The sequence below is a fragment of the Myzus persicae genome, unplaced genomic scaffold (assembly GCF_001856785.1).
Source record: "Myzus persicae strain clone G006 unplaced genomic scaffold, MPER_G0061.0, whole genome shotgun sequence".
Taxonomy (NCBI): domain Eukaryota; kingdom Metazoa; phylum Arthropoda; class Insecta; order Hemiptera; family Aphididae; genus Myzus; species Myzus persicae.
Window position 1 is genome coordinate 1 of NW_019103996.1, and position 70,115 is coordinate 70,115.

At 29.9% G+C, this 70,115-nt stretch overlaps 2 protein-coding genes across 6 annotated transcripts; one reads left to right on the forward strand and one right to left on the reverse strand.

The window, feature by feature from the left end:
- Positions 1-11,290: 11,290 nt before the first annotated feature.
- Positions 11,291-46,553, reverse strand: LOC111037407 (chromodomain-helicase-DNA-binding protein 7-like). 5 transcript variants are annotated; one of them, XM_022319959.1, is made up of 41 exons: positions 46,221-46,553; positions 38,241-39,824; positions 37,720-38,132; positions 37,445-37,576; positions 36,285-37,381; positions 36,063-36,212; positions 35,540-35,881; positions 35,102-35,192; positions 34,510-34,713; positions 33,826-34,335; positions 33,532-33,759; positions 32,596-32,723; positions 32,330-32,518; positions 31,945-32,176; positions 31,636-31,878; positions 31,426-31,582; positions 31,141-31,348; positions 30,890-31,085; positions 30,587-30,800; positions 30,284-30,525; positions 30,065-30,212; positions 29,633-29,771; positions 29,479-29,566; positions 28,665-28,773; positions 24,533-24,695; positions 24,374-24,463; positions 23,407-23,577; positions 23,023-23,299; positions 20,663-20,782; positions 17,629-17,771; positions 17,409-17,551; positions 17,125-17,332; positions 15,949-17,032; positions 15,574-15,868; positions 15,395-15,503; positions 15,155-15,334; positions 14,808-15,018; positions 14,421-14,747; positions 14,212-14,358; positions 13,970-14,143; positions 12,160-13,857 (listed from the first exon to the last, which is right to left on the reverse strand). In XM_022319959.1, exons 2-41 carry the CDS (start codon positions 39,718-39,720, stop codon positions 12,160-12,162), a joined length of 12,480 nt encoding a protein of 4,159 aa, XP_022175651.1. In that variant the 5' UTR covers positions 39,721-39,824; positions 46,221-46,553. The 5 variants fall into 5 exon arrangements, with proteins under 5 accessions (XP_022175649.1, XP_022175652.1, XP_022175650.1 ...); XM_022319957.1 differs by having other exon boundaries at positions 11,291-13,857; positions 37,720-39,824; XM_022319956.1 differs by lacking the exon at positions 46,221-46,553 and adding an exon at positions 45,133-45,505 and having other exon boundaries at positions 37,720-39,824.
- Positions 46,554-60,655: 14,102 nt separating this feature from the next.
- On the forward strand, positions 60,656-66,070 carry LOC111037408. Its single transcript, XM_022319961.1, has 6 exons — positions 60,656-60,788; positions 61,748-61,911; positions 61,976-62,334; positions 62,403-62,456; positions 63,516-63,838; positions 65,448-66,070. The coding sequence occupies exons 1-6, from the start codon at positions 60,656-60,658 to the stop codon at positions 66,068-66,070; spliced, it is 1,656 nt and encodes a 551-aa protein (XP_022175653.1).
- The last annotated feature ends 4,045 nt before the right edge of the window (positions 66,071-70,115 follow it).

Sequence of the window (70,115 nt, forward strand, 5' to 3'; positions counted from 1 at the left end):
GCAACATCCGGGTCGTGGAATGGACGATGTATCGGCCATATGGTGAAAATAGCCGATTTTCAAATACATTATATATTGAATATAATATTATATTTAATATTGTACATATGAGGTACTCTCCTATGCTGTATGTATGTAGTAAAAAGCAGATGCCTACTCCCCACACATCATATAAATCTACTTTCGTTAATGTAATTAATCGTCCTTGTACCATTATTTATATAATATATACAACTGAACAGATAACTAATATCGCTCGTGTAGTATAGTAAAGAATACAATACACATTTGAAATAGATGTTTAGATAATAAAGAAGACCTTTTAAAAAAAATTGACAATACTGAGCAGAGGCTTAAACTGTAATGATTAGTGTATTATGTGTATATTTCAAACATAATAAACTTTTTAACTCTCACTTATATTTGAAGATAATTAAAACTTAAATTTGTAACTAAAATAATATATTTTAATAATTCTAAAATAAATCTAACCTTGGCGTTTAAGAGGTGGTTGGTTGGGTATACCCCCTAACATTGGTGGAAAATCGAAATCGAAATAACCGAAGAAACATTTAATTTTAACAGAATGTTTATATAATATGACCGTTTTCTTTACAAATAGCGGTACTTTCGAATTACGTCCCAAAATTATATTTTGTCATAGTTGTGTCAGTGGTTTTGTTACGACACATTCGAGTTGCGTCCTACATTTTCTCCCGACATGTACGAATTGCGTCCACATCGTTTTCAGTGACTGAGAATAATGTTTGATGATAAACTCGTAGATAATCCCGATTATCGATATCTAATCTGTATAACCACCTCACAATTTATTTGTGGCTGGAAATTAAAATGCTCAGTGGAAAAACTATAAAACTATTAACTATTAACTTATATTAATGGATGCAAATTCGTTTTCCAAAAATTTTTAAATGATAATGTTCAAATGTGATCGTGTTTAAAACGTATATGCAAATATTATTTTATGATGAATGATGAGTCTATAATTTTTTTGAAAAAAATTATATTTCCCCGGAAAGTAAATTTCAACCGTCAATATGGGCAGAGTTCTCAAACTCCTTAATGCGCACAACCAACGCATGTGAATTGTTTCACTCAAAATTAAATGGGATATTTTATTCGTCGTATTATTACATTTATATTAAAATACGAAATTCAAATTTAGGAAACAAACAGAGAGAGGATGTATAAAAAGAAGAATTTATTAAAAAAACTATGACTGAGTTTGGAAACAAAAATATAACACGTCTGGACTTCGTTCAAAAATTGGTAAACAAAAATTTACCAATACATAAATATATATATATATACAATTACAATTTTTAACCTCACCATTTCAAAACATGAACATTGCATTTTAAGACAATAAACAATTTATACTATACAATTACAATTTTTAACCCCCTCTTAATTTATATAAATGACAGTCATTAAATTATAGAACAATAAATAATTTATAATATATAATGGCAATTTTTAACCACGACATTTGTCAGTGGCGGCTCGTGATATAAAAATGGGCGGTGCACAAAATAATAAGAATAACTAACAAGCATTTACTATGATGTAACATGTTTTTACTGGTTTAAAATAATGTATCTTATTAATAATATGTATGTCGACATGTCGTATGTGTAAGAGCCGGGAAAACTAAGTAATATCACTACAATACCAGCTAGCTGTAGACCGGTGCCGCAATTAAAGTTAAAGATAAGACGTCACTCAGACGTCGTATGGCACTTTTAGTATAACTCGCTAGTAGCGTCATTGCTATCGTACAGCCTACACCGCTCGGCGCATTACATTGCGGCTATTTATTAAAATCAATAAACTAAATTGCAATAATTTACACCGAAGTACGAATTCATAATAAAATATTTCCTTCGGCCCCAACAGTATGTAATTTATCATTACTTAATTATAATTTAAATTTAAAAGTCTTGTACTGTGACGGATAAAATATATATACATCTATTATGAAATTATATCGAACATTTGATACAGAAATCAGATTTCAAATGGAAAACTTCAAAATTAATCGTAGTTGACGTTTTTTTTTTAATCGGTGCGCAGTTACTACGGTGCGAGTTGCATTATATTTAGCGATCCCCGCACTCATCAACGGGAGTTACCCGTTTCCGCCAAAAGTGTACCTTTACCTTTTCCCCCAATTCACTTTTCAGCCAAATAATAAATTGTTCGATTCCCTTTTCCGCCAAAACCCTGCCTTTCCCTTTTCCCCCAATTCTCTTTTCCGCCAAATCAAAAAAGTTAGTCTAGTATAATTTAAATATTTTTAATATATTATAAATTATTATTTTATTTTTATTTTATATACATTAAAAAATTTGTACTATAATGATATATATTCCTATAAGGTACTGTAATTTCAACCAAATGATAAATTTATCACTGATTATCGGGATTATTTCCCAAACGCTATCGATTTTTATTGCTTATCTTGCTTGTTGTACCAGTTATATTGTTACAGTTGACAGTTGTATGATACGTACGAAACCAACCGTTATTGTACCTATAATAGTACGCAGCCTAGTCGCTTTCTAACCGTTCTCGATAAACTATAACTTACTATTGAATTTATTACTTCTTTTGAACCGAAATATTGTTGACTGACATATTGTATATTTTATATATAATATTCAAACATTATTCAAATTCTAGACTTACTTTTTTGATTTGGCGGAAAAGAGAATTATTAGGGGAAAAGGGAAAGGCAGGGTTTTGGCGGAAACCGGCCATGCCCTCATCAACCATACCGTATTTTATACGGGCGTGCGGGGCTGTCACCGTGTTGCTCTGCACCGATTGGTGTGTGCACTTTGCATAACTTTTTTTTTAGTTTTGGAGCAATAATATGTTCACGACATAATAGTACTTTACAGAAAAATATTGTTGAATATTTTTTTTTAATAGCACACCGATATTTTTAAAAAACAATCTCCAACGGGTTAAGTTTTAAAAAAATAAAAATATTATTTTGATAAAATGGCATGTGGTGCGCTTGCATCTACACACCTGACACCTGTCACCTACTCACGAGCCGCCACTGCCATTTATACAAATTACGGCCCTCAGTCTGTAAAACAAGGGAAGGAAAATATGTTTATTAATAACAATATCAAACGATTAATCAATTATTAACCGAGACCAAATTACGCAACTCGTTCTTTCCCGAGAAAATCGCGGAAGCAACTCGGATGTGTTGTGCAAAAACCAAGGACCCAACTCGGATATAGCGAATTATATTTTCGTATTTTAGAACGCAATTCGTATGCAGCTACAAATAAATATAATTTTCAAAATACCTATATTGACTCTTTTTGAGCTATTTAAAAACATGACATTTTTTTTTTAAAATTTTTATCGAACAATTATTTACTTACTATTTCAAGTTGTTCACAAATCCATAGTACACTTTTTAAGCTACTAAAATAAAATATTTTAACGAAATTCATGAAAATTTCGAAGGTTTTGAAAATTGAATACAAGATTCATCACACTTTTGTCCACCTAAGAAAAATCAAGTGAAAAGTTAACAAGAAACTCATATTCATTTTCTACTAGAGTTTGAAATTCAAATTTTTACAATGGATATTCAACCGTAGAATAACAATTTTGTTTCTAAGTAGTATTTTCAATATAGTCAATTTTACAAATGCTTTTGTGCAATTCGTGTAAATGTGCGAGTATATTCAGCAATACAATATACGTTCCTTTGTATCTACGCAAATGACACAATATATTAATAATAGTATATTACAGACTACAGCAGCGTTTCCCAAATAGTGGGTAGCGACCAAATAGTGGGTAGCGACCCACTACCGGGCCATGTAAATTTAATACAGGGTCGTAGAATTTAATGAAATTCTCATATTAAATTTGTTATTTATCATTTTCGTTTCATAATAATTTAAACTATTAAGTATGAAGATGAAGTCAAAGAGGAGGGAGAGATGATTCAAATGTAAAAATTTTGCCTTGTATTACACAATGATAAATATAAAATATTTTGGTGGGTCACGAAGGTGAAAAATATGAATTACCGGGAAAGCCCAAACAAGAGTTTGGGAAACGCTGGACTACAGTTTACGCTCTATATCGTGACCGCGAATTCCAACCGTTTCCAACACTTATCTAGTTAAATTCAGCAACTTATAACTCAACACTAACCGTTGTCATTCGTACAAGTTATCCTAAATATAGGAAATTAAAGTGTATGTAATACTATGTACTCAATAATATAGTCCACAGTTATAAATGTTATATTAACAACAATACAACATTGCTAATAGATTTCTGATTTTGTTAAAAACTTTTGTCTCACAAAATGAAATTTAATCGCATATTATACGTTTCATATCTCGATATTATGTTTTTTTATATTTTCTGCCAAAAAGCAGCTTGGCGTTTATTATTAAATAAATAAAAAATAAATACCATCGCATTCCACATGCAGGTGGAAGTGTTACCTATAGCAGGCTTTATCCATTAAAATAGTATTATTTACAAATGTTAAATACATAGTAGACAGAAATGCATGTCTAGACAGCTAATTAATAGTGATAAGCAATAGGTAACGTTTGAAGGTTTTTGAAAAATATTTTTTTTAATCATATATTTAACCGGTGGCCGGTGGGCATTATCATGATACTATATTATTCTATTATAGTGATACACATGGATTCGGTTTTCAGATTTCGGCCGATCACCTAACTCAATGTCAGCTCGACTTGTCGTTTTTCTTAACTTAAACTATAATGAACACAACTACAAAACTACAGTAGGCAGTTAACTGCTCATTTAATTTAATTATATTTGAAACCACATTCTAATCAGCCTACTTCAGAAAATCTCATTGCAAAAGTGAACATTTTATAATTCTTGATAATTTTATTACACTGATTTAGTTTTAAAAATATATCATAAATGATTATTTTATTCAACTCGCTGACATAATAATTCACGTATACAGTGATTGTATAAACACTCTAATAGTTAGAAACTAATCTAATAGTAATAATAATAATTTCTTTTCTTTACTAGAAATAAATATTTTTAATTATAATTATATATATATATATATTATACCTACTACTCATATACTCTGCCTTCCCTCAATAGGTCTCAAGTAGTCTAATGAATCTTTCAAAGAAAAAACAAGCTCGCAAATTATAAAGGCCTATATATATACCTAACCTATATTATATACGTCTACGTGGTTATAACTTATAATCTTGACTCAATCTTCTCCAGACTGCGCACTTCATGTAAATCTAAATTGAAGCGGCTCCACAGAAATTATTTGCATAACTTGCAGGAGCGTCTACGTATTAATCCTAAATCATTTTTCATCAATTTTATCCATATCTACGGAAGAGCCGAAGAATCAATAAAATATTTAACTCAATATCAAATACTACTATATGGCATTTCTGCTATTCTATTGAACAGCTGCCGTACAATCAAATTTTAATAACTTGCTCAACGGATTTCTATACTTTTGTACAGTTTTGGTAAAAATGCATGTTTTATATTCTTAATACAAAATTAAGTTAAATCGCATTCCAACATTCCACAGATTAAATACCGTCGCATTCCACTAATGGTTGTGTCACTTATCGGGCGTCCATTACGATAATCGCATAGATGAATATTAAATACCTTTTAAGCACCTACGTCCTACATAAATGTCTAGACAACTAAATTTTAGTGATGACATTTGAGGGGTTTTGGAAATTCATAAACAATTTTCTTTATGATCTAAGATTTGACATTGTAATAGTTACAAGATTCTTCATAAGCTTTTCAACCATTAACAAAAAAAAAGTTTATCGAAAGTCACCTTAATTTTGTATAATCGTTTAAAGTTAAATTTTTACGACGTTGGATACTTTGCCAATGAATCAACGATTTCGGATTTAAGGACCTTCTTATGATGTTTTAATCCAAAGGCAAATACTGAAATACCTAATCGTAGATACTTGAAATTTTCACCAAATGCTCATTGAATCATATTCTATACATGATATAATTTTTTGAGCTATTGATAGGCATGGGAAATTTGTTTTTTAAAATTACTGCCGAATGCCGATTAATAGGTACGTAATTTGTTGCTCGGTCAAGAAATTTTAAAATTTAATCCAAGGTTTTTTATAAGTATTTCATTCTGCAACCAATAATCTAAATAATATAATAGGTATTAACACAGTTTTTTTTATAGATACTATATAAGTTCAAATTTGGACAGAATTAGATATATTTTATGTATGAAGAATACCGATTTTAATTATTTTGTTTTAATTAAAAAATAAGCGTGCAAACATGCAAAATCAAAAACAAGTCAAAATATGAATGAAAAAACGCAAAATATGCAAAATAGAATTACATTTTTTGTTACATTTTCATTACAAAAAGTAAGATGAATAATATAGCAAATAAACAATACAAAAATGTAATTTGTTAAATTGTAATTTAATTTTTAATCTATATATGGATTAATTAAAAAATATTTTATGAAAATTAAATAGTAGATGCATTGATAATATAAATAGGAAAAAAATACGAAAAATGCAATGTTGTAAGTTGATTGAAAAAAAAAAAATTATCAAAGTATGTTCCGTGTTTATTTTTGTGAAATTATGACGGTGATCTGTAAAAATGTACATGTAGGAGTAGAAACTGCGTTCAACATCATCACTGGTTATTGGAGCATTTTTTAAATTGCCCAGTTTATCCGCCGAATAATTTAAAACAGATAAATCGTTGAAATTAGCATTGTCACCTTGAAGTATTTTCGACATTTCTTTTAAAACCATTAATTCCTTATTTTTATTTTTATTCAAAAGGTCTTTGCTTTTTGTTTTAATTCTTATACTATTTTCACTAGTAGGAAGTCAAAACTTTTTATCATAATTGTTACCTTCAGGTCACAATAGTTTAAGAGAATTATTTACAAATTGTGCTGTAGTAGAATTATTGGTTTTTCGAGAATTTTCGATGTTCTGAAGATACGATTTAGAAGGCGAATCTGCATTATCTACTATACAACTTGTACAACCAACCTATTTTTTTTGCTAAATGCTTTTTTGGATCGTTAGCTAGGTGTATATTTGTACGGGTTTTATTAGTTGTTGATATAAAAAAAAAGGTTAAAAGTGTTAAAATGCAAATATTTTTAAGCAAAACTAGTTTTCAACAAAATCAATATTGTTTTTATGGTGTAAATCAAAAAACAAATAACTGTAGATACTTGAAATTTTCACAAATATTTTTCATGCTCTTTGAGCAAGGTATTTAGACATTTGACTTATTTAATTTACTTCAGTTTTTTCTTCTTCAAACGTAGATAAAAATGTTTAAAACTTTAATACAGGATTGCTCATAAGTTGTTCTACCTATAACAACTACAATATGGTGGATACAGGCACAGAATAAATAAATACCAGTCTGGCAGTCTGGTGTACAGAGGGGTCGCTGTAAGCCTGTAACGGATGTACCAAATTTGGGTGCAACACGATTGCGAAAGTTTTACCTTTTTTATAACACGATTGCGAACGAATGACGCTTATCAGAGAATTTGTTTTTTTAGCCGAAAAACGAACGATTGCGAACGTTTATTATATACTACGTTGCCAAGTTTATATTTCTGAATATGTTTTGTTCAGGAGTTCAATTAAAACATTTTTTTTTTTTAAATATAAGCTATTGGTAATAATAATACAATTAAGACAACAACTCTTCGTTACAAACTTAAATAAAATTATACAAAATAATAAGTAATGTTTAAAATGTTGATTAATTAAAACTGTTTTCGTTGTATAAATATTAATAATACTGATAGTATCTGAGTTCTGAATGAAAAAATAATATTATACATAATAATACACTCAAAATAATAGTTTTTAAAAAAAATTTCTACATTTTTACTTTTTTAAAAAATTTTTCCCTGGTAGGAATTTCCAGTTTTTCTTAAATATAAAATTAGATCTTTGTGTACTTTATAATCATTATAATTTTGTAAGATATAATATTATAGACATTCTACATCGTACCTATCCATCTGATCGCCCGGCGTAATAGCAGAAAATCCTTATATTACTATATGATTATTTTTAAAATTATTATTTAAAAATTTGTTATTGGCACCAAATCTGACAACACCGCATGATTAAAAGCCGGTAAAAACGTTTGCAATCGTGTTACCGGAAAAGGTCCGTTCGTAATCGTTCCATTCGCAATCGTATATTACCCCCAAATTTAAATTCAATGATATAAAATTATTTTATAAGGAAAACGATCCTGACTGAAATCAGTCTGTCAACCTAGAATAGTACTAAGTATGTTTTATGATATTATTGTTATTTATGTAGGTAATTTGTTTTACTATTACTTATTAGACATAAATTATAATGTAGAATTAGCTAAAATAATTTCATTTGCAAATGGTATTAAGTGTAATGTGTATGGATATACAATATAATAATTTACATTAAAAATTCCAAGTACCTACCCACAAATAACACTTTTAAATTACATCAAATCAACTAAAATCGTTTTTTTTGTTTAATTATTTAATTCAGTTCAAAAATACCTAGCTAATACATAACCTACCTAGTTCCCACTCAATAACAAGGTATGTTTATTATATAGTTAGAATTTTAAAAATTTAAAAATGAGAAATATTTTTAACTTTGGTTAAATCACTTAATTATAACTCATGTTTTCAACTGATTTTCAAGTTTGACTGGCAGCTCGTCCAAGAATAATAATATTCGAGCGACCCGTGTCTTGAAAGGAAAATATAAACTTATTAAATATAAAACCATGATGTTCAAAACATAATTAAACAGCTCTAAATCGCTAATACATAGGCAATTGAGGTTGTGGGCTAGAATGATCAGTTTTCCACACACATGTAGTGTTTAACTGCTAACACATTGAAGCAATTAGTAAAATGATTGACAATTCCTTTTATTATAATAATCTGGACTCAAATAAAATCAGAAATACAGACTTAGATTTTTTTATTCATCTGCACTCAACATCCAAGAGACAACAATAATAATTTAGTCCAGTTTAAATGATGACAAATACTTACAAAAAAAACCATTTTTAATTTGCAAGACAAAATGTATTTTAAATGTTATAGAATTCAACTAAACATCCTAGGTCATTAATTACTTTTTTAAATTGAATAAAACTACTAATTTTAGTATGAGTGCATAAATCTTGCTTATGAATCATAATATATATTATACTCACCATTACTAATAACTAATAATTAATAAGACACTTGAACTACTGAAATCAAGTATCTTTTTTTATACCTTTCTACATAAAACTCTCATTAGCCTAGCTCAAGCTACACATGTTACTCAAGTCTACACCAATATAATACATTTTAATACTTATGTATTAAATTGTTGTCATACCTCTTCTTAGGGTTACCAGCACGACCAAATATAAGATATTAAAATATAGAATTTGAAACAAATGCCAAGTTATATAGAACATTTTAAATAACAAAATAAAGAAGGATTATTTTGATTTAAAACTATGCAATATGTGTACCATGATTTCAGAAGGGATACAACTCTCAATGTTTTAAATTTTAAGAAGCTGGCTTCCTGGTATTGACATCAGTGTCTAAAGGTCCCCACACACTGCAGCGGTGGCGGTAAATTGTGTCCGGACTCATTTTACCGCAACCGCCACCGCGGCAGTGTGTGGGGACCTTAATGCACATTTATTTAGTACATCAATATTGTACAAGTATATCATCCGATATGTTCACCTCAAAAAATATACATCCAATTTTTTAACAATTGACTTGCTTTTCATACACAAATAACTTGTTAATTTTTGAGATTGCACCATGGTAAATAAAATCAAAATTAATTATTATGTCTCTTAACAGATTTAAATAAATATAAATAAAATAGAAAAACAATTTTTATTTTGTACAAGTAAAAAAAATGTTACAGAAACATCGACTGTAAACAGTGCACAATATATAGGTACTTATATCAGCCTTCATATGGGCAAATTATTAATATCCAGTACAATTTAAACAGTAAAAGGTTACCATCAACATGTGTTTCTAAATGACATCGACAATTTTAGGTTCCTAGTAGGAACAATTATTTTAATTTTATTGAAGGTTGGCGTTTTTTAAGTCTATATAAATATATAAATAAATAAATAAATAAATAAATAAATAAAAAATGACGTGGAAATATGAATACAGTTATACAATTGTCCTAATAATTTCCATCAGTAGTTAAACTAACTTTAAAAAAAAGAAGATCGATTTACTTATTATTATTAAACCATTACATTTTGGTTCTGTAACTCACATTTAATGTTGTTATAATTGAGAGCAGATATGTGTATTTATAATTAAAAAAATTAATTGAAATTAATAGTAATTTGTATTAGTTACATGGGCGTTAAAATCTTTGGATAGATAACTAGACATGTATAGTAATAATTGTTTGTTTCGATGAAAACTAACAATTTATAATAAAGCACAAGTCATCTACCCACAATGATTGTAACACTTTTCAAAAAAGTTAACATAAACAACGTCTAGCATATAAAAACCTACTCAACCCAAACCATTTGATTAAAAATGATAAAGAGCGTTAGGTTCGAGTAAGTTAAAATATGGTACATAAATATATATTTTTAAGGCCACCACATGATGAAAACACTGTCAAACGAAATAAAAGAACCCCATTATTTAAATATAATAAAATATTATAAATATAAGTACCTCTGCGGTCGATTTAAAAATGTTGTAAACATTTGTGATGTTTTTTTATTTTCCACGTTACCTTTTATTACATAATCATACAACATACATAATTCAAAGTATATTATGTACATAAACATAAGTGTAAATATGCATCTAAATAAATACACATATATTTATACACACATAACATTATATTATAATGTAGATAAGAACCTTAAGAACCTGTAATTAAACCTACAAAGTAATATTACTGAAGTACATATTCGTTCACCTAATTTGTATTTTATATAAACTGATTTTGTTCAGGTCATGTATGTAATACTCATCACACTCATCCTAAAAGGGATCTTCCAATCCAGAATATGGTTAATAATGTACATTAAAAAAATCGTTATTTTAATAATAATAAAAAAAAAACAATAGTACTAAAAACTAGATAAGTTTTTTTTTTACCTATAATATTATTTGTTTATGTATACACATATTTATATAGAATTATATAACATATATACAAAAATAGGTTACACATAAAATACATCGGACATGTTTGGGGGTTACACATAAACAATGGTGACTGAGGAAATGTGGTCACATGACTAAAAAAATGTTATTAACAAATAAATACCAGTATAATTAACATTTATAAATTGGGTGTGCGTAAGCGACACATTAGCTGCTTGAGAAAAGGGTAAAAATTACCTAGCAACAGAATACTGGTTAAATAATAAAATTAATAACTCTTGGAAAAATAAAAATACGTGTTTATATGAATGATTATTAGCCAGGAAGAAAACATATAATTTATACAAGTAGTAAAAGTATAAGTTTTCTTTACAAATGCACAAATACATCTACTAAGTGTAATTTCTCCAAAATGAAAATACACTATCACAGTTGTATAAAAAAATCACTAAACAAAATTTAAAATAAAAATCAATAAAAAATCAGGGAATCGACATTTTTAAAAATAGATTTGTTTACTTATTCTTTTTATATTTTAGAGAGCAATAAAATATTATATTTACATCACGGACACCTCAAAATGATCTATTATAGTAAAACGGCACTTATCATATTTTTGATAATAAAGTCAATTGAACAAAAATAATAAAAATCAAATATCAAATTTGAGCTTAAGGTTTGAAGTAATCAAGAATTAAACAAATATATTTTTAAAAAACTTAAACGTCAAACCAAATAAGAAAAAATCATCTTAAAAATACTATTTAAAAAAAAAATAATACTTTTAAGAAAAAAAAAATATTGTAGTAAAACAATCAGAAATGCTTATCTGAGCATCAAAATACTAGGAATGGTTTTATACCTCATAAAGTCGTAGCAGGGAAAATACAATAAGCTCATTATTCTGGAGATGGCGATGGTGAATGTGACTTTGTTCTTGCAGCTGCAGCTGCGGCAGCTCTACCAGCATTACTTCGTAAGTTCTTACGCTCGACATTCTCATCAACAGAAGTTTTCTTTGTTCGGCATCTTTTACGGTTTTTTCCACCATTTTTCTCATCATTTTCATCAACCATGTCAGATTTTTGTTTTGTCATATCAATGCTTTCCGAGTCACATTTATCAAGTAATTGTGAATCACATTCCACGTCTACATTAGTGGTTTGAGGAACATCCATTTTTTTTAGTTTTTCTCTTTGTTTTTCAGGAGATTTAGCTTTAATTGTACCGGATAAATCAATACCAGATTCTGATAGATTTTCTCTATTAGTAGATGGTAATTTAGCCATAGTAGGAGGTATAGGTATTGTAATTGGTGATATCATGTCTTTAGCTCGCTTGTTGGGTCTTTCGTTTGATGTATTTTGCTCCGCTGGTCTCTTTAAAGTTTTCTCAATCATTTCCATAGATGGGAAACTAAATTTTTTGTCATCAGGCAATGATCGAGCAAATAGTTCAGGTGAAGCTTTACTTAAGTTCTCAAGGGCTTCTCTCATCTCTTGCTCTCTAGTTTTCTTTGAGTCATTACCACTAGCTAGGGCTCCTGCCGCCAACACATTAAATGACGGAATACTTGACATAAGGGAGCGTAAATTGTCAACATCTCTGGAATTACGGTTTTTTGATAAATCTGGAGGAGGTAAATTACGCCCAGCTCGTGTTAAATTTTCAAGAAGATCTGTAGAACTTTGAGTTGGTGATGGAAGATGATGTGTACTGGTCCTTGGTTGTCTTTGGCTTGATGATGTAACAGTGCTAACATTAGAATTTTGACCTCGGCTACTTGAAGTTTTATGACGTGAAAGTGAGTTTTGAGATGTGTTAGGCGATGACACATTTAAACTACCATTCAACAAGGAAAGGCTGTCATATGCAGATGATATAGCTCCTGGTTGTAAAGAAAATGGATTTAATCCACCCAAACCCAATGGTGTATATAACAAGCTAGGATTTGGGAAGAAAAATGGCAATGAACCAGGCATACTTGAAGGTACATTAGCTGATGAGGATGGAATATTTTTGGTATTAGATTCAGATTTCCTGGATTTGGAAGACTTAGAGTTTGATTGTGGACTTTGTGTTGAATGAGAACTGTCATTCATACTCGATGGATCCATACCAGCCAAGCCAGGAAGGCCTAGACCAGCGAGGTTAGCAAATATGGAATTAGTTAAATTCATATTACTCAATCCTCCCATACCTCCTAAAGCACCAATATTTGGCAATCCACTAAATGGCATAAGCAAAGGATTATTTTTAGGGTCAAAATTTCCCATTGACAAACTTGATAACAAAGTAGACGGATTTAATCCACCAAGGCCGGCTGATGCCAATGAAGGGAAAGAAAGATTTGGTGCCATTGACGTCGAAGGTTGATTAGCCGATAAAGATTGACTAGATGGACTTTCTCCAGATTGCATTGGTGGTCGACCAGGGCCTTTTTTGCGTTCTGTTTGAGGTAAGCGTTTTTGTAAATCATGAGTGAGGTTCCCACGTTCTTTAACTAAGTCTGCCCACTTAGGATCTACATCATAAGCTGGATTTTCAAGTAGCCATTGTCCAATTCTTTTCAACTGTGGAGCTTTTGTACCAGTTAACTGTACAAAAATAATATCAAATATTATTAGTTTAGGTTAGTGTTTAAAAACATGATCTAGGTCTAATGGAAAAACATCCAAAAATATATTTTCATTTAATCAAACTCTATACCTTTTTTCCTGTTGTTCTATTTATGACAGATACATTTTCTTCACCAGTTAATTTTTTCCAATCCAATAATGTTGGATCTACCCTTGGCCGTCTTCTTCTTGGAGCTGATAAGAAGTCTGCAGACATTTGTTGGTCAGTCATCAGTGCGTTTTGTTCAGCTAACCATTTATTAACCTAAAACATTAATTAATTTAAGATAAAATAATTTTTAATAAATATATTCTTAATAAAATAATCAATACTTTAGATTCTTGAGAAAATGATGAAGCATTTAGTTTTCCCGAGTATTCGGCAGTACTCTTTGCCATACTATCCATCATTGCTTCATACATTTTACGTTGTGTTTGAGATACAGATGACACACTTGAAGATTGAGACATTTTTAATACCTGGAAGTGAAAAATAAAAATTAAGCCTTCAGATTAAGAAAAAATTTATAAAATTGTTTTACCTGTTGCTGTTGAGCAAGTTGTTGTTGTAAAGTTGTATGTTGTTTAAGTAAATTGGATTGCTGTTCATGAACTTGAGAAGATAAATAAGCTGCAAGTGGATCTAATTTACTAGATTGTCTATGGGCTGCTCCTATTTGTTGAGTCATATTTTGTTGTGATTTATTTGAAGGCGTTGGGTAATTATGAGCAGTTGAAGTTGATGCCAAGTGTTTTTTCTGCTCTGATGAAGGTAAAGATTGCTGTTCTTTGGCAGCAGAGAGACCAAAAACAATTTCATCTAGTTTACGGCGTTTCATTTCCTTCCCAACCACAGGTTCATCAGCAGGCTAAAAAGAAAAATTAAATAATATTATTTATAATTTTAAGTTAATATTTATTTAACTTACGCGTGGTGTGCGTACACAATTCTTTTTTTGCATTAATTTGTTCAACATGTCATCTAATTTGGATTTTGGAGGTGTAGATGAAGGGGTTTGAGTTATATTTTGGACTGGTTTATTTTTGAATGGCATTGAAAAATCTTGAGCCTCATTAATAGACACAGATGATGTTCTTGGTCCTGAACTCAAATCCATGCATCCTGCTTGCGTACCACCACTAGTTTTAAAAGAAATTGTTAAAAATGAACTTGGTATTTTTTGTCATAATGAAATAATTTGAATTATGTTTATAAAATAAAGATATTTTTTAACAGCATAGCAAACAAAAGTGGCATTTGATATTAAGTACTTACCCCGAAGATAAATCCATAGGTCCAGTAGATTGTGTTGTAGCAGCAACAGTAGTTGGAGGTTTTGGATTGTTTAGCACTTTAAGATCATACCCCATGTTCATTAAACGTGAAGGTGTGTTATGAGATTGTTGGTGAGCTGGTGGTGGCTGAATGAGTTGTGGTGTGACTGGAGTTGAACGCCTAAATATAAATGTTTAATATATTATATTTGCAAATATTCTTTAAGAACTAAAATCTAACCTTGAATCTTCGGACAGTGATTCATCTGTTTGTTCCCACATAGGAGCTGGAGAATGTTTGATTGGATGTGCTGGGATAGAATTAGTATTTAATAATGCATGCAGTTTAGCTGTAACAATTTAAATATGTATAAATATAAGCTATAAAGGTATAGTTATGAGTCAAATCAACAAAAGTACCTCTTTCCGTCTCAACATCAATAGCAATGTGACGTTTACGTTTCAAATTAGGGTTTGAATGAGCCATTATGTTGTTGGCTTTCAGACTTGAATGTTCATTATGGATATCAGATAAATTTATATGGTCATGAGATACTCCAACATCTCTTTTAGAAACAGTTATGTCAGTTTCTTCTATTCCCATTCCACACATACTTGGATTTTGGGCATAAGCAGAAAATTTCTTGCTAACAGGCCATTCTCCTGTTTCAACACACTCTACTATGTGTTGTAAACGGACCACTAGTGCATGTTCCTATTAGTTAATAAAAATAAGCAAATTAAGAGTCAACAAATATAAATCAAATAAATATTTTAAATCATTAGTATACATACTTTAGGCCATTTAATTGGGTTTTGATAGCTTGTTGCCAAGAGATGAGCAATGGTTTGGTCAATCTGTTGCAAAGGCTTATGCATTGGTAATTTATCAATGGTTGGATTAGATACATCTTTGTGCACAACTTCCAGTTCTGGAAACATAGCTTTTAATCTATCTACACTCTCTACAGATGAACATTCCTTAGGTTTAACAACAGTGGGTTCAGTGACTTTAGTATCCAGGTTACTAATTGTATCTGAAGGAGCCTCATTGTCGACATTTTTAATAGGTTCGATTTTAGATTCTACATCATCACTTTTTACAGTATTTTCTACATCACTATTTGATTCATCTTTCTCTTTTACATCAGTCTGTGTGTTCTCTACACTTGTAGTGTTTTCTGATTTTTCACCTTCATTTTGTTGGTCAGCTAGGTCAGCTATTTCATCAGAAGATTTATCATTTAATGGCTCTGTTGGAACATCAGATACTTCTTCTTCTACTTTACAACTACCATCAGAAATATCTGGTTTTTTAATTTCTTCGCTGTCCACATCCATCGGTTCCTTGGGTTCTTCATTTGATGGTATTTCTACTTTTTCATTAGATATATTGTCAACATCTCCATTTAAATCAGCGGCAGCAATAGCTTCAGTTGTCGTTGACTCAATTTTATCAGGAGCTGAATTATCACTGATTTCAATTTTTTCTGCTTCAGTTTCTTGGAGTTCAACTGATTCAGTTTTTATTTCTGAATCCATTTTTTCAGTCTCAGTAGTTTCGGATTTCGGTACTTCAGGGTTAATAGTTTCAGATTTGGTTGATTCTTCTTTGATGACTTCTGTTTTATTAACAATATCTTGTTTGTTTAAATCTGTTTTAGCAGTTTCCTCTTTGGCAGAATCCATTTTCACTGCTTCAATTTTGGGTGCGTCTAATTTAGCTATTTCTGTTTTGGTTGTTTCTAATTTAGCGGCTTCAAGCATTTCTGTTGTGAACGATCCTGATACAGCTGATAACAGATTTTTTTGAACAATTTCTCGGAATGATAACTCAGGGTCATTAAGAATATAAAAATCTGTTCTTCCTAAGCCATGCCTAAAATAATAAAAATATAGTATAAAAAAAGCACTTTCATATAGATCATTATAAAAAAAGTCAGGCAATAATTAAATAAAGTAAAAAATTACTTTGAAACTCCAATGAGTAAATCTTTATCGTGTTTCCCCGGTTGCCACCAATCAGGCACATCGGCAGATACTTGACAACCTTTTAAACGCTCGTCTAGACGTGGATGATTTAAAGTTTCTTCTCGTATTTTAACAATTAAATTAATACGATCAAGTGCTCGCCGAGCTCGTTCTTCATTTATCATTTCCATAGGGAAATCACACAGTTCTAAAAACGATTTATTATAATAATAAACAATTTAATACAAAGAGAAAACATATTTTAACACAAATATTTTGACTACCTTCTTCTTCTGTTAGAGTTTGACCACATAAACGTTTACACATTGCATAAAATGAGCGGAAATATTCTGTTAATGTATCATCATACTTCTTTTCTAATCTAGCAACACTCTTAAATTTAGTCCAATTATAAGTCTTCGAAACCCTGAAATACATAAATTGTTAACAAGTTAAATAAAAAAAAATTGTCCTGCTTAATTTATGAATCAGTTTTATATATACCTGTCATAATCTACACCATAAGCAGTTACAGCTCTATAGAATTCTTGCTCTTCTTTACGCGTCCATTTTTTCTGACTTATTTCGAGTCTTTGACGTTCACGTTCCCTTACAAACTGTTCATATTTTTCTCGTCTCTCCACCTTCTATTTAAAACAAAATAATAAAAAAAAATCATAAGATTAGTTAATATTCAAGTTAATATTTTACAATAGAAATACCAAAAAATGTAAGTTGAATATTATATTTTGTGAATAAATTCAAGTATATTTAATATTCATTAAATAATGATTATTAATTTATTTATATTAAAAATTATAATACTAAACAATGTTCATGCACCGTTTATTAAGCGCTCAAATTTATTTATATAGCCAAGAAAAGCAAACTAAGATAATACAAACAAACAGGCATCAAGCGTTAAAGTCAGGCCAAAATTTGCCATATAAATACAAAATAATATAAAAAATTGTGTGAAAATACACTAAGATTTATTAAAATTATTCATTAATATGCATGACTTTTTTAGTCTATAAACTTAAGTGTAGAGTTGATTCATGAGCCATTAATAAATTAATAAACATTTAAGTTAAACTAAACTTAAAATGTTTGAATATATAATATAATTACACAAGTTGTTTTTCCACATGCATAGTTATCCCAAACATTACACTCAGTACTCACTTCATTTGTTTTTATATATTATTATAATCCAATTAGTAAATTAATGCAATAAATAGAATATCACAAATGTGACTAAAGCACTATAGGTTTAAAAAAATATTTTGAGTCATATTTATTTTAATTAAATTGTATTGGGAAAACTAAAAAAAAAAAAGTACAAATATAAAAAATATTTTGAGATTAATATTATTCAGTATTATTAGAATATATATTTTGTACAAATAACAATTATAAATCATGAACTCGTATGATTATTAAACTAACTTAAAGTAAAAATTAAATAATAATAAAAAACTAAATTCTAAATTTCATTATCATTTAAGATTGTGAATATCAAATAATTAAAGTTGAATTGTACATATACACGACAAACTAATACATTGTATCACTGAAGTCATAGTTACAGCTCTATTTATACTCTGCTTACAAAAGTTTAGAATTTTAACATACCATGTTTAAAATATTTAGCAATTATACTTAAAATGAAAACAAAATATCACTGATCAAATTTATTGCATATTGTATATCTCATAGACAATAAATAGATTCAAAAAACATAGAAAATTGAAACTGTTTTACTGGAAATAATAATGCTAAAAAAAAATTATCATTTAATAAGACAAATTAACAATCTTTTTAACCATAAAATATAATTAATTTTATTGATGTATTATAAAATTCTTATCATATGTGATGATATAATTATACCACAATTTAAGATACACAGGTGTGTAGGTTGTATAGTGCTCCCTGTGAAAAAAGTTAATTACAGTTAGTGTGATTACAGTGTACACTATACTATACTCTATTCAGGTTAAGATTTAACCGATCGGCCCACCACAACTCATCTAGTCAGCACATCTCCCACCATAAAACGGGAGCTATTACAAGCGTGCAGAAGACACCGACAATCAATGACGGCCGCCGATGACGGAACGCATGGTGATCGCTCGGGGAGTCAGACAGTAAGTGACGGCTAAGTGTATGTTCGCAAAAGCGGTTCAATTTTATCCTGAATAAAATATACCCGTGGTGTATGCAGAAGGAACTGGCGTCTTTTTCCACACCTGATTCTGTGAGTCAATTTCATAGTCAAACTTAAATCATTTTGGTATATGTCCATTTACAACCAGTATATTTTAAACTGTAATAAATATCTATCCCAATCATTATTCTTGCCATTAGAAGTGCATTATTAACTAACTATACACTGACACAAGGAATATTAAAAATATTAAATTTTTTTATGTACTTCTATTGTTAAGCCCTAATATTAGATGATTATAAAAAATGGGTTTTAACTTTACATAGGATTTTCAAATTAATGGGCTACATTATATTAATTTCAAGTACAATAGAATATTTTTTTTTACTATTCCTATTCATTTTTAACACGATCATACATGGAGAAGCCTAATACAAAATTATTTTTCACTTGTTCATTCTTTTCACACTAAGTATGGAATTAAGGGCTCTTGTTTTATTTCATCTTAATAATTTTGTTGTGAATTACTATTATTATGAAATAAAAATGTCAATTGTTTGCTCATAACTTTATTGTTCCTTAATTATAGGAGGATACATTTGTTGTCTCCATCTTACAAGTGCATAACATAACAAACTTATATTAAGCTGCCCAAGTTGTTTAAGTAATTATCATCCATCAAACTTTAAGGTAACAACATTATCTGAATTGTGCTATAAATATTTTTTTAAACTAAAATTTTAATTAAAATATATCAGAAAAAGATTTTCAACAGACCAGGCAATATTAATTTTAAATTTTAGGATTAGCCAATTCATTCTAATATTTAAATTAGCCATTTAAATATGTACTGCTTTAACACAAGTTTGATATTTAAAGTGTTTGTAAAATGGAAACAACAAATTCAGACATGAAGACTTCTATTTTATCTGATCAGTTTAAAATAACTACGTAATATATAAACCATGTAATAATTATAGATATAACTATAATAAACTAATATAATATACACCATTTTATACGGAAATTTAACTAGATACTAAAGAAAATGTGAATATAATATTAAGGACATAACTTTGATAGAAAAATAAATAATTTGTATTGACATATTTGTTTTGAGTAAATTATTACAATTTATTCACCAACAAAATTGTAAGAAAAATTAAATTTTAAAATTAGTTTTCCTTTTTATCATGTAAATAATGTTAATAGGTAAATTATTTTTAAAAGTAAATCCCAAGATCAAATTTACCACTTTTTAATATTAATTATTAAAAAGCAAGTCCATTCCATAACTATTAGTATTAGTGCAAATCCGTTTTTTTTTTTGTTGACCAGCAAGTAATTTTGATGAATTCAGATACGAACCCAAAGATACATGGCCAGTTGTTGCCAGTCCCATCCGGGCTGTCCCGTACCAAGGAGGCTGGCAACGTCTCCTGATAATTGGGCTGTACCTGACGTCGCTGCGCATGTTGATTCTCCTAGCTACGAACACACAAACATCCATGCAACTAGACATAATCTACGTCAACAGGTCTACTATGCTATAATATTATATTTAATGAAATTTCACATAAAAACCATAACATTATATTTTAGCTTAAGAAATCAAATCATCTACTGAAATCTACCAAACAACTAGATATATCTAGTAAATAATCGTTCAATAAATTTTAAATAATAATATAATTATAAAAAGGTGTTAGCCGCCCAACTACATGTGTAAAAGCTTTCTAAATACATTAATTAAAAATGTCTATGTAAATAAAATAATTAAAATATAAATCAAGATCCATCAAGTAGGAAGGTAGTAATTAATCTCATTAAAAATTTAGAAAATATCTTTGAGCTGTGTAGATTATATTTCTTGGATTTTTAAAAGTATATTTAAGACAAGCTACATGTAGTGTATCAGTGAATACAAAATGTTGAATCATTCAAGTTATTTATATTTGGCAATTAATAAATGTTATGATGCAAATATATAAAATGCTGTGTACATTTTTTAGTTCTCAAAAAAAAAAAAATGTAGAAACAAATTGTTTTTTACCATAAAAATAAAAAGAATAAATTTCATCAGCCAAGTCAACTACCCATAACACACACAACTTTTGTGGTTGATAAATATGGTATAATTTTAATTAAACAAAAATAGAAAAACAATTCAATGGATATTTATAAGATATAGAAAAAATAAAAGTTTATCTAACACAGTAATAACTATTATCTAATTTTAAAACAGTGTGGAGGAACAAGTTTGATTCATGAGATATTCCAAGGAGTAAAATAAAACATCTATATTTCTCAAAAAGTGATTTTTCTTTTTTAATACTAAAATACAATAATAGTTAAGGTTTTTCAAAAATTAAAAATGTTTAGTTTATTTTAATATTAAAATATTTTTTATAAAATTCTCAAAATACAGTATAGGAATTTTTCATAGTTTTATAATTATAAACACGAAATTCCAAGTTAACATTTTTGTATATAAAATATTAAAAATAAACTGTGTGTGTGTGTGTGTGTATGCACGCGTGTATAAATATACAAAAATAAAATTTTAATTCAACGACACACAAGGCCATATCAATAATACTACCACATCATTCACACACACGAAATCAACGCAAAGAAAACATAATATTTATACAGACATTTATGCCTTTATATAACCCAAATCATACATATTTTCTGATTTAAAATTACGAGTTATTTTAAGTAAATTAATTCAAAGTTAATTTTGGTTCCTTGGAATAAGGGGATAATCAAAATTTTTTTATATGAATAAATAAAAAAATATCAAATATAGCGTGACCACATACTAGTATAATAAAACATATTTTAAGGTGTGTCCTGAACAATTATTTTTCAATTTTTGTATTAAATTTTGAACAATATATACCACAAAAGTGCATGACAGTTGACCAACAAATTATACTGATGAAGATATAGTATGATAAATTCAAAGATTAATTTTCCATCTTCTTACTTCATGAAAAAATAACCTGCACCAAAACCACCAATTACCGTAAGGATTCTATTAAATAAATAGTAACATTAAATACACCCAAGGACCAAACTATGATTTAATGTTTTAATATTATTTTAAAATATTGTCCTCTCTATTAAAATGTACTTACAAAAATAATAGTTTTATAAATTAAACTTATTAATTGGTGACTGATCAATAAATCATAATGAAACACAAAACAAATATTTCAAAATATTTTAATCTATGTGTCATGCTGAATGAAAGGTTCAAATGAAAATCAAATAAAAACGAAAACAAAAAAAAATAATAATATAGAATATTCACAAGACACACACAAAAAGATTTACCGGCAATGCCTGTGATGAACTGATGGAATCCATCAAAGATCTCGGCGATCCGAGATCATATTTATACATGGTCACATCCTGCATAGAAACAAATACCAATTTTGGAGTTCCAGAATTCACAGTAGTAATAAAAATAGTATACCTATTCTAACCTATCAATTTTGAATATTTACTTAACATAAATATAGAAGAATTGAAAACTTTTCTTAGCCAGCATATCTAGGGTTATTAGCTAAATATTTAAGGCATAAATGCTTGATTAACACTTAAGATAATTTTGTAAATTTAAAATAGGATAGAATAGTTCCCTACATAAAATATTTTTTAATTGGTAAATCTTGACTATGTTGTCTAAATACTATTCTGTACTTAAAAATATTACTAACCTTAGCTTTTTGCACCAGCTTTTGTTCTTCTTTTTTGAAATTTCTTTGACAGGTACTTATTAATCGTCTCACCCTGTTGTTAAGATCACCAATTGATGGCCATATGTATTCATCTGAAGTTGATGTTGGTGTTGGTGGTGATATAGCAATACTTAAAGCATTATCTTCAGTTGCTAAAGGAGTTGGTGGCTCTGATGATACTTCCTCAGAGTTTAAAGGTAATTCAGCACCTTCTTCAACATCATTGAATTTTGTTATTGATGTTTCTTTTTCTTCACTAATAAATAAATTAAAAGTATTTTAACAAAAGTTAAATAAATTAATATTCTATTTGTTACTTATTCACATATATTATGATACACAAAAGAAAAAATTAATACATACAGTGTGGGTGGACCACATTTGGCAAGGAAACTCAAAGCCGGATCACTTCTCATTTGGTTATAAGACTCGAAACCATGCTTATATGTGCCTACCAAAAGTGAACGATCTGCGTCACGATCCCACCAAGGCGCAGGAGTTAAATCACAAATTGGTGTATTAATCGGTAAAGCACTAAAAAAAGGTAATCAAAATAATATGTTTACTAGGAAGTCATAAGCTGTTAAAATATTTAAAAAATAAATAATAATTTTGTTCAATTAATTTTACGTTTTCTCAGTTCTTGTTTAAATAAAATAATTTGTTCGTTATCCAAAGTATCATTAGAATGTTATTATACCAATAAAATACATGTATATATGGCTAAACCTTACAATTCAAAATTAAAGTTATGTTGACAAATTAAACTAGTTTTACATTGTTAAACATTAATAGGACACATTACTTATAATATATTATTTTTAGTAACAAATTAAGTAAAATATTTGGATGTGCCACAGAATAATAAAATAAACATTAATAATCATATAAAAAAAATTGTAACAAAACATACATTTTAACGCATTTGTCCAAACATAATATATCTCCTATATCTACACTTTAGTGTTTAGTAATTATCAATTAATTTTTCTTTTCGTTTTTTTTTTTATGTAATTTATCATTTTAATTACGTATAAAATTCATGTAGTATAATTAATTGTTATTAAATGAAATGTTATCTATTGACATTATAAATTTGTAATGAAAGATTATGAAGTTCATAAAAATATACAGTAAAAACATAATTGCCAAATTTAATTGAGACTTGAGACACTGTGATCAATGCTATTTGCAACTAAACAATTATAATTTGACGTATTTGCTATCCAAGACATTTTACTATCTCAATCAGGGTATTTTTAATTAAAAATATAAGATTTCATTAATTTTTACAATAATTTCTAATTAATTCTTATCATAAATAACTAACCTGACATGAACACCTTCAGCGACTTGTAATGCAAATTCGCCAACTATATCACTTTTAATGTAATATAACATACGTATTCGCAATAAAACTCTGCAATATACAATACATATAATATATGAGAATTAAAAATATATTAAATAAATATAATCAATAACTAACTTGTTTGCATGTCGACTTAAATGTTTACGATAATTGCTTTCTAAAAACAAATCCCCATCATATTTGTTATTTCTACTCCAGTGTTCTTCATCAATTAATTGAGTAGAGTTAAAATCTTTTTGTTTGGGCTTACGATATTTTTTAGATCCGCGTGAACTTTGGCCTTTAAAAATAAAGTTATAACATCATTCACTATAATCCTAATTCTACATTTTTTTATTTTAATACTTCCAGCTTAAAGTTTTGAAAAGTATCAATTTATTTTATTTATTATGGGTTCTTTTTTTTTTTTAATAAGTAAATAATGTGTTAAACAAATAATAATAGGCATAGAACTATACAAAACACCATGATATATGCTCATTTTGCTGAATACTGATTCTTCAGCAAACATTTTTTAAAAATGGTATCGATTTAAATAACAAGTTAAAATAGTATAGATTACAAAGATGAACATTACAGAGGAAGGCGATGGTTGCAAATCTCATATTCAGGTAAGATAACTGCCAACAAAATAATTTTTAATGGCGAAGGGGGGCTTAGATAATTACTTATTTATTTTTATTTATTTATAAATCAACAGGTAAACACCCTTTTAGTAAATATAACAAATATAGCACACAGTATTCAATATAAATATAAATTAAAATTACAGGTAATATGATATAAGTAAACAGGAATTGAGTAATATTAACCATAAACAAAAAATAGTTAGTAATTAACTAGTTAGAAATTAGGTATATTAACTATGTCTTATTTATGTAGCCTAAAGCATAGAACCCTGATAATTATAATTTATAAATCTTGTGGTATATTTAATATCACATTTTGTTAGTTGTATAATATAATGTTGTTTTTGTTAATGGTGTCAAAAATCTTGTCAGCTTCAACTCATTTTAGGATTTTACTGAATTTGAATTAAATTCAAATTTAAATATTTAATTCTTGTGATGTATTACTTAAATAATTTTATCTATAATCTAGGAACCTGCCATTACTCTCTACGCATACAATCCCCTTTGCCTCTGAACCCAAGGGATCTTTTCTCATCACCTCTTTCCCTGCATCATAACATTTAAAATCTGTGGAAGATACAATACACAAAACTTTTTTGTATATAACAGATATTAAACAGATATTTATCACTTAAAAATTATACATTGATAACCTTTAAACATTCAAGAGCATAGCACCTAGTACACAATATATTCTTTTAGTTGTTCTCATTGCCATTCTTAATATATAAAACTTAATTATTCCAGATTAATATTTTAACATATATGCTTAGTGATTTATTTTACTTAGGATTTTTCACAATGAATTGTAAAATGTTTAATTCCTAGTCTTTAAACACAATGCACAGCTATTTAATTATAATTTATGACTACAATAGTTAAAATTAAAAATATATTTGTGATCATATGATCTGTATAAATTATCATAAGTGAATAAGTTGTAAGTATTAAAATATTATAATTATTCTCATAAATCACAAAAAAAAAACTTTTCTTTTTTAATTTTAATTTTATGAAATATAGTAACCATGACCTATGTAACACTATGGCTGTATTTAAACCAGAGGTTGAGAAATTTTAATTATTAAAATTCAGTTATTTTTGTAACTGCCTATATGTTTTATGTTCTGAATGTTCCATAAATATATAATACTATTCAATAAAACAATTTGTATAACATATTAATTTACTAATATTTGATTAAAATTCTATTTAGAAATATAACACTAATGAAGCAATTGAAAAAAATATTAATCTGATTTTAAATGGTTTCAATATTATTGAAATAAGTAGATTATTCAAATGTAGTCTTTTTATTTGTCCAGAATGTTATGAATATTTGCAATTTCATTTATTCATAATAAATACATTTTGTTATCGACATTAATTAAAACTGCAGAATTTGAAGTCTTAAAATAACACAATGAATTGTTCCATCCAACTTACAGCGGATTGGACAAAATGTGTCGCCAGGGAAAAAATGATCAATTAACACAAAATATGGTATTGGTGTATCTCAGTTTTGGTATAATGCAGTTCAGATTGTTCAACACCAGATGTTATATATCAGAAAACAACATACATCCGCTTTTAAGTAAATAAAGAGGTAAAGATTTTTTTATGATTTTTTGCTTCATAGGATTTCGCTTATTATTTTTATTTTTAAATAACCTCTGTATCAAAGCGAACAAAACAAAAAAAATTATTCAAATTGGTCAAGCCGTTTTTGAGTTTTAGCGAGGCTAACTCACAGAAATTCATTTTTGTATAGATATCACAAGAGAACTTGTGCTCATCAATTTTAAAAGTCAGAAGAATTTATTCATTTAAAATTTAATCAAGTTCTCATAATTTTGTTCAAAGTTCCCTCTGTATAAAATAAATATATGTAATAAATAATAATACAAACAGAATAGCAAACTATAATAATTATTATTTAGGTACCAATAATAAACTAAATAGAACTATCAAAAAATGTCAAAACTTAAAAACTCTGAATTTAAATAAAAACTCAAGATCAATAATTTCAGGAAGTTCCAACTTTTAAATCATAAAGATACTCATATTATATTAATATGAGGAATTGAGTTTTATATTTTATTATTGGTATAATAATGAATTCTAGGAAATCCATCTATTTTCGTCCTTAAACAAAATATTTCACAATCATTATTTGTAAATTTTACTATTATGATTATAATAATTTAAAAAAAAAAAACAATATCGCTACTACTATTCAGGTACTTTTCTCTAATGTTCATGATTACAACTATTGTTAACTAATAATGTAAATATCACATAAGTGGTTATTTTAGTTTGTTTAAATCATTTTGTTCATATTTCATTTTTTTTTAAGTGAAAAAACGTGGCAAAATTATATTTTAAGACATTGTGTTTAATTAGTAGTAAACAACTAATTTATGTTGTTCTAATACAAAATCAAACTGAATATTATAAATGTATTAAAAATTGTTAGTTGTGGTATTCAAAAAATATAACACATGTTAATTACTTTTGATGAATAGCTAACAGACATAGTTTTGCATTGTATTATAATCATTATAAAAATAATATAAATTTCCAGTGGTGCTGGCCAACAATATCAGAATGAAAGAAGTACAAACTTTTAATTCAGATATAAAATGCTTTACTTTTTGAAATGGCCTAGGAAAAAATTTTGTAATGGTCAGGTGTAACATTTGGTTGTTCCTACATAAGTATAGTTTTGCCAGACATACAATAATAATAGTGTTAAGTTTTTCTACAAACTGAAATTTCCCTTTTTTTCTTAATAAAACTGTATTTAAAGTTTCGCTTCCCTTTTGGGAAGTTGGGACATACACACATAATTTATTCATCATATTAACTTTTAACTATATTTGTTTAATGACTTAATATTCTTTGTTATTACTTATTTACATATGAGCGTCATGGAGTTAATTATTGTTCAATATTATTGAACATGCAAAACTTAAGCAAAAAAGTATGAACAATTATTTGTTCTTGTATCTATAATGGAGATATATTAATAAATTTAAAAAAACATGCATGTAGAAAAATCGAGATCAGCAAAGAGGGAAAATCTGATAAAAATATTATTAAGAGGATGTCATCCCCCCTGTGTTGTCTCCATCTTACACACAAAATCTTACATACCAAATTTTTGTTCACCAGTTTCAATAGAGCTTGCAATTAGTTATGATATTAAGAGTGAATTGACTTATTATACAACTTACAGGTAAAATTGCTATCAAGTCCCCAGGTAGCCTTTTATTGATATTATTGTTTTCAAGTAAATTATGAAATTTTTAAAATTGTACATTGAAAATGATCAAAACTAAATACAATTTCAAGCCTTAGCTTCCTTAAAAATGATACCAATAAAAGATTGGGGACCTAGATAAAAATTAACCTTTTAATTGCATAATAGGTCAATTTATTTCAATATAAAAACTAACAGCCCAAAATTCAAATTGGTGAAAAAAACTTTACTACATCATACGTGTCAGACGAAGAGAACACATAAGGCACAACTTGCAATCGAAATATGTGCCTAGCCAAAACCATTATTTAAAATTTGCATAACTAGGTATATTAAATATTGATATAACACTTACCACCATGAGAAGGAGAATCGTCAGTTGAAATATTATCTGGTGTGATGAGATCCCAAATAAAGGACCGTATTTTTTCATCTCCACGATAGAATCGCAAACAATATAAAATCTATAAAAAAAAGGTTGCAATATCTTAATAATATAAATTCAAAATGAATTAAGATTATTTGCAACAGACAGTATCATACTAAAAATAAAAATTATCATGGAAACTTCCTACGATTAAACTAAATACTTAATGTGAAATTTTTTATAAAGGTTTAGTTTCCTCGTTTTCCTTAGATCCAAAAAACAACTAACAAACAAATTTAGAAATAAAAGAATCAATATTTAACTAAAAAAATGTTAAATTTCTGTATGTTTAGTTGTGAATAGTAATTTTTGGAATAGTTAGTTAGAAAAAAAAGTAGTAGAATCAGAAAAAAACATATTAGACTGCATAAATTAATTTTTATGCTAAAATCATTGGATAGAAAACCATGATGGAACAAAAACTGATCAATTTACATAGTAAATTGTTTACCAATGCATACGCATGCAAAATATATGTCATCTTTATACCAAGACATCCAAACACACTAGTGATAATTTAATACAAACACACTACAACGACCAGCACTTAGGAAATCTTATAACCTATAATAAGCTTCTTAAGGTCCCCACATACTGCAGTGGTAGCGGTGACGGTAAAATTATTCCAGATACAATTTACACCACCGCTGCAGTGTGTGACAACCTAAAAGAGGCAGTTCATTTAAAATCATTTCAAAAAGTAAACTCATAATATATAATTATAATTTCATAAATTACTAACAACAATCCTAGCAAGATCCTCCACATCACTTTCTTTCCATCCTTCACGAAAGTCGTTATGTTGAATGATTTCTGGCCAACGGCTCCAACTATAAAACGTGACATAAATTAATAAAAAAAATTAAGGAACAAATTAATAAAAATAGTTCACAAACCCAAAAGTTAGAATTCCCCTTTCAACTTTAAAACATTCACTTCTCGTCCAACAGCCATAGGCAACTTCCCCATCTTTTGGTACATAATCATCAGGTATAAATTTGGTGCGTAATTTTTTGCTTTTTCTAGTCCGCCGTCCTAATAACAAAAATAATAAATATTAATACTTTTTATTTAAACAAGAAAATATTAAATATAAAAACTTTCCAATTACTTTAGAAAAATTGTTTAGAGGCTATAATTTAAACGTTTCTCTTAACAATTGTAAAGCAAAATTATAATAAGTTTAAAATTTTAACAATACACCACTAAATGGTTATAAAAATTAAAATGTATTGAATTTTAAAGGAGTTTATTGAAACAATAAACTATCCTTATATTAAAAATAATAAACTTCTCTAGTATGAGATAATGAAAAGTATAAAATTAACCTCTTCCACGCCCAACTCCTAAGCTATTGTCCACATCACTATCAGCAGAACCTGATGATTCCAGTTCTGACATGTCCATAACAGCTTCATCATGGCCATATCGTTTAATTTGTGTACGTCGACGCGGTTCTGATATAACTAAATCATTCTGTGAATAAAACGATGGTATAACATTTAAAGAGAATAACGTAAGAATAAAAAAAAAGTTATATGGCATACTTGATCCCCTCCTTCAGACGTGTCAATGTCAGCTTTTCTGGCCCATTTCTTCCAAAAATCAGGATCATCAATATCAATATCTTGTCGAATGCCGCTAGACGCAAAGCTTGCTTTTGAAAAAGTTGATCCTTTTTCACTTTCCAATGTGATAACTTGGGTTCTACGTCTAAGAATCTGATCTATATCTTCTTCGCAAAATTTATCACCTGCATTGTCTTCTTCCATAACAGCACCATAAGCTCCTACGGTTTTTAAAAATTGTTATTAAAAAACAAAAAATGTAAAAGAAATATTATTCTGAACCTTTCTTTAATAAGTCTTCAATTTCTTTTTTAGTAAGTTGTTTGTTATTTAAATCTTTTCCTTGTGCTGTATTCATACTTTGAAGAATTGCTTTATCTAATCCAAGTTTTAAAGATGCTTTATTAAACATTTCTCTTTCATATGTATTCCGACATAAAAGTCTATACACTTTAACCATTTTCTGTTGACCAATTCTATGACAACGTGCTTGAGCCTAAAAATTAATAATATTTTAGTTAAAATAATATATATTTCTACTTAATATTATTACCTGATCATTAATCTAACAAAATAATATTTTACCTGAAGATCGTTTTGTGGATTCCAATCACTATCATAAATAATAACGGTATCAGCAGCAGTCAAATTAATACCCAACCCTCCAGCTTTGGTACACAATAAAAATACAAATCTATCAGAATCAGGTTTGCAGAATCTATCAATAGCAGCTTGACGTAAATTTCCTCGAATCCTACCATCTAATCTTTCAAATGGATATCTAGAGAACAGAATAAGTTACTAAAAATATTCACATTTAAATTGATAACACTTACTTTCTGTAGACTAAATAATCTTCAATAATATCTAAACATCGTACCATCTGACTAAAAATCAAAACTCTGTGACCATTATCTTTGAGTTTTGGTAACAATTTGTCAATTAATACCATTTTACCAGATGAATGAATTAAAGCTTTATAATAAACATCTGGATCATCGCCATTTAAATTACGATAATCATATTGAATTTGATCTTCAGCACCTAAAAAAAACAAATATGTTTAAAACTGAGTTAACAGGCGATAAAATTAAAAATAATTAAGAACACAAAAAAAATACCATTCAATAAATAAGGATGAATACAACATTTCCTTAATTCCATCATTGTATTCATAAGGTTTGGTACGTTGGCTGACGTGGTTCCCTTTGATAAAAATGAAAAATTTTTCTCTAAAATTCCTCTATAGTACTTTTTCTGAATGTTAGTTAATTCCACCTAGAATTTAATCATTTAATATTAAGTTTATTATTATACAATCCAAATTTTACCTCAACAACAGTTTCTTCTTTAGGAGCAATTGATTTTTCAACATCTTCTTTTAATCTTCTTAACATCATAGGCTTTAACAATAATTGAAGTTTTTGTACTTCAGTTTCAGATTTCAAAGCACCAAACTCTTGAAGGAAATCTTCACAGCTTGAAAATTGTGTGGGTTCAAGGAAATTAAGTAAAGAAAATAGCTCATTTACATTATTTTGTAGTGGTGTTCCAGACAATAAAACCCTGTGTTCCTAAGATTAAATTAAAACAAATAATTAAAAATCATTTGCCTAAAATAAGCAATTAAAAAAACTTACAAGACTTAATGCACGCAACCCTTCTAACAATTTACAGTTTCTATTTTTAAGACGATGAGCTTCATCAATTACACATAATCGCCAACCGATGTCTCGAAGTTCCATACAATCAGATATAATGGTCTCAAATGTTGTAATAAGAACATCAAATTTTGATATATCTTTAATTATAGTCCCTTTATCATTTCGATAATACATTTCATATTGTTGTACCATATTTCTACTATGAGATCTACAAACCCAATTTTAATTAATTTCATTTTTAATAAATAATTAAAATTTAATTATTTAACATTTGAAAATTGATTAATGACAACTCAACATTATTTAGGTCCAGTGGGTATTAATATATATATAATATAATAACTACTTTAAATATACTTACGATCCATGGTAAACAATAACATTTAAGTCAGTCCATGCTTCAAACTCTCTTTGCCAATTTGGAATAGTTGACAATGGAGCTATAACTAAAAATGGTCCTCGCACTCCATATTCATGAACAGCATGAATAAATGTTAATGATTGTATTGTTTTACCAAGACCCATTTCGTCAGCCAAGATACAATTACGCCTAAAGTGGTTAATTGTAATTTAATGTTAGTTAAGATATTATTTCAAAAGTAATCAATTAATTAATGATAAACTTACCCATTATACCAAGAAAAAAGTAACCAATTAAGGCCTTCTAATTGGTATTCTCTTAGCGTGTTGTTACTTTTATAAGCAGGAGATTTTTCTAATTTCACCCAATCATTCGGAGAAGGTTTTTTCTTAGGCTATAACAGAAAAAAGTTATTAAGTAACTATTAAACCAACAACTAAAAATCTATAAATATGGTTAACTATGTAAAGTTTTGAAACTTTTTTTAAAAATGGCATGATTAATAACTTTTAATAACTATTTTTGGAGTTCTGTATAAATGTAATATTCAGATGTAATATATTATCAATATGTTAAATATTTATACCGGTATATAAACATTCATATTAGCATGGCTACAGTCATCATATTACACAACACAGTAATATCATGATTATATTACACACACTCAATGCTACAGAAATAATAGATAGAAGAATAGAAGAATACATTAAACCGTAATTTACTTTAAAAACTAGTTCTAGAAACTTTCCAAATTACATGGGGAAAACTATTTTCACCAATTTAAATGATGAAGTAAAGGATCTAATAAAAAGTTATGTGAAAGTCAATCCAATAACACCAATGATATAATTAATAAAAATCAAATAAAAAGACAATAAATAAAATGTGATCTTGTTGTTAATGTGTGTATCAATAAAATTATAAAAAGTCTGTAGGTCTAATGCCTGTATAATATATAACTATATATTATAATGCTGATGTTAAATTTTGTTTCTAAAGTATCTATTCATCTGTTTATTTAATTAAATCATGTTTTTATTTGTATAAGTTTTATACTATAAAATGAATTGTAATATCGTTTAACTCCGTCTACCAGATACAAGCTTATAGCCCAGTTGGTATACATATTAGCCATTATTAATGTATTTTATTGTAATTGTTTTGGCTGAATAAATAAATAAAAATATGTGTATATTTACCTTCCACTGATCTTTTGGTGGTGTATGCCTTATCCTTTCAAAAACTTCAATTTTAGCTGGATCAACATCTTGTTCTAATTCCCACGTACTGTCTTCATATTGAAGTGATCGCCACTTTACCAAATAGTACTTAGTTGGTTTTTCAGCATTTGGTTCTTCTAATTGTTCCGATACATCAAGAACACGATCTACTTCAATGTAATCCGGATTGAAAGGTTCTTCTTCGAGCTAAAATAAAATTAATATACAATATTATAAATAACAATTTTTTGCATGTCTTTCTTGGTGACTTACATTTTCAAAAATATTAGTATTATTCGCCATCTTTTGTTTAAATCGCTTGAGTTTAGCAGCAATTCTCTTGTCACCTTTCAATAATTCTTCCTCCGTTTTCCATTCGCAGTGAAGGTATGAAAAATTTCTATACTTTACATAATACTCATCTATTTCAATAGTTTTCTTGGAATTATCTTCATTTTCATCTAATTTTTGTTCAGTTTCATCCTTTTTTTCAGATTCACCTTGTTCTGTTTTTATAGTCGTATCAGATATTTCTTCAGGTTTGACGACAGATTTTTCTTCAGGTACGTCTTCAACCATCTTTTCAGATTTTTCATCAAGTTTTTCATCAAGTTTTTCATCCGACTTTTCTTCATTTTGAACTTCTTCGGTTTCTTTTTTAATTTCACCTTCACTATCACTCGGTGAACTTTTATCATCTTTACTTAAATTAACGGCTTCTCTTGTACCTTTTCGGACAGCTAATATGTGTTGGACGACCATTGAATCCTCATCAGTTACATTCTGAAATATATTAATTTTTAAATCATATTCTAGTAAAATCAAATAACTAATTTTGTCAGTATGAATTAGATTGCACATAAAACCATCTTATAAACATAATTCTTTAAAAGTCATCTTAATACAAACTTAAATGTTTTTTTTAAATATTTACTATTGTATAATTTTAATACTTACTATATATACCATGTTGGGTTTAATGGAATTACTTCCATTGCCACTTTTATCTTGACTTGATTGTTTATTTTCATTTACGTTACCAGAAACTGCTGACTTGGAACGTTGAGGAGAAGAAGATTTTCGTGAATCCTCATCAGACATAGCTAACATAATGTCATCAACATACTTCTTTCTTTGTGTATGTCTACCAGATCTTCGTTTCTGTTAATTAATACAACAATTATCATACAGTTGTAAGACCAATGTTAATATTGTAATACTTATTTAAACTTCAAATTTTTTTAAAAGTTAATAAAATAAAATAGAAATTACAATTATTTGCTAAATTATCATCATTACAATTATTATAATAAATATCAAATATTTTGATCCTAAACACTAAATAATTTTCAAAATATTTAAGAACATTTTATCTGTTAGTTATTTTTAAATTAATGAAATATCTAAAATATAGTAAAATGAGTGAAATAAAAAAAGGTTTTCTTCATAAATTATAACCAATCAAATTAATTGTTAAAATCGCATTTCTCATTATAGTATTACGCAAGAGAAAATAAATAAACAAAGAAAAAAAATTCCAGATACTTACATTATCATCACCTTCAGGTGACGGTGGTGGTGTGACATTAGGCTCATCATTTTCAGACTCATTTGTTACCAGAGGTTTAGGTTTCTTACGTCTATAATGTTAGAATATATAAAAACCAATTAGTTTGTTTTTAAGTAACCACAAAATTAAATATTATAAAGTTTAAAATATTAATTACTTCTTAAGAGTATTGTATAATATATATTTTTAGTATAGTTTAATAGACAAACATTTGATATTGTAAACATAGGCAAAATTACGGTGCTTGGGAGGTGAACGTAACTCCCTCAGTTTTTTTATCATATTTTGGTGTAAATTTTTAATTATCAGGGTCTGTATAGTTGATACAATTCTAGCCCCCCCCCCCCCCCCTCTCCCCTCAAAATGTCCCTAATTTCTCCTATGATTGTAAAATATAAATATTTATTCATAACATACTTGGAAGCACGACTGCTACGACTTTTTGATTTTCGATCAGTACTGCGTTTAGATGGTTTGGAAGATTTTGTTGGCTGCTCTGGTTGACTTTCTGGTAATGATTCTACGTCTGCCAATGATTCATCAGCTATAACTTCTTTATCATTCTTTTCGAGATTTGTGTCGAGTTCAGTAGTATCATCTAACTCCTTTTCAACTGTTTCATCAACTTTAGTCTCCAGTTCGTCAGGTGTACCTTCATCTATTGTCCCATCTTCCTTTAGTTCAATTGTATTATTACTATGGTCTATTTCTTCAGCTACTTTACTTTCAGGTATACTGTTTTTCTTTTTCTTTGATTGTCTAAACAGAAGTAGGAAATGCCATATTATTTTTAATAACTAATTAAAATTAATTACTTCAAAATATTGTTTTTCAGATACTCACAAAAATACTCACAAAACTTAAATAAAATATGATTACTTTTCATCAATAATGAAATAACATTAAAAAAAAATATACTAGTAACATTTTATTAATTTACCTTTTAGGCTTTGGAGGTGGAGGGAGAGGAGTTTCTTCGACTGTTTCAGCTTCTAGAATAATTTCTTTTTTCTTACGATCTTTTGCTTTAGATTTAGGAACTTTCGTTGCTTTAGGCTTTTTTGTTTTTGGAGATTGTGATTTCTTTGTTCTAAAATGTACATAAAGAATTAATAATAATAAGTCAAAGAACAATTATATGATTATAAATCAAATTAAATACTTTGGAAGTCCTTTTAATTTCCGAGGAGATCCATCAGACAGTGAATGAAGTGGTGGGGGAGGTTCTTCATCCTCAGTGAAATTGAAAATACTTGATTCAACAATTTCATTTTCAGCTTTTGGAGAAGCTGGCGGTGAAACTTCTGCGGTCAATGTTGGTGGAGGAGGATCATGTTCACTACCAGACCAACAATCTCGTTCAAGAGATTGTGGTTCATTTAATTCCGCTGGTGATAGTGATCTAGACTGATGTGAAACAACTGAAGTATCATCATTATCTACTACTGATTTTTCTACGATTGGACTTCCAATTGGTGATTGAATGTCAGTATCAGAATCTTTTTTTTCTTCTGTTGGGGCTTGTGGTGACAGTACTTCAGATTCAGGTGGTGGAGATTGGTTTATTTGTTCCATCAAAGGAGATTCAGCACGGGATAGTGATTCTGATTCCACTGGAGACTGAGGCATTAATGGGGGTTCTTGTATTTGTTGTTGTTGTAATTCTTCTAGTTGCGGCTGTTGTGGTGGAAGATGTTGCTGTTGCTGTGGCTGCGGCTGTTGTTGTTCAGGAGACATTTGTAAAGGTTGTTCAAGGTGAACCGGAGGCATTATGGGCTCTGGATAAGGAACAGAATTAGATACTATTTGTGACTCAGAAGTACAAGGTATTATAGGTTGCTGCACAGGTAACTGTTGCAACTGTTGAAGAGGAGGTTGTTGAGGCACATGTTGTTGTGGTGGACATCCTAAAGGTTGCATATGGTGATGGTATGAATCTGAATTATTATACATAGAAGATTGTGGTAGATGTTCATGATGCATGGGGTTAGGTGGCATTCCCATATGTGGCATTCCAGGAGCCATCATATGATGAGATTGAGACATACCAGGACTCATATTCATGTGCATTGGCATCATATCTTGTGGCACCATAGGATGTGTTGGCATTTCTGGTTGTAATAAGGGAGGAGAAAATGGGATTTGCTCCGGCTCTTGGGCTTTTTTCCTACTTTTTCTAGGTCTAGGCGTCCCTCGGCCTTCACCTGCAGTACTTCCTCTACCTCTTCCTCGCCCTCTTCCTCTTCCACGGCCTGACACCTATATTAATTTTTTTTATAAGTTAATTCATAAAAAAAATGTTTTAAGTATAAAAGTTCATACCACTGGAACAGCCGGTTCCATGATGGCAGGTTGATACATAGGGTTAACAACTGGGCAGTGTACGCCACCCATGCATTGATCATTTGCTTCATGTTGTTGCAGAATAGATATCCTATCTTGAATATGATTTATCTACAAAAACATACACATACAATTTTTGTTTAGATGAAATTACTTAGTGCTATTTTTTTTTGAGTATTGCTTAAAACTTTTTTCATGTTAAATTAAATTAAATTAAATAGTATTAATTATAAAAATTAAAATATCATAAGTACCCTTAATTGATGATCAGGCCCAGAAGGTGGCATACAATATAATTCCTGAAGTTGCTGTTGTAATGCAGCCATTTCTTGCTGATGACTAATTGGTGAAGAATGGTACATTCCCGGAGGTGGGGGGCCTCTAGGATCGTACATTGAAGCTTGAGAATGTTGCATCTGTTGAGGTGCATCGGGCGGTTGATTACCGATCATTTCTTCCATTTTATTACCATTTTGATATTGGGACATTGAGTCATTATACCCAATACCAGTAGAAGTCATACTGTTAGACCCCATGTGTTCCATAGAACTTGGGTTCTGGTTTGTTGGCTGTAATTGTTGCTGCTGTTGTGCTGGTGGTATATTTGTTTGTGGTTCTAAAGTTGGAGGCAAATCTGCAGAATGTGAAACAGGAATGTGTTGCGGTTCTAAAATGGTATATTTATTTTGTGCGTTAGGAGGATAATCGAGATTATTTTGACTTGGAATAGAATTTGATTCACCCATATTAGGTATATTATTCATATTCAAATTACCACTAGAATTAGAATTTGATTGGGATTTAGAAGAATCCAAATTTTGGTCTTCAGATGGCATGGCTGAATATACTGGTAATCCTTGGTCGTTCATATTTTGAGAAACCATTCCCCCATTATGAGGCGGTCTTGGTGCTGACTGCCAATGTGGAGAAGTATTAGCTTGTAAGCCACTTCTATATCCTGGATAATCGGTGGTTGGATTAGTATTAACTGTAGGCATCACCATTTGTTCAAGTTGTTGAAGAGTACTCTGTTGAGCATATGGAGATGGGCTGGAAGTAGCCACTGCTTTTGGAGTTAATGCTGTAGCAGGCCTTGGAGACATGTTAGATTGAGCGGAATGAGGGTGTGGTGAATGTGTTGTTGGTTTTGCTGGTGACATTACAGGCCTTGGAGACATTTGTGGTCTAGGTGACATTTGAGGTCGTGGAGACATTTGTGGTGACAGTTGAGGAAACTGTGCACGGTATTGTGGTTGAGGGCTTCCTCCTTGAGAAGTATGAGGTTTACTTTGGTTACCCCCACTAGGTGGCCCGTAAGAAGGATTACTAGGTACATCAATTCCTAATGATCTTTGTGGCATTTGTTGTTGTGGTTGTTGTGATTGAGATTGCTGTTGTTGAGGTGGTTGAGGCTGCTGTGAAAATGCTGGATGAGAAGTCATTTGCGTTTGTAAATGATTGTAGTTTGATGGAGCTTGAGGATTAGGAATTTCAGGCATTTGCATTTGTTGCTGTGGATATTGTTGCATGTGATGTGGCGGTATTCGCGAAGAAACAGTAGTAGTGTTCTGTTGATGACCATAAGCAGAATACCCTGGAGAAGTGTTAGAATACATCATATTTTGATAAGGTGCCATTGATTGTTGTTGACTTCGTGAGTAAACACTAGATGGAGTTTGATGTGAAGTCATCATAGATACATATTGGCCTGGTTTCTGTTGATTTTCTTGACTGGGTTGTTGTTGATAACTCATGTGTTGTCTGTAAGATGGTTGAGCTATATGTGGATAATGTCTACTAATACCTGGAGCAGGATAATTAGACCAAGCTTGTAAGGCAGCTTGATCAGTGGCACCATACATGCCTGCTGCTGCATCTGAATAAGGTGAATACTGTGGCGGTCCAGATTGTCCTAAATTAGGTCTTAGGCCTGAAGAAACCCTACTTGATCCATAAGCTGATCCAGAGTGATTAGAATGAAAGTGATCCATGTGATTACCAGGGTTGTAGTCTGGTGCATTTGGCCCTGCACCACTTGGAGGTCCAAATGATGCAAGTTTTTGTAGTGGAGACTCCCCTTGGTGACCATGCATTTCTCCAGGTAACTGATATGGTTGCGATTGGGCATAACCTGTATTTGCAGGGGGTTGACTTCCACGACCTGCCACATCTGTGAAATTATCTCCTCCCAATTCAGATAAACCTTCCAACATGTTTCCACCCACATCCTCTCCAAACAACTCATATGAATCCATAGTCTTCTGAACCAATTAAATACTGCTATTCAGCAGATCTTCATTGGTGTCGCCGTCTGACATTGTTTGAAGTAATGGTAATTAATCAGTTTTGGATTTATTTCCTAGAACAGAAAAAATTTTAATTAATTTGGATCAAACTATAAGGATATTATAAAAATAAACATTTTATTTATACAAATTTAAACATAGTTTAAAGATACAGTTAATGTATAAAAATTACAAGTTTCTTATTAGAGAAAATGTTGAATGTTGATTGTTGATATGAGTACACTAAAAGGGGAAAAGCTATACGCTTACGACTGTTATTATGAACATAACCGTTATAACTTTTCCTCTTTCAGCATACTCAAATGATTAAGAACTATTTTATTAAAGGGTTAAATGTTAAAAATGCTCACAAGCCTATTTGTATGCGTTAATATTTATACAAACATATTACATAAATTACAAAATAAAAGTGTGTGCAAAATAGTTAAATATTTTATCAATCAAACATTTATAAATACCAGAAATATGTATTTGTAAATTTACTTAGGTACTAGTTTTTAGTATGAAATAGATTATAATGAATAATTTATAAAAAAAAACAAGTAATAAAACACAGTGGATTAAGGTTTAAGGTTAACAAAACAATAGCAATAAAATACATATTATATTGAAAATAAATCTAATAATGATTTTCAAATTGTCATACTTAAAAATTGTATGCGATCTTTATAATATAGGTATTAATTAAAGAGAATCTACGACCTGAAAAAAAATGTATGTGCTTTGTCAACAAATATCTAAGTAAATTACCAAATACATTCTTTCATTTTCTAAAACCTGTGTAATAAATATCAAGATTTAAAGGTAATAATATATATTTCTCATATTATTAATGTTTAGTTTAAGTGATACTGGTTATAGAATCAACTAGTTATTAGAATCCAAAAATAAAAACTTCAACCAAATCATAATTGTAATTTTAAATTGATATTTTTATTAAAACCAAGGTGTAACAGATAATTAAATCACTTTTGTGGCTTACAATAGTCAAAATCATAACATAATAAAATTATATAATTGTAAACGAATATAGAAAATAAATAAAATGACGCACAAATGCAATCACTATTCATCAATCAATGATGTTTTATTGAATAATACACAATATAGTACCCATACACTTTCATCAATAAACTATTTTGGAATATATACATAACACATAAAAAAGAACCAAACACATTAAGAATAATCATTATACATAGCTGAAAAATAATAAAGCTTAAGAAATAATTGGAAAATAAAAATAATATTGAAAACCAATTTTAATCGGCCAAATTTAACACTAAAACTTCATCAATCGATTTTAAACTATTCAAAGTTAATTTAAATTTGAATTACCTATTGGTAAAAGGTTGCAATTTCCCATAATATCAAACTAACACAATAAATAATTACCGATTATCAAAAATTGTTGAGGACGATCATAAGCCTTGAGGCTAAGCCAGCTTTGTTAAAGTATAATTTTATCAGAATTAACTGGGTTCGCAGTAGATTCAAAACAATCTTTCGAAATGTGATCACATTAATAAATTAAGTTAATTTATACAACATTTTTTAACAACTCCATTAAAAATAGAGTTGTTTAAAAAATCATAGAAAATGTTAGCTGATATTTAATTATTGGGAAAATGTGTATATTAGATAAAATATAATGAATTATCAAATAACAAAAAGTACCTAGGTACATTATTTATAAAAGGTTATTTTATCCTAGGTATATTTACATTACACAGTATTTATTGATTCTGTTTTTAAATTAATTTGAATGACTACTAACTCATGTAAGCATAAACAGTGTACACAGAAAATATATTTAATAATAGGTACTAAAATTTAAATATTTTAATGTTTCATCACTCTTCCCCATTGTTATCATTATTTAAATACTATATAATAGCAATACTACTTAAATAAGCTATTTGTTAGCAATATTTACACTTCAAAATCTATATTTTTTCATTTTTGTTATTTTTAAATCTATTTACTAGAAAAACAATTTAAACAGAATGCCTACATTATAAAATAAATTTTGATCAATTTTCTCAATAAATAATAAAATTAAACCACAATACATTAAACAATTTTTTCACATAAAAATTCGGTTGACGTGTACATACAAGGTGTTCAAAATTGGAAACTCTAATTATTTCTGTTTACATATTTGTATACCTAAACATAGTAATAACAGATAACAATGCTCCACATTTATTAGGTTAAATATTTAATAATCTCATTAAATATATCATATCATTTATCAGTTCTGATTAGAATAATAACTATTTCCAAACTTTTTGAACACCATATACCTATATCGAACTAACATATTTCAAAACTTAATAAAAATGTAATACCAAAGAATTTATTTCTTATTGTATAAAGAAAAAAATGATAGATTTAATAGATGTATCTTAATACATCTTCTGTAGTGACAAAGGTACCCATGAAAAATTTAAGATATTATTTTTGAATAAAAAAATTAGGCAAATTGTTGTAAAAATAATTTTTAATTAATACACACATCGAAATTAAATAATGCAACTAAAAATAAAACAGATAAAATAATATTTATAAATTACTTCTTGTGAACAACTAGTAAGTAATTGTACTTTGTAAAACTGAATAGTAATCAAGGTACGATCATTTAAAATTTGGTGGAAAAAGTATAGTTAAAGTTTGTACTTACAACTTCTATCAAACTTTTAATAGTCAAGCTAAATATTATAATTACATAATCATTACTTTATAAGCAGTTTAAATAATTGCATTTGTTCATATGAGGTAGGTAGGTACACAAACAAAATAGAATTCACTACCATAACCTTAACCCCTATTTATCTTTTAATCGCCTAAAACGAAAAACTAAATAAATAATAAGGGCTTAAAGCTTAAAGCATTGTCTAAAAGTAATATAAAATAAAAATTTGAAGTTCACATATCACTTTGTTTCATTAAGCTTCAACATTCATTATTAGTGTTTATTACAGTTCTAAAACATTATATTTATTTATCAATGTCATATCTATATTTATTATTTATGTTATTTAAAATAACTTGTTATTTGGCAGTCTTACATATTAATTTTTATTTTATTATTATAGTGACTCTATACTTAGTAGAAACTTAAATTGGTAAGATTGTAAGTAGGGTTTGAAACCGATAATGGTAATTCTCATTTTTGAAATAATTAGGTATCCTACTCTCAGCGCATAGTTTTTGTATGGCCGTGTTACCCAATGAACAATATTCAGTGTATTAATTGGTTTCAGTTTAAGATTTTTCAGCAGTTAATTTAAATCTTGGGTTTTTGTTAACAGTTGCGTAACCTTTTGGTTTTAGTTGCATTTTCAGAATGTCAAAAAATTATTGGTGTTCCAGAAACTGATTTCAATATACAATTTTAACTTCCACCGCAGGTCTACTACTATCTATAACAAAGTTGGTTAAAACAACATATTATGGGGTATAATGACGTATTTTTTATGGTACCTCGGCTGTCATTATAGATGATACTGATTGTAGTTTCAACTATAAGTGATAGGTAGATGACAATTTTAAATATTTTAAAATCAAATAAAAATGATAAGATTTGTTAGATTATAAATTAATTTAAACTTAAGTTAGGTAGCAAATTAAGTACCTAGGTACTTATAATATACAATCAAATATAGTATCTTATATATCTTTGATATACCAAGTAGCTTATGACATAGAACATACTTTGTATAACAACTAAAACGGTAAACTATAAAAGTCAAAGTAAAAGATAAATACTGAACTCATGTTAAGAAGTATTTTTTTTAATAATAATTTTTTGATTAAATTAATCTTGATACAAGATTATATTCAATACATTGAAATACCCACTTAAGATGTTTTGATTTCAATTTATAGTTTAAAGAACTATAAAGATACAAGAGTGCCTATATTAAATAAAATTAAAACAATTTTAACTGCTGGGGTACATAAAAGGTTCATTAATTATTTACCTAATGATTTACTTAATTTTAGTGGACCACTGAAATTATGTTCAACCATTAGTCAATTGATATTCTTATTTGTCTCAAACTCTTCATTTATTATACCTTATTCTATTCAGGATAAGAGTGAACCTCTCGGCTAATAATAACTAGTAGTATCATTGCATCACTACCAATAAATAACTCAAATAGCAAAACTTAGAACAATATTAACACAACAGCTGTGTGCGTACAATAATTAATGACAGTTGTTACCAATACTAAAGCGCATAGACTTCATCTGAGAGATTGTATTCGGCGGTTCAGTCTTCACATGTGAGAGCAGTCAAACCCTTGCCCTGATTTAAGTATAGGTAATATAAACTTTCCATGTTAGGTATCGATATAATAATGATAATTTTGAGCCAACTTGTTCAACCACTGTAATGCATCTGATAGTATACGTAGATACCTAATAAGATAATTCCTCATACTTGATGCCATTAATACATGCATACTTAACAATAATCTTCTAATTATAACATGGTTTAAGTATGTAAATACATTAGGTATACAGACACATTTAAGTGTGTACATACAAATTTCAAAATGTCTAATCAAACACATTTCATTTTTAAATTTTCAAACGTTTTGATTGTTTTTTCGTAAGAATTGGTAATCAGTTATCACTTAAGCATTGCTTTAAACAGCCGTGAATCAAAAATATCTTAAGTATTAAATTATTTCATAGACAGTACCAATTTTATATTTTAAATTATCTATTTATACCTATATAACCTACATACATAGATGAAACATAATAAAGTAAATACCTACATCTAGGTTATTACATTAATCAAAATAGGTAAATGTAAGTACCTGTAAAAAATTTACTTTTGTATTTTATACTTTCACCATTGTGACTGCCAATATAAATTAATGAAACATCAAAATTAGTTGGTCATAACAAAACTTTTGAAAGACATGACTAGTGACTACTTGAATAAGTATAGGATGTATTTTGTAAAAGCCAAAGGTTAGGTAGTAAACATAACCTAACCTAACCTACATACAGATGTGCCACATTGAAAAAAAACGTTAACAGCAATTTAGACCTGTAAAAACACAAAATAGGTAATCTAAACATCCGGCAAATTAATTAAGCAGTAGTGGAACACGACGGAAGAATATACCTCCATTACGGTAGACTGTAGAGTGAAGATGTCAGTGGCGACCAAAAATAAAATATAAAATATAAAAATTCACCGCAGGAAGAAACTTGATCGAAAAACTCATGGTCGCTTGATTCAATGAGTAAAATAATGCAATAATAACAACAATAATGCAAATCACAACCATAACACTAAAAGTAACAATAAGCGAACACGTATAATCGGGTTCTTACCAAAACACGGGTGTTATCCCGTCGGCGTGTTCTCGTTCGCGTCCACGCGAACGGTATTATACGCACGCACGCAAACGGCGAATCTGGCGAGTAGAAAAAATCCAAATTACGGCCGAAGTTCGAGCGGCGCGACGGGACGACGACGACGGCGGCGGCGACGTGCACGGCGCGGCGGGACGAGTACCGGACGACCAAATGTCATGAAAAACCGTAACGAGTCTGATCGGACGGCGTTCCCGGCGTTTTATTTGATTCCCTTCCGTGTCGTTTGAGTCATTTACGGTTGCGGTCTGTGTAGTTCACTATCCCTGTGCGTTGTGCATCACCATCGTGTAAACAACAAACAAAACGACGACAGCGGCGGCGGCGACAGCGACGGCGACGACGACTACGACTACTACTACTACTACAACAGTACGGCGGCGGCGGCGGTGACGGTGGCGGTGTTGGTGGCGGCGGCGGCGGCGGTGCACTCACACACGCGCATCCACGCACACACAAGCGTGTAAGCCCGTGCGCGTGTGTGTGAGTATGTATACAATATACATATAAATATTAAATATATATATACATATAAATATTAAATATATATATATATATAATACACGGGATAGTGGAATACATATACAAACGTATTGAATGTATATGTGTAAATGTATGTCTGTACGGATATATATATATAATTTAATATAAACAGACGCGTACAGATTTACGCGTTCGCACGCACGCTGACGCGGCTCTTTTTCTTACCGAAAGCACGGTCCATCCGCGTTTCAGTATTTGAAAACGGAATTAATGCCGAAAGCGAAAATCATAATAATAACAGGACAAGCGAAACACCTACGAGCAAGCCCCCGATATACCGCGTAAACGCGCACAACGATAACAATAATAATAATAATAATAATAACGATAATAGCAGTAAACAGTAATAACTAATAAGCAATAATAATAAATAATAATAATAATCATAATAATAATAATAATAACAACAACATAGATAAACAATCGCGGGGCGATTATTAAATTATCAACAATATATTAAAATCGTTGTTCGAGGGGGAAAAAACGGAAGAAAATACACTTACCGGACAGAGTCTCTGGACACGATCACATCATAAAATTCGTCGTGTGATGATATCGAGGCGTCGTAGCTAAGCGGGAACAACGTGAACGACGACCATTCATGTAGGCGCCGTGACACTTTTAACGTCGGAACAACTGCGGCGGCGGCCAAAATGCATGTTACGCGGCGGCGGCGGCAACGACTTGCGTTTCGATTCCAGTCCCGTACGTGTAGACGCACTCCCGAACTGCAACGGCAATCGCGTGAAACTCCGTACGATGTCTACCGCGAATTCGCGAACGAGAGACAGACGAGATTCGTGTCGATAAGAAACGAAAATTTTTAACAACAAACGATAATAATATAATAATAATAATAATAATAATAATAATAATAATAATAATAATAATAAAAATAGTGTATATATATATATATATATTATATGTAGCAGTACAATATTATAGTGGTAGTGGTAAGTAGCACTCCGTGTGGTAGTAGTAGTATGGTAGTAGTAGTAGTAGTAGTAGAAGTAGTAGTAGTACTGCACACCGTGTGTCGTGTGTGAGCCGACGTTTCCCGGACTAAGTTCAATGGTATTTTGATTTTCGTAATCCGATCAAATTTCTAAATTTTGTGTCTTTAAAAACACACTACTGCCATTACAATTACTCTATATGGGTTACATTCACGGTATACTACTATACTGCCTATCCAGCTATTGTACTTATTGCCGTTAACATTAATTTGTATTTTATTTGTATAATTTATGTTTTATTTTTATTATATTATTATTATACTATGTGTGTTCCCGTTTAACAGTTAAAAGCAAATCCTCCGGCAATTCACACACGCACACTCGCACACGCACGCACACATCCGCGCACACGCCAATATACAAACACCACGCACACTCTCTCTGACGGTACGTCGCGGCGTTCACGAACTCGCGCGCGCACGCACAGGATCCTCGCCCCGTTGTACACACGACCATGACGGTGAGCGGCGCCGCCGACGATTTGCCGGTTCCGACGGGTGGGGTTGACCGGGGACGGGGTAGGGTACGACCGCTCGCGCGCGCACACACACACAGTGCGCACACACACGCGCGCGCCGCGATCGCGCCCGCGCGCGGCGTCGACATTGTATCTTGGGTCGCGCTTACTTGTGTACGGGCAGCCCGTAACGCGATACGCGATTGGTCGGGCCCGCCGCGTTTCGTCCGGCGGCAACGGGAAGTGCCGGCCAATCACAGGACGCGTTACGTACCGCACCGGCGGGATGATAATTTGACCAATAACGCATAATACGGTATATCGTCGCGGCGGCCTCCGCCGCCGCCGTCGTTTATACTCTCTTCTTTGACCACAATGTTTTTACACGTCTGTCTGTATGACATATTATTACGCACACACACGCGCGTGCGCGCGCTGGTATGCATACGCGTGTGTATACGGGCGAGCAACGCCGTTCACTCCCCCCGCACCAGCCCTCGGTCACCCCTCGTTCACTACCCGTCCATCATCCGTTTGGCCCACCCGAATTCGGACGATCCGTAGCCGTCGGAGGGTCGAGCCGCCGCGGTACGAAACGACATGCGACACGCGTACATTTTAATGGCATGTTATAACGATTTGATTTGACGGTAACGATAATTATCGCTGTCGTCATCGTCATTGTCCGGCAGTCCGGCTAATATGTATATGGTTCTTTTGAAAAAAAATAAAAAAACATTTTGCTGGACAGATTGCGTCCGACGGACAGCAGAATTCCTTGTGGAATTATATTTATACAATTATCGTCATTACTGACATGGCGTTATATAATTACTACCACTCTGGTCTGGGACTATTGCGTACGCGTCGCATGGGGATTATGAATGTATTAACGTGCATATTATGGTATTATCGGGTCTTTAACTCCTAACGTCGGTTTCCCAGGATGACGAGATCTATAGATTTCCGCCGGCGAGTCGCTACTGAATCTGCGATCCTGCGACGGCCGTGTTTCGACCACCGGTTGAAACGCCGGAGGGCGAATCGCGCCCAAAACCCGGTGGGTCGTGTCTCCAGACTCACGCGTTATCTTTTCGTGTCGACGGAATTGTATTTTTAAAACCACGCCGTCGGCGAAACATCAATAACATGACCAGTGAGAGAGCGAGGACCGTGTGAGCGGGAGAGGAGAGCGAACGAGTGAGAGAGAGTGACGGGACCACGGCGAGGGCGTGCAAAGCGGCGGTTCCGTCCCGCTCTACCCGCGTACAACATTCGGAATGAATAAGTTTTTTTTATACATTTAATTGATCTGTACCCAGTGCTGTCAATTGTGCAGAATTGCAAGTCCAGCGTCCGAAAATCTCTTTTTTTACTATTATTATTTGTATTATTTTTCTCCGATGCACATTTATTTCACCGTTTTCCTGCCGCTCGCGGGCGCGGCGACTACCGGTACGACTACAGTCAACTACTACACCGTCGATGGCCGCCGGTGATAACACTCGCGCCGGCCGCAGCTGCAGCCTGCTGCGGAGCCTGTTCTCTCGACAGCGACACCGCCGACGCGTCAGCCGTCCCAACCGTATTATGAATCGCGCGGACCTACGTCGTCGTAATCGTGTATGCGCTATCGTCGCTACGCCCTCACATCCGCATGCAATAACAGTTTTATTAACATTTATTTTGCTTGTGATGACATTATGATAGGTGTGGCAAACCGTTTGCAGTCGTAAAACGAAAAACGATATCGAATTTTCGTGCGGTCGACCTGTGATGAAGTGTCGGATTGGGGTGGGTGGTTGGTTGTCGGAGGGGTAGCGGAGTGCCGGAGCTGTTTTGAGGCGATGTGGGGAGGGGAGGGGCAACGTCCGACAGTTGTAACGTTTTCAGTGGCGACGCGCGTTAAGCGTGTGCGAAAATCCCGGTACGTCCGAGACTCGAGAGTATAGAATGGTATCTTCCCGCCCGCCCGCCTGCCGTGTGAAATGTGAATGCCTATTGCCTGTAATGCCTGCTTACGTGGCGCGGCGGCGGCGTGCCGCGAAAGAACAATCGAAAAATAAATAATTCCACTTTTTCTTCGTCCGGTGTTAGTTGACGGCGGCGCAATAGGTAGCGCTCGTGTGCCACAAGAGTGCAAGACACGTCGCCGCGCGTAGGTATACGCACAAGGCACAACAACAATAATATACGATATACCGCTGTGACGGGTATATTTGCCGTTTCGCCCGTTCGTAGATTTCACGATCGCGGCAAAAACCTATGAAAATAATAACGATCGTTTCGTCGGACGGCGTATAGGGGACAGCTGCTGTTGTTCAGTAGAAGTAGTTGTCGTTGTATTGTGCCCACCGCACGTTATTGACCGGAGTTTGTTCTCCGTCGATTTCCGATACCTACCCATACGGCTATACGTCCTCTGTAACCGACAAGCGTATGGCCAATATTGCCCCGTGCTGTACGCGCGCTCCACCCTCCTCTGCCTGCGTACCATGTACAGAATGTTATGTTTTGTGCTCGACTACCTGGCTGTATGCCTACTTTGTACACAGCAAATGCCCGCGTTTCGCGGTTATTATTTTCATTTTTTTTCCACGTGTTCTTTCGTACTCGCCATACATTGTTCAATGTATAACATAATATACCCACACAGATATATTTTATAGACCACGTTTCTGGTTCCGAAGTATAAAAACATTTTGTATCAAGTACCTATATACCTGTAAAAAAAAATGTTGTTCTCTCAATCTCTCACCGTCTATAAGCTAACCGATTTTTATAATTATCGTATCATAATATAATATGATAATAGGTACCTATAATATTGGTAGTTTCATTAAATCCATTTAGATATTTTACCCTCTAAAAGTGTGATATTATTATTATTATTTTTCAATTTGTCAGTTTCATTGGACACCTAAATTAAATGTTGTAATGGATCGTTATTATTTGATGACTTACGAACGTACCTATTAGGTATTCGAAATCGGATTAAAATTAGGAAATATGCAAACCAATGCCATACCTACTATTTGAAGCGGAGCATTTTGATGATTTATAAAAATTGGAATATAGAACCGACTTACTGGGTTAATTCAATTGTAATAATTATTAGTTTCATAAACATTTGAATTGTATTTGTGTAAAAGAGGGACACCAAAATGTTGACACTAATGTCTAATACCTGCACTACCAACCTAGATAATAGCCACTAATTAGTAGTTACGTGTTAATATTAACACATTTTATGAATTTATTTACATAGAGTAGGTATATAGTAACTAGAAGGTATTAGGTATTAACATGTAATTTTAATAGCAGGAACTTACTTTATTGGTTGGTAGTTTTTAGTGCTACAATCAATCACTTCGGTAAATAGTTTAGTTCCTACCTATCGACGATTAGATAACACATTTATACATTATAGTCTATATAGGGTAGTGACTCTAATGTAATCTTTAATAGATATAGGTGTAAAATTATACATTTTAATTAAAAAAACTAGGTATGTGTATGATTGTGAATACATTATAATATATACATTTAAAATAAGTGATAATTTACATGAATATGCTTACATATTATATCTATTATGTATATACCATTTATTTTGGTACATACCTATTTCAAAGGTGTATAATTTCGTGGTTCATTAGAATTTATGTATAAGGTGTACCTTTAATGTATATATGTTATCAAGGTACCTAAGTGGTAACTATCGGAAACATATTTATTTAAAGGGGTGAGGTGGTCGAGTAGATAGAACAAACAGACATGCATATGAATTTAAAAATAATAGAGAACCCATTATTATTATTACTAGATACGAGTACGATACCGGAGAAATTTAACCATTACACATATAATTACAATATTACATTATATATTATACATTCATATTATAAACATTTATAATATAGGTTTGATCAAATGAGTAATGGACCATGAAATAATTTTTTTAAACATATTTTAATCTTATTTGATAGTGTGACATGTGTTATTACCTTAAGGCTTTAAATGTACATTATCTAATACAACACCGGAATTGAGTATCCAACACTCAAAAGTTAATAATATCTATATAGTATTAAAACTGTTCAACATACGTGGCTAAAGTGTTGGTATTTATTATCATAAGTTAAATAATGTACCAAGCACGCAACTGAAAAACAAATAAAACATTTTTATTTGATATTCTTTAATATATTTTTATTTTTACCTAAACAAATATTTGCTCAATGATTATAATATAACATTTTGATATTAATGCTGGTTAGCATAATAGAGCAGTCTAAACTCTAAAGAATACAACTAGAACAAATCGAACGATGATTAATGAGTAATGGCTGAATGAAACTTTTTGTTTTTTATAACACCTACCATAAAAATGTATAATTAATAACAATTAACAATAAGTAATAACTGGTAGATTGTAATTGATTTTAAAAAGACATTACACCCGTATTCGTTGCACCCGTCTTAAAAATAAAAACATATCAATTTTTTATCTACAGTTCTAATAATTGTTAGTGAATAGTGTTGTTAGCTACAATATTATAATGGATTGACATATTATCAAACTTATAGGTAACAATATTATACGTGTTCTCTCGTTGAGTTTTATGACTATTTTTTAAGCTAGTTATGAGCATTTTGAAATATTAATATTTACAAAACTCGATTCAAAATTAAAATACCTATCGTAAAAACCAATAAGAGATCATACATTTACATATCATTACATTTATGCTTTTAGATTGATAATAAGTCACTTTACTTTGAGTAGTAGTGTTCACACAGATCCTCCTCTGCTGTCGGTTCAAACGGGGGGAAAAAAAAGTCACTTTACTTTAGTATTTAAGCTGACATGACCTCATAAAGGTGCAACTTGCATTTTTTTTTTGATGAAATACATAAAGGTACCTACATGATAAATAATAGAGATACATCTAACCTACACTACTTATAACTTATATATTGAATATTGCTTTATTAAGTATCGATTCTTAGATATAGATAATAAAATATTATTTAATAATGGATGACTGCGTCTATGATTATAACATTAGGTGCTTTCGTCCGAAAGAGCAGATTTCCTCTGTCTCACAAAGGTGTCTATTAGGTAATAGATATCATAGCCTCACATGATAGTCAAACAAAGAAAAAAGCATCTACATTAATTATTTTAGATCATATGATGAGGGCTGATGGCCTATCCAGTCTTTATTATCTATGTTCTTGGATATCAGTATTATAAATCGTAACTTTTAATAAGTACCTAGGTAAAATTAATCAAATACAAATGTTTGATCCTGAATCATGTTGTATAGTTAGATACAACAAATTACAAATGTCTACACAGAACAATCTTACCTATATTGTATTTGGGTATGTATGTAAACAATCTTTTTAAAAATAATAGTAGGTAATAGTCTATAATACAACTCTTTAGTTTACACATGTTTTAATTGTCATGCATGTATGTTTTATAAAATATAAGTAGGTAATCGTTAATAGTATAATTATCAACTCTTCAGTAGGTAGGTATCTCTTTAGTTCTATACCTAATACCTAAACCTACGCCTTAAATCATTTTTAATTATTAAAATATAAATGTTAATATATGAAACAATTAGGCGATATAAATATACAAAAAATATCAAATTATCTTAAATTGTTTTGTGTTTTTTTTTAAACTTAACTGTCAAGCTTTAATGAAAATATATTACGACAGTTACCCGTGGGAGCTGATAATCATAATTTAAAAAAACCTTATACACATGCATATAAAGATGATAATAACAATTTTACATATTTGAATTATTTCAACAGACTAAATAAAAAATATACTTAATATTGTTAGATTTGTCCCGACGTTATTAAAATTTAAAATTTAAATATTTAGGTATCTAGTTACACAAAATAATAAATATATGGGTAAAAAAAATATTAAGTTATACAACTGTTGTTTATTTTATCAATATCATTATGATTTATGAATACAGGCATCTGGTGTGAAAACTGTACAACGTAGGTATAGGTAAGTATTTGGTTTATTATTATAAATGGCAGCTGTTGTATCACGAATAGTCATGAGGCAATGAGTGTTAATTAAAATTATTTTACTATGATTAATTCAACATTACAACAACAAAGGAAAAATCGTCACTTATTCGTAGTCGGAAGTGACTGATTTCACTTCGTTTAAGGGTACCGAGATTATTATTATATTTAATGAAAACAGTTTAGGATTTTATTCTTACTATTTAATATAGTACAATATATAACGGCTATATAACAGTCGTGTTTTACGTTATTTATATAATGGCATCGCAATCGGTATTTCGATTGTGCATATATAGCTAAACTAAACGCATAACATATAGCGAGACAAACAAACAAAACAGCTAAATAAAAAAATCTACCAGTAAAAAAAGCAGTGTGATAATTATTTTTGATCTGCGGATGGTGCGCCGGTGCATGCCTGCAATGCATAAATATAGGCAACACAATTATCTTTTTTCTGTCCGTCAACAAGTAACAAAGGAAAAATAAAATCGCCAATTAGGTACCAATACTGTACATAATATTATTATATACTTCAATGACCTACATGTGCATGTAAAACTATAAATCATTATAAATTAATTATATTAATAATTTTACATTCATATCGGAACATCATTTTTACCATTATGCTAATAGTAAAGTTTTATTGATTGGCGTTATATCGTATAAGGTGTAAAATATTATGATAATGTATATTATGGTAGATGCATAGAAAAATAACAGGTATCCAATGGCGAAAAAACTATCTATTATTGTGTACCTATAGCAACTATAGTAGGACCTACCTTATAATAATTATATACAAACGTAAATTAGCTGTGTTTTAAAATTATACTTAACAGTTACCTGATTATTTATGTCGATCTAATAATTAGTTATGCGTCGTTAAAAACATAATAATTTATCTAAAATATGAATGCAATAATAACACCTAAAAATCCTATGGCTATTTGTTTGGCGAGCGCACATGATTCAGTGGAATCTCTTCTACTGTCCTACTGATTAATTAATACTGATATTTATCCCCCCGCCAAAAGTCCTACTTAAATATTCGTACAAACAAATTATAAATAGCCAAGTTGTAATTCGGCTTCAAATATTTATCAACCGGTTTTATTAGTGCAATACTACCAATAGGATAGATACACATATGTCACAAGAAAATATTAATGTTTGTACAAGATATGAAACAAAGTATAATTTTGACAATCATTTTCCATATTATTGAAGAACTCAAGAACCTACCCAAAAATGTATGTGTCCTATAATCGAATAGGACATATTATATATAAATTACTTTACGTCTGTATTTTTCTAGACTTCTCTATAGATAGACGAGTTGAATAATATTGATAGGTATTCTAATTTCTTATAGTGATAATTTATAAATAATTAATTTTTAAGAGTCCAGCCTTTGGGATTTTGGTTAGTGTTTTATGATGACTGGTTAGTCTTATGATATTGTACGGTATGATATTGGATATTTACTTAGGTGTACCTAGGACTATATAGGTATAATAACTTATTAGTATAATGTTAAGGTTAGGTATATGAAGTTACTTAAATGTTGTTTGTTGTCAAATATAATTTACAATATACCTACATTATGATTATTTTAAAAATTTATTTATTTATATCGGTGTAAAAATGTTTTGACCCCAACACAAAAAAAAGTCGAAACTTATTACAGCCAAACTTTAATAATTGCAGTAAATTACAATAAAAATAAGTAACTAGTAAAAATTTCAATAAAATAACTTGAGTTATAATACCAATGAGCAACAATTAGAATAAATATAGAATAAAATACATAGAATAAATCAAATGAGGAACGATAGGCTCATTGGCCAGATGCATATAATTGTTCTATATGCAAATGATTATAAATTAAACAATGTGTTGAACTACAAAAGTTCTAAAGAAGGTCAACATTACAAATGTATACATGTCCCAATAATATCTACTCTAGTATCTATCTCTGAATAAATATTTTTAACAAAAATAAAAATGTCACTATCAACACTTCTATATTAGATATTAGCTAAAGCTAAATATTGTAATTCGACTATTTGAGGTCTCAACTAAAAAATGCCAGGAGTCGCCGCCAAGAAATTAATCCCGTAGAGAACATTTTAATTGCTAACTTGAAGAGTTTTTACTATACACGTCCAATCTGATATTTATCAGAGTTATTAGTGATAGGATCTCAGGCAAATAGAAAATTTACCGTAGATGGTACTCTAACATTGCAGAACGAACAATAGAATAATACCTATTGATAGATTTTTAACAGAGTAAGATAACTGAAATAAATTATGGTACACGTAACATACAATTTCCTAAAAATAAGAAATTGATTTGTTTTTTTGTGTAAATGTTTGTATATAAATTACGTTATATTATAGTTGTTTATTAACACAAAAGCCGTATATGATTACACAATTTGAAGTTGTTGATTAGACTCACTGTATAATAATTATAATGTTCAAAATGATCATAATCTCTTAGCTATTTTTATAAGATGGGTTTATTATCATTCTATAGAAACAGTTTTAATTTCTTACTTTTAAAAAAAAATGTCAAAAGTATTGATTGTAAATAATGTTATACACGATTGGCTAGGGGATTATAAAATAAACTTAAAGATTTGTCCATACAATTGTTCTGAATCTGTGATTGTTCAGAGCTAATACCAACTTATACACACATAATATATGTCCTATTTTTATATTATGTATGTAGGTACTATATTTTTATAGTATTGAAAGCATACTTACAAGTTACATTAAGCATATAATGAGGTGCCTGTACCATTGAATCTGAGTTATTTTTTAAGAAAATACTTTGTAGATAAGTATAATGAAAAAAATTGCCACTATCAAATACCTGCTACTCATCATTATATCCTTGAAGCTCATGTGTGGTATTAAAAATAGACGTAGGTAGATTTAAGAGCAGTGCTTAACTTTGGGAGGGGAAGACTGGGTACCTTCATTAAATGTTCAAATATTTTAGATACTCTCATCCGAAACATCAGAAAGTAGTGGATACTTTTTTCAAATTAGGGCGAATAAAACGGTACTTTTTCTTAGGATTACTTACACAAGGCGTATAACTCGTGTAAGAACCTATATACATTAATATATTCTAATAAGTACTTAATAATAATAATTATTATAAATATTATTTTATATTTGAGTATAATGGCGTGATAAGTAACCACGATTGTAGACAGATATCTACAACCTTTTATAACCTCGAACAATATAATACGAGAAGACTGAGAAATATATAGGTACTAAAAGATAAAAAGAAAATTAAAATTATAGTTGGGCGGTGACGTGGGGTGTCTATTTGACATTTGTCTTGTACCATTATATCTAAATGTATAATCATAATACTTTCAAAACCGCCTCTTGAAGTCTTAATTCTTAAATTGGACAGATTTAACTTTGACAGTTTGACTAAAATATACATACTTAATTTCTCTACCTAGATATCTACATTTGATTCTTAGTTGAAATAAACCAGAACTGATTTAGTACTAGTTAGTAGATCTGGCCAATGACGATTTTTAAAATCGTGTTAGGTATTAGCCATTAATTAATACAATAAGTTGTGCTATAATAATCACTGATCAATATAATGCTTTACATTTCGATTGTTATTAAATGGTTGGTAAAAATACAAAAAAATAAAATTAATTATCTTTTATTAGTTTTATTATTATACTTACAAACTTAATAGAAATACAATTTAATATACTTTACCAGTACATATTATTGAAAAAATTTAAATACCTAAAGAAAATAAACTATCAATAGTTGAATGCACTTGACCATAGCGTAATTTATTTTTACAATTACATAACTTTATGTGTTTACATGTTATGTTATGGTTATAATACCAGCACTGGTATTGACTATTTATAACCATGAAAACTGTAAAAGTGATTCCGTCTATCAAGTAGATACATATAGTAATTCTAATAAAAGGTCAATTTAACATCACGAACATAATTTAGCTCAGGTTTAAAAGGTTTTTATTTAACAAAGAACGAGGTCGAGGTGTTTAGTATTAAGACTGTTAATGGATAGTTTCCTCGCGTAAATGTTTATATACAGTTTTACATCGTAATATATACCATCAATTTTGCTTATTATATGTATAACCTTCTAGTACCTAAAGCTTTTAAAATTATTTTAATAAGTACCTAACAATAAAAAGTGTTCTTATTTTTTGATTCCGACAAACAATTTAGTAGGTACTTGATTCTAAAAACCAATGAAGATCAAAGTAAATGGCGTTACTATAACAGCTATCCATTTATTTAAATGTTTTGCAATTCAGATATTTATTATTTACATTTAAAATCATAACATTTAGAAAACTTTTTTCACCAACAACTTCGCAGGCGTAATTTAATATCGTCAATACGTATGTGTAGTTAATAATATTATCAAGCAACATTGTATCAAAATAAATATGTTTAAGTTCATGCACCTATTAAACCTACCCATGTCTTCAAGCGTATATGATAGTGGTGTATCTTGGGCCTTTTTTATGGGTGGGGGTGATAAACTGATAAGGATATTTAAATATATATCAATAACAGTAACAAAAAAATATTTTTAATATATTTTGCTATAACTTAAATAATAAGCATTTATAATAAAATGTCAAGTGTCTTTGTTTTTTGAATATTAAGGAAAAAGTCCCAGGAAAATAAGTTTCAGTAAAAAATACCAAGGATAACAAATTTCTCGCAAAAATGTCTACTATACAGTATATACAGTATTTTAACGAAAATTGTATTGGGGGAACATTTTAAAATTTAGAAAAATTAGAAAATAAACAGTGGAAAATTAATTCAACATTATTGTATGTCAACGTTTTGCTGAAGGCAAGCCAGATATTCCTAATTTCTTAGAACAGAGAAGTTAAAATATAAGGATGAGACCTTTTATATTTGAGTAACAGTACATTTTTCTATTTTTTTAAATTTTTATTTAATCAAACATTCAAAATATTTGTTAAAAGGTTACAAATAGGTATCTATTTATATACTATACAAATAAATAGTAATTATATAGGTGCCTCTGGTACCTATTTATTTTATTATCTATATATATAAGAATCTAACTTGATTTTGGAGACGAAGGAAACCGGTTTTGAACCCTCATTATAATAATAATTAACTAATTACCAATTATTTTCATATATTCACTGATAACGATGTCTGTTTCTTTTTTTTTTTTATAATCGTTGTATTATTTGTATAGCCAAAAAATAGTCTTATGTTTTTAAATTAAATTATAAAAAAATAATTTCTTCCGGAGGAAGTTCGGGCAGCTAGTTGTTATATAAAGTAATACTGATAATAATAATTGTCAATTGTATGGGTGTATAAATACTGACAAGTCTTAGTTGTCTAAAGACACTTCTTGTTACTTAAATTATAAAACAGAATATGAGCTTAATGTGACATGTTGACAGGAGGCTAACACAGTTTATGGGTTTGTTAACTTAAAACTATAAATTTACCTAGAATACTTCCATTAATATTTTTAATTTTTAAGTGACTCGTTGGTAACCTACTCATAAGCGAAAACTAGGTTCAGTACCTAGATAAATATGCATATCGTCACTGCCAAACATTTTTCGAGTTGAATTAAAAAATAAAAAAAAAATATTAGAACAGTTTTTTTTATAGCTTTTTTAAGCTCCAATTTGGATTTAATTACATATTTATACCAAGAATAACGATTTTAGTTATTTCATTGTAATTTAAAAATATTATTTGTGGATACTTGAAACTTTCAGAGTAGGTATATCATCATATTTTATATACTTGAATGACATTTTCAAATGCAATTTTTTCAACAAAAAATAATTTGACATAATATATTAGTACTAATAGCTATTATATAGTATACTAAAATAAATTACTTTAATCACAGCAATATCATGAAGTATACCTACTTAGTAAAATTATAGGCTGTCAGTCCTTCGCTCAGAAACGGTTTTGTATGTAATAATATTACCATTACATCATTGAATACACCCATTATTACACTGACTCTCTAGACACCTAATGTACAGTACAGTGACATCCAATTACCCAATTTTTAGATAAAAATATTGGTGATATTTTTCTAATCAAAGCTAGAGGTAGGTATATAAATTAAATAATGTATTATATAATTAGTACATTTAACTTTTTTCTTTAGATCTGTTTAATATTGAACTGAAATCAAAGTTTTTGAACGATATTTGGTTACATTTTTATTTAGAAGACCAGCATTATAAATAAGACACTTTTAAATATTATTAAATCGGATGTGTTCATTATTTTCTAGTAAATCATTAGGTAAGATATTCTTGAAATTAAATTCTAACATCCAGTTGATTGCATACTGACAGAATATTATTTTGTATGGGCTGTATAGCAAATGTACAATGAAGTTTTGTAAGATATAAAACCGACGGTAGGTTTTTTTATTTTGTTGTGACTCACAATAAATACCTAACCAAAGATTGGTACTGGAAATGTCCACCAAATATTTATACTGGTCTAACTAACCCCGTGCACTTCGTTGCCCGTAATAAATTCCAACTCATGTATGATTTAAACTATGTTCAATTCGCCAATTAATTTTCGGTATAATGGTCAAACTGTAAAAAAAAAATTGTTTTAAATTGGCTGATATTTACCGTATAATATAGTGACCAAATATCAAATAGGGTTAAAATTATATCCAATCATAATAACAGTTTTAATTTATGTAACCTGCAGTGGCAACCATTAATAAAAAAAATATACTTATCTCTACTTCTACTATTATAACCTGTATGCTGTAACCAATGGCAACCATAAATAAATAATAAAAAAATGTTCAATTTTCAAAGTTTAAATTAGAACAAAATGAGATATTTAATCAAAGAATAACAATTTTCGATATTTTGTTGTAATTTAAAAATATAATTCGTAAGTAATTGAAACTTTTAAAGTACTATTATCTATGTATAAAGGTATATTATTATATTTTAAACACACAATGCCATTTTTAAACACAATTTTCTTCAAACATTAATTCAACGTAGATACCTACTATATACCTACTAACAGTAAAATAAATTACTTTAATATGACGTAGTGATAATATCATAAATTATGATATGATGCCGAAGGTCTGTCTTCGCGGTAAAACATGGCTTTAAACATTTATTTTTGCATTTAGCACTTAGCAACATAATATTTTAATAAAAACATTAAATAACTTTTTATATTCATTGTTTGTACTAAATGCATTGTGTTTAATTGAATTATTGATATTGATTTAAAATATTACTTATTAGATTATATTTGGATTTGGGAATTTACAAGTTAAATATGAGTGCTGAGGGTGAAACCAATGATGAAACATCAAAACAACCCCCCAATTCAAAGGATGATGAAGACATTACATTTAATTTTTTTTGTGATATAGTTAAGCAATTGATTTTGCAACGTAATGATATCGGAGGTAAATTTAACTATAATAATACTTAAGAGGGCGTCGTGCACGCAAATATGTTGTCCTTGTCTTACACACGTATGACATAGCAAATTTTCTTTCAACAATTTCAATTACGTGCTGTTAGATTTTAATATTAGAGTGAATCGTCCTAGTATCAATCTTTTAGGTAAGACAATTATCTATGTTCTCTAGATCGGGTTTTTTTACCATAATTTAATTTTTAAGTGAAGTTATGTTTATATAAACTATAAATATTTAAAAATGCTCATAAATTGCTTAAAAATTAGTTATAAAACCCAATGAGAGAACACTGATAATGTTCTTACTTAAAAGTTTGAAAATAGGTCAGTTCACTCTAATATCAAAACTAACAGCACGCTATTGAAACCGGTGAACGAAAATTTAGTATGTCGTAAGTGTGTAAGACGAAGATGACACATGTGGGTACGACGTTCTCTTAAATGAATGTTTGTACACGTAATAATAATAATGGAATTTGAGAGATCAGTTATATATCATATATCGGTTATCAGTAAGTAGTACATTGTACCTATAACTTTAAAATATTTATTTAAAAAAAAATATAGTTTTAAATGTGACGATAAACTTAACATCTCAAAATAAATACACACATTTTAATTTAATAACACTATAACTTAATTTTTTTAATAAGTAGGTATATTAGAACTTGTTTATGAAGTTAGGTGGGTACATTATTTTCTTTTGATATTTTTTTATGCTAAAAAATGAATATTAATATTTTTGAATAAATGGTATACGTAAATATATAACCTATATTCAAAGTACCTAATAAAAAGTAATGTTTATAATACCTAACTAATAAACTTAATTGTTTGGATCTTTATTCAGTTTATTTGTATAGGTTTCTTTTTAACGTTAAATAATTTTAACACAACTCGTTAAAGTTATAGGTAGCCATATTAACAAATGAAATGCTATTATAGATGCTTGTGTATTAGCAAGTTGGTTGAAAGTGTTGGAACAAAATAAAAATAAAACCATTCGAAATGAGTATATAAAACTTATGATGCTGACATTGCAATATAAAGAACCAATCTGTCCATTTAAAGACCCTCCTCCCGAGACAATTGATCCTTTGGAAAATGGAGTAAAATATGCGTACATGAATCATATGTCCTATCCTTCATATTCAAAATATAAAATGTCCACAGGTGATTGAAATGTCTAGGAAATTCTTAAAGAAAGAAGGCACTGCGACATGTGTAGGCGATATTGAAAAAGATATAAAGGTCACTTATCCAACAATTAGCACAGCGATGTCCAACGACAAACGCCAATATGCTTCATATCAAGTTATACCGAATGTGGGCGTTCAGTGTTATTACGCCTCTTCAGAAGAACCAATGTATACTTGGACTTTACCATCACAAATTACAGTCCCTAAAAGTGGCCCGCATGCCACGGACATTGATTGGGAAAGAGCATTGGCGGGTATTCAACCCAAATTGCACAAGCCAAGCACAGAAAAAGTACAAATTCCAAACTCCCAAAAAAATACAACCGCTAAAGAGTAAGACATATTATAGACGAAGGTACGACTATGATCATTAATACGCAACTTTGATTTATTACCAACAGTGACGAAATCGAAGTCAAGTCATTAGCTTCTGGCAGCAAGGTATCTAGGAAAAAGTAATTTTACTTTATCATTTATTAATGCCCTGAATAATATAATAATATAGTATATTTATATATATTTATATATTATTATAATTCTAGTATTCATAAGTAATATGTTATATTATGTACCTAAACGGCTAGATAAAAACCTTGATAAACTTACATCTTTATATGAACGCCATGCGTTTTGACGAGTGCCTTACTGTCTTACACTGTGTTTGAGCAATTATTATTATACAATAAAAAAGATAAAATTAAGTAATTTGTTACAAATATACGTCAGGTAATATTAAACGATTAGAGTATCTTAATAAAATACAACTGTAAAATGTAAAGGAGAAAAAATTAAAAACAAAATAAAATTTAAAATATAAAAAAAACAATAATTTTATATTATAAAAACAAATACATTTTTTTAACTTTAAATTGTAATAATACTTAAACTTGATTCGTGATTCTTAAGCACGCATGAAAAAAGCTGTCTATTTTTAATCATACCCGAGGGAAAATGGATTGATTGCCCAAACGTATCACAGAACATACAAAAATGTCACCCAAACACACTTTTTCAATCTCGTCCAAGCGCAAACCACCCCTTCATAGAATTTAGACTTGAGAGCATCTCAAATAAGCGTGGAATTAGATTCCAATAATTGTTGTCACTTGAACAGAATATATCGCTTTTTGTATTTTAATATGATTTGAGCGTGGGAATTGGTTTTAAAAATACCAAACACTTTGGTACTATAACGCTTTATATTATTGACTACAAATATCAAATAATACAATTATCTTTAAAAATACTTTTATATAGGAAGTACAGAGTATATATGAATCATTTGTATATAACATATAGGTATACATTTTTATATTTAAGCTGAACTATAGTAAGAAGCTAAGATACAGTGGCGTAGTTACAGGTCAAAGGGAGGGTATCCAAGGGGCCCGGACGGAATTATAAAACATATATAAATGTAACCCAGACTTTCGGAAATGGGCAAAATAGCAAATACATCATCCTAACAATCCTACCAATCATCCTTATACATTTATAATCATTATTATTATTAGGTCAGATAAATTAAAAGAAAGCGAGCCGGAGAATCCAGATATTTGCAATGTAATGTACATAGAACAACAGAACCGAAATGTGACCGAGGTATTCGAATGGAATGATGCTAGTTTATTAACTGGAGATATAAGACTCGGCGCAGAAATGTGTTCCGATCGCAAAGTTGATGCCCAGTTTAAGACACAAATAGAACTCGACAAAGAAGCATTTAATGCCTACGACAAACTTTATCCCGGCGATTTCACAATAGACGTAGAGCAGTCGGTTATCAACGATATAATTCCAATTAAAACAAACGTTGTTTCGGAAGCCAGCGATAAAAGTATAGTATAATTAGATAAAGAAGTATTTATTATTCGTACATTAAAAACAATATAGATACCCACATATATTTGTATATGCCTTAAGAATACGTTGAACATGCACGTGCAGACACTTTATTATTAGGGTGAATTGACTTATCAAATTTTTACATATTACAATGTAAGACATTACGATATTTTAAAAATCTCATAAAGTCAGTACTCACTTTTAATTTTAAATATAAATAAAAACCAATTAAATTTTCTAGGTAATATTCTTATATTTAAGTTTGATAATAGCTATGCGATTCACTTTAAGTTTTATCCAATAACATAAAATTGGTTCTACTAGACTTTCAAACCAAAAGTTCGTAACTGAATTGAGAGGTTCTGAATCCACTCCAGATATTTTTAAAAAGTAGAACAATTTTAGCAGTGAATATTGTTTATTAACTATTGTGTTAAGAATAATTTTATATTTTCGTTAATGCAGTGTAATAACGAGAATAATGAGTTATATATTTTGAACGTAAAAATTATGAGTGGTAAGTGTCCAGTATCTATACAAAAAAAATACTCCTGAAATTTAATATAATTTATGGCCTGGCCTCCAGCCCTATAAAGCTCTTGTGGTTCTTGTAGTACCTATTGTTATCAACAGCTATATATGCGATATGCTTATGAAACACATTAAACGTTATACCATGTTGTAAATTTAACTCATTGTTTTTATGCTAAATAAAAACATCTACAACATCTGCATCTGCATCTGCATCTTATCTTTATTTATTTTATTTTATTGATCATAATTGTACCTATGTAAATATGTAAAAAACTAACTATTCACAATTCACTGTATTATTATGAATTTATTGGCAAATATATATGTTATAATTATAATTGTAATTTAACATATCTACTAAATATTATGTTCACAATTAAGTCAACATCAACTACTATGTAAGGCATGTCGTATAACTGTGCATCTATACACACTTAAAAATTAAATTTTTTGACTAAGTCAGTGTTAAGAATAAAAGCAAAATTATAATACAAAAAAAAAATTAAAATATAATTTATCCTAATACCCAAAAATAAAACAACATCGAGATGACATAATGCTGGCTGAAAAGTTTTATAGTTCACTACTAAAATTAATGGGTTCACTTAAGTTAAATGTAAACACATACTTCTGCCGTCCATCACCTCACACGATTTCAATTGATTTCCTTATATTATTATACTTAACTACGTCTAACTCTCTTCATCGTGACTAATCAATGTCTGCCAACAATCAAAGTGATTAATCACTGAATCAATGATTAGTTTATTATTTTAAGCTATTTAATCACCTATTGGCTATTGTACTGTATGATAGATATTCATAATTTTATCACACAATTAGTTACGTCCATGGTCCATCATGTTATAAAAGATTAAACTCGTCATTAAACCTGTAATCTATATAATATATATATATTATATAGATCTATAAATGTAAATAGAAAATAAGTTAAGGACGCTGACGTGTTCTTTTCGATCTTTAATATTAAATCGTATATAATAATATATAACAACAAATTGTTATATATTACACATCACAATTCTAATAATATGACACGCTTTTAGAAGCGATCTGCAAAGACGAAGAAAAACAGCAGCAGCCGACGGCACGCGACGTCGATGGCTGCGGCGCGAGGAAAAAGCCGCGCGAGTGCCCGCGACCTAAATTGTGCACGATACGACAGAGCGCAGGCCACGAGAGCATCAAATCGCCGCCAGAGGAACATCGGACCGTTGTGGATGCGTCACCGTTGGACCATCATCGTCAACGGATTTCCGAACTGACGCTCCAACTGGCCGAACTAAACTCCACCGACAGCCGTGCCAGCAGCAACAACACGAGCCGCGACACGATCGCCGATTCGCCGGCGAGACGTCCGACCACGGCAGACGACTACCGCGTCGCGTTGTCTTGGCGTCGTGGTCGGGGCGACGACGACGACGGCGACTGCTGCAGCCGCGGCGGTGCCGGCGCGAGACTGGCACGGTCCTCCGAATCGCGGGCTGAACGGCAACTGGACGGCGGCTTGTGGCGCAAAAGGTCGGAACTGCGGAGCATGCTCGACTTCACCGGAGAGTGTTTCGAGGAGGTGAGCTCAATGCTGCGGAGCCCACGCAAGGACCCAAAGAGCGCGGCCAGCCTGGCGCAGCTGTTTGGAAAACCCACGAACAGTCGCGACGACGCTTAAACGCGCGTATATACCTCTCTATATCAACCATGTTTATGTTTCATCGGAATAAAAAGCGCGGCGGGTGGCCGTCACCCGAAGACATTTTTAAACCAAAACCGACTGCATATAAACACATTATGACATACATACTGTGTATACAGTGGAGCACCCAGTGGGTGCAAGGTTAAGGGGTTATAATATATTTATATCCAGATAGCTCTCTACCTACCCACATCTTAGTATATCTCACTCACCACTTGAGAGAGACTCACTTTATAGAGCAGTTATTAGTACTTATTACCCATTATATTTTGTGCTACTTAAATTAAGTCATTCACTAGTAGTAACACTACATAAAACAATGATATAAAAAAAAATAAAAAAATAAAAAAATAGATATATAATACAACCACTTCGACACTGACAAACCCTTGTCAAATTTGAGTAGGTATGTGACATCAATGACCCGGTATACGATTGAGAAAATGAAAACGCTCAATACCTCAATTTATATTCCTTTTTTCTAACGTTATCTTATTTAATCATTTTTATCGAACGTTTGAGCACGATATTTGGTACTGATCCTAGATAATTATCGAAAATCAACATACGAGTATAAAAAGTTTGATACGGAAAGTGGCGTATTAGGTATTTGAAAAATAAAAAATAAATTGTTAACATTGAAAGTATATGTAATACAAAATTCAGTTAATTGGATAACGCTATCCAGTAATATTTGAGGTATAGGTAAGTGGTAACTTACTACAAATAATTATTAATTGTAGTTAACCTATTATTTATACACCAGTGTTTTTATAAGATTATAATAATTATTATACGGGGTCGGGATTTATTACAGTAGGTACCTAAACTGCCAAGATGAAAATGCTGCTAATGAGCTAAATGAGTACCTACCTACCTAATCAATTATTAGTATCTCCTTAGACCCATTCCTCAAGACCTAATTTACACGATAAATCATATAGATTAAAGACATGTTAAGTACTAAACCTACTAAACAAACATTTAAAATGTTTTTTACATTTTGTGAGTATGTAATTATATTTGAAAAATAGATTAATTTATTCTACGAACAAAGTTTTATAATTTTTGTAATACAAATTTTACCTGCTTAAATATTTTAAGAATAATTGAATTAATATTCGTAGAATTTATCTTGTATTGTCGTAGTTTCGTGAATATTTCAAGATTAGAAATCACTTGTGTTCTATAACGTTCTCATCGTAAACACCTTTTTTGGTTGTACTGTAAGGTATTATGCTGTATGTGTTGCAATTTTACTATACCTATACTATACTAGCTACAGTAGATATCATTAAAAAAATAAAACAATAACAAAAATTACCATTTTTTTATGGCGATCTGGCGGCGATAGCTAAATAAAGCGCCAAGCAATAGATTTTTTTTTTTATTGTAGAATGTTTGGGTACATTCAGCTTGCCAAAAGCATTATTTTAAAGGAGAATTCGCTTCTTTATAGATATATAAAGAAGTAAATACCAATAATATCATGTATAGTCTTAAATACTTTCTGAGTACTGTCTAAAATGAGATTCAAAAGCAATTTCTGAGTAGTAACTAAAATGAGATTCAACAACAATGCACTTAGACACAAACACAAAAATATTGGAAGTTACATTAAGGTAAAACCATGATAATTAACTAAATATAAATTATTAGGTATTTATTTTTTTTAACGATACTTGTTCATAATGTCTATATTATCACTGCTGAGCACAGTCTGTTGTTCGATTATAAAAAATCAATTATATGATAGTATTATAACTATAAGCTCTATGGTTAATACTACTTATATATATTATATTATTACGTATTACGATGTCGGTTCCAATTGATGGATAATCATGAGATATACAAAAAGGGTGAACATAGCTCGATGCATTATTTATTTGAGGTGGGTATAGCTATTTCATAATCTGTTACATATCGATATATGTTAAGTATGTTAAGTATGTTTTTTCCATGGAGTCCGAGTACCTATAACCTATATAAATTGCATCCCAAAAAAAGCTTAATTATTGGTATATGCCATGTAAACTTCGGTCTTGGAATTTTTTCCCAAAATATTTTGTTTATTTTTCATTCAGCAGCAAAGATCTATATAATGTTATATTGTAGTGTTTGTTTATGTTCCCTAATTAGTAATTAGTAATTAAGTTTATCGGGAGAAGCGGAGAATCTAACTTTAGAAGAACTTGTGTACCTACCATCATGCCAGTGTCAATTTGATGGATTTCGTGTACATTATTGAACATTTGTATTAGTGAACAGTCAGACGAGTAGTGTCACCCAGTGTTAGACGAGTAGAAAATTGAGGTTGTGAATAGCAAAAGAATTAAAACTCTAAGAAGACTCTAACCATGAATTTTTCGTCTTCGTCTTACACAAGTAGGAAGTAGAAAATGTGTGTTCACTAGTTTCAATAGTGTGCTGTTAGTTTTGATATTAGAATAAATTGACTATTATCAACATTTTAGGTGAAAACATTATCCGTACTTAAGAGTCGGTTTTTATTCTATATTTTAATTTTCAAACGAGATATGAGCATTTTTAATTTGTGGTATATATATTTCGCATACTCATTTCTTACTTCAAAATTAAAATATCGAAAAAATCACCGTCATTTAAGCACAATGTATAACATTCTTCACTAAACATAAGGTTATACGTTACAAGTCAATTCACTTTAATATCAAAACTAACAGCACACTTTTGAAACTAGCTAGTGAACGAAAATTGTCTACGTTTGTAAAGCACAGACAATAACAAACTCATGAGTAGCGTACTAGTAAAACTGNACATAAACAGTATACCAAAAAAACGGTTAACCCTAGCATTTCAGACATAAAATCGTCAACGAAACAATCGGAAACTTCACCTGGATCAAGAAAAGTTAATCCAAATTTAAATTTTAACCACTTGTTATCCTTATAATCTGAAGTTAACCCTAGTGATTGAATTTTCCTGTACCAAGCTTGAGTCAAGTGAAAGCGACAGCCTATAATTTCGGATAGTGGCCATACTGATTTCACAGCGAAATGTATATAATAATGATAATATTTGTATAGTTCTAGTAACTACAAGCAAACAAAAGTATTTGAACAAAAAATAAATCGACAACAACTTGATAATAATTTTAAAAGATAATTTGTTTCATTTAGATTCTAGGCCATCTAAAATATCCCATAGGTATTCCATATAAGTACTAAATTATAAAATGCTGATTGCTGATATTGAAACTTAAGCTTCTCAAAACGTAAAATTAGTTAGGAGAAATATACACTATATTCACTAACCTTTATTGATTATTGAATATTGATTTTGGGAAAATGTCCCTATAATGTATTTATAAAATAGGTATGTAATTATAAAATATCGTATAATATATAGATATCTTATCTATACGTATGTATAATATTTATAATTATGTGGGTCACCTGTCGTATTAAATATTAATAAAGTTCAGTTCGAAATTAGCACTCCAAATTCTAGTGATACAAGTCTGATCTTTAATAGTAGTAACAAACATAAATATTTCAAGACCCAAATATTTATGAACAAATAAAAATATTTGTTAAAACGATTTACAGCGATTTGTAAACAGCGCTGTAAAATTATTTTTATATTAGGTACGAGTGATTTGTCAACACAACGTTACGCATACATATTTTGTAAGTAGTATAACTGTATAAGATCTATGTATTACACAAATTAAGCTCTTTTTAAACGTTTCAATAGGTACTCAAGTATTTTATTCAATTCATCAAATCAAAAACTTTTTTATCTTTAAATTTGCTACACATTCAATATTTTGTTTTTTCAAGTCAATCATAAACCATCATCTATAAACCCCAGTATTCAAGATTTGATTTTATTTCAAAGTTTTCACGAAGGATAAAAAAGGACATTATTGGTGAAGTAAAATATAAAATAGTAGATACCGTAAAAACAATTAATGAGCTGTAGCATACTCGGGATTTCAGTATATAGTAGGCATATTGTTCAGGCATATTATACGTAT

Coding starts and splice junctions, on each gene's coding strand:
- LOC111037407 (XM_022319957.1), bottom strand. CDS start 39,720: ATGGATTCATATGAGTTGTTTGGAGAGGATGTGGGTGGAAACATGTTG. Junction 28,774..29,478: donor AGGATCTTGCTAGGATTGTT/GTTAGTAATTTA, acceptor TTTTTTTTATAG/ATTTTATATTGTTTGCGATT. Junction 17,333..17,408: donor AACTCTAACAGAAGAAGAAG/GTAGTCAAAATA, acceptor AATCGTTTTTAG/AACTGTGTGATTTCCCTATG.
- LOC111037408 (XM_022319961.1), top strand. CDS start 60,656: ATGAGTGCTGAGGGTGAAACCAATGATGAAACATCAAAACAACCCCCC. Junction 60,789..61,747: donor GCAACGTAATGATATCGGAG/GTAAATTTAACT, acceptor ATGCTATTATAG/ATGCTTGTGTATTAGCAAGT. Junction 62,457..63,515: donor AGCAAGGTATCTAGGAAAAA/GTAATTTTACTT, acceptor TATTATTATTAG/GTCAGATAAATTAAAAGAAA.